This window comes from Dromiciops gliroides, chromosome 1, assembly GCF_019393635.1.
Source record: "Dromiciops gliroides isolate mDroGli1 chromosome 1, mDroGli1.pri, whole genome shotgun sequence".
In the NCBI taxonomy this organism is placed as follows: Eukaryota; Metazoa; Chordata; class Mammalia; order Microbiotheria; family Microbiotheriidae; genus Dromiciops; species Dromiciops gliroides.
In genome coordinates this window covers 201701761-201773849 of record NC_057861.1, presented here as the reverse complement: position 1 = coordinate 201773849, position 72089 = coordinate 201701761, and the positions used below count along the sequence as shown (strand labels likewise).

The 72089-nt window shown below is 35.6% G+C and overlaps 1 non-coding gene across 1 annotated transcript; it reads right to left on the bottom strand.

The window, feature by feature from the left end:
• Window positions 1-61649: 61649 nt before the first annotated feature.
• Window positions 61650-61756, bottom strand: LOC122737424. Its single transcript, XR_006354260.1, has one exon. It is a non-coding gene; the product is annotated as a U6 spliceosomal RNA (small nuclear RNA).
• Between the last annotated feature and the right edge of the window lie 10333 nt (window positions 61757-72089).

Here is a 72089-nt window from a genome sequence, read left to right as displayed (position 1 = left end):
AGATAGCATCCCTTAGTATGGGGATTTTTACTAAGATGTTTACTCTTGAAATTGTGTTGTTCACATTTTTCTTCTATTTGAAATAATTTGCCTCTGGCCTCCAGTCTCACTTTTTGACTCTTTCCCCTTCCATTTCTATAGCATGTACTTCTTCTCCTATATAGGCCTCTGTGACTGGGCGTCTGCTACCTTCAAGAGCTGGGGATATGGCAACCTGGCTTATATCACAACAAGGGTAAACTCAGCGGGGGAGAAAACTGATCACATTCTCCCTTTCTACTCCCCCTTCTCTTATGCCAGAAACACTCTCCTTCCTAGTTAGATATGAAACACCATCTCTCTTTCATCTCTCTACCCACAAAGGTCACATAGCAAAATCAATATTGTTTGCCTTTCATGGGGTATTAGAGGTTCAGAGTCAGTAGCTGCTGGGAGGGAATGAAGAATGATCTCATCAAGAAAACGATTTTTTCACATTATATATCCTAGTCAAATTACCCTACTTTCTGTATAAGACCCACCTTTGTGTCATTGAACACCTATATCATGACTAGATTGCTTTCTCTCCTCACCCCTATGTGGTAGATTTCCATGCCACCTGTAAGATCTAGCTTTAGTGTAATAGCTACTATAACGTACCTTCATACTCCAAAAATTTTTTGGCAATTAATTTGAATAGATTTATATTGCTTATCTGTATACATATTTATCTGAATTAGAATGCATTCTCCTTGAGAGTAGAATTGTTTTCATTTTGGCTTCTTATTCCATAGCCTTGCACATAATAGAGACTTAATAAACACTGAATCAAATGGTTGAACTCAGACATATAGATAGGCATATTTTTTTGTTTTTGCAATTCCGGAGGACCAATACAAATGGCTAATTCTCAATGACCTCTCCTTATCCATCTTTGCCTTTTATTCCATTTAAAGGGCAGTCCCTTGCTCAATTAAAATGCATTGATATCCCTACTACCATATCTCCTTCACCACTTCCTGACATTGAATTTCATTACCAGGAACCTAAAAGTTCTCTACCTAGCAAAGGAAGTGAGAAAATGTGCTGAGTTCTGGACATACTTATAAAGATCTCCCACAATCTATTGGTATATGTCTCTTCCCATTCTTGAATGTATAAGACTTTGGCAGGAGAAACTTTTATCTAAAAACAATCCAGGCAGTTTAGAATGTGCCTCCAGGATGTCTCTGACTCCTTGAGAGTAACACTTGTAGTGGCAGGCTCCATCTGGTTCCCCCTACATTGCTTTTCAGTTTTTGTATCAGTTTCTACTGAAATAGAGGGTGACAAGGGAACTTTAAAATCTGACTCTATTATCCTAAGAGCATGCTTATAAGCTTCACTTCTTTCATAAATGCCAGATTGGTGGAAAATAAATATTATGTTCAAACTACTATGTTTTACCCTTTTTAGAAAACCATTTAAGGCTTCCTATTCAGACATGCAAAGGCCTCTGCAGTTAGTCCATTTTAAGTGCAATCAAGCCCTTCAAAGCTGAGGGACAAGTGTCTAAATGTACCCACAGGTGTTTAATTGTGCCTGGGGTTTGCTTGATAAGTCTGTGATTTGGAGAGTCTGTAGGCTTATGTCACTTCGTCTTTGTAAGACAGATGTTCTGCTCCACAGGAGAGCATCCACTGCTTAAAAACAGTCAACTCCATTGTGACTGTTTATATCACTCACAGAGGCCAGTGAAAAGCCTTTGTCCAGAGACAGGCAGATGGAAAGGGGAAGGAGAATCTGAAAATTGCTTGCTCTGTTTATGGCAGTTTCTAACAGCGGATGGGGTCAGACTATCACAAAAGTGATCATTTTGCAATTAAGTGGAAATTAAGGACAAGGAGAAGAAATGTCCCTATCTTTGAGTGTTATATTATTGCTGCACAAAATCTAAGTCAGTGACTGCTGAGTTTTTATCTTTCTCATTTATATCTTCTATTAGAAATGGAAGGTCTGTTTAACCTAAAATCACTGACTCAGTGCTTGAAACCATGATATGAATAAAAGACAAGAAATTAAGGAGAATAAAATGAGAGAAAAATAGAGCTTTAGGTAAAAGGGTTTTCTCTTTCTAATTGAAAATAAGAGGGGAAAAGGAATGTTCTTTATTCCTCCCAGAGAGTTAAGCTTCAGACAGAGAGTAAGTGGATAATGGTAAAGGGCCATGTCTTTTCTTTTGTCAGGCTCTTTAAGGCTGCAGTTATAATACCAAAGATTGTCATACATTTCTATACAGCTCAGAATGTGCTTCTTCTGAATCCATATAACTTGAGCCATGTGTGGAGAAAAAAAAAGATTTTTCTCCCATTTTCTGCACAAAACCTCCTAGTCTATTGTTATTATTAGCATTAACTAGGTCTTAAAGGATTTTTGAAATCATATAATGGAAAGTGACCTTGGATATTGCATAGAACAATTCTCATTTTCTCAGTGACATCAAGACTCAGTCAATGAAGTGACTTGCTGAAAGTCACATCTCTTTCCTAGTTTCTATCAGAGAGAGGGCTACAATTGCAGCTGATTGACTGATTAGTCCCCTAACTTCTAGGTAAGTATTCTTTCTATTATAATAGTGATAAAGTTATTTCCTTATAATGACTGTTATTAACTTTTTCCAAGTATTGAATCACCAAGTTTCTGAGGTAGAAGAGATTTCAAATTCTTCCCTAAACCATAATACGAGTAACTTTTACAGCAACCCCTACAAGTGACCACTCCCATTACACATTTGAATAGTTCTAGTTATGAAGTTTCCTTATATGGAAGCCAAAGCTGCCTAATGCAGCCTCCTCACGGCTCTTAGTTCTGCCAAATCAGGTGAGACAGAACAATCCTTTCCCTACGGGGAAGAGGCTTTTGTATGCTTGACTACAGCTCTCATATACCTCTCCCAAGATTCCCCTTATCTTTGGTAAATATTCCCAGTTCCTTTAAGTTATCCCAAATAGGATGAACTTGAGGGCCCTCATCATCCTATTTATTCTTTTCTGGAAGCTTTCCATGTTGTCAATACTCTATAAATTATGAGTGCCGAGCATGGTGGCACATGTATATAGGTTCTATTACTAGGCAGTGAGTTTAGTTGGATTGCTTAATTTTGGGAGCTCAGAGTAACAGTGGAGGTAAAACTGATCAGGGACCTATCTATACAGGGGCCATTTTTTTTGTATCCCCATCACTTAATCTAGTATCTGGCACATCATAGGTGCTTGGTAAATATTTGGTGAGTGACTGACCTGCGTGGTGAGCTTCTTGGAACTTGAGACCACCAGGCTGCCAAAGGAGAAACCTAGGTAGGAAATGGAGCAGATTAAAACTTCAGTGACCATTAGTCATGGGATTGGATCTGAGACTAGCCATTGTACTTCCAACCTGGGTGAGGCAGAGAGATTCATCTTATAAGCTGTGAGATTTAAAATTGGATATTAGATCATAAATCTCCCCTCTTTAACCTTTCCCTTAATTTATCTCCCAGACTAGTAAATGGAAGAAGCTTCTGGTTTTCTAGTTAGAGCTTTATTGTATGGTAGTTACCAGGTGATGTTGATTAGAGGGATAGGAAAGTAGAAATACAAAACAAATCGTCTTAAGTCTAAGCTTAGTCTATATTCCATATAAAACTCACCAAAAGCCCAAGGCCACCTTTGGGGAGAGAGACCGAGTCAAGCGCGTGCTCCTAACCGTGATCCGGGCCGAGTCAAACTCCAGTCAGTGTCTGTCTGTGCAGCGCAGTCAGGAGACCAGCAGAGCAGGAAAAAAGATCCCACTTCCATTCTCTCCTTGCCTTTTAAGCTCGCACCTGGGAAGTTGAGTGCTTAGCAGGAGGACTGGCGTGCATAGCTCATGCCGTTGGTCTCCTCCCCAAAAGGGTGGTCCTTAAAAAAATTGGCGTCTCTCTATTATCGCTAACCGACTGTTAAAACTTTTTACCACAAAGCAAACAAGTATAAATGAATAGACAGACAGGCAGACTGACAGACATACAGACAATGATAGATAGATAGATAGATATAGATAGATAGATAGATAGATAGATAGATAGATAGATAGATAGATAGATAGATAGATAGATAGATAGATAGATAAATGAAAAAAAATGTGGCTGACCAAAAAAACTAGGTTATTATTAGTGCTTTGTAACAGTAAACTATATATTTAATAAAATAATAGCAGTTAAGATAATGAGTATAGGAGCGGCTAGGTGGAGCAGTAGATGGAGCACTGGCCCTGGATTCAGGAGTTCCTGAGTTCAAGTCCGGCCTCAGACACTTGACACTTACTAACTGTGTGACCCTGGGCAGGTCACTTAGCCCCATTGCCCCGTAAAAAAAAAAAAAAAAGGTAATGATTATACTTATTATTATTACTATTATTATTATAAACAGCTAATTAAGATCAATGCAGCTTTTTTTCTTTTTCTTTTTCTTTCTTTCTTTTTTTTTTTGCACCATGGCCTAAGATAAAGGAAAGACGTGTTTTCAGCCAAAGATAAAAAAAAAAAATTCTAAAAGGTCGAAGCAGAATTCATTTGTCTAGAGGCTAGGATACATGATAAAGAGGACTTCAAAATAAGGGGTTGAACAGAGGATTAATATGTTTTAGACAGCAACATATATGATATTTTAAGAAAAATAACAGTAGGCACACAGTACTTCATAGCAGACAATTGTATTATATTCACTCTGCTGACAATGGTAGCAGGAAGAGGGGCAGACAAAATGCTAATGTATTTACTACTGATGTATAGAATATGTGCAATTAATGAAATAGCTAAAAATCTTAAAGTGGAGTGGCAAACATTATCCTGTAAATACAACAGACTTTGTGGGAAAAAGTTCATGAATAGCACAAAGTATTGAAAGTTTGTATTTTATTCAAGAGGAAGAAATTGGGTAGAAGTTGAGGGAGTATGCGGGCTTATAGGGTTTGGTCAGGTCATTAATCAGCAAATATTTCATTATTACCTTTAATGTTCCCAGTATTGACATAAGTTGAGGTAACCTATTAACATACATGGAAAGAGGTATAGAATAGGTAAGTGTGGTGTGGTGTTTCTGAGTGAGGATAGCAGAGTGAGAAATAGTCCATATAATAGTGGGAATATAATATAGAAACTAATATCTTTCCTTCCTGTTGATGAGTGAGATAAAAGAACTAAACTTTCTTGGGTAGAGGGACATGGAGCCTATTTCTCTCCCCACTAGTTGTCATGTATGCATGAACACAAAGAAACTGTTAATTTTGAGGGATTTAAAAATATAATTTCAATAAGAATTTCAATATAAGAGTGCTCAGATTACTAGGATCTCCAACAGAGCCCTCAGAGTTATTCTGTGTAACCAGTCAGTATTGTGGCCAATCACAAGGGAAGTTTTGGGGGTTAATTCATGGGAGCACCATGGATGGAAAGAATTGGTGGTTATGGAAAGTCACTGATCCTCTGAGCACAGAAAAGAATTATACCTAACAGGAATTTCATGAAGACTATATGAAAGGAGAAAATAGTTTCCAAGGCCAATAGTTGTGAAATATCCACTTACCCCCAAATTTTCTAAATATATGCTTCATAACCATCATATGAAAAGATAAATATCCACTTCTCCCCAGGGAAATTTGTATGTAGAGGACAATTAGTCCCCAGTTTGATGGAAATTGTTTTGTAAATACTATTCTTGCTATACCTTATCCTTGCATCCCTTTCCTAAAATATATCAGCATCATACTCATTAATAATAATGAGGACTAGGACAGAGCTTCAGGGTAAAAGAGGGAAGCTATACTTCTCTCTCAAGTTATAACCCTTTATTATGCCCCTGATATTTACAACTTGTGTGATATTGGCCAAGTCATATAATGTCTCAAAACCTCAGTCTCCTCATGTGTAAAAATCAAGTTGACTTCTAGTTGACTAGATGACTTCTAAGATCCCTTTAAGCTCTATTCAAGGGTTCTTTTTATACAGAGGGGGCAATGGGATTGAGTGACTTGCCTAGGGTCACACAGTTAGTGGGTGTCGGGTGTTTGGGGCCGGATCTGAACTCAGGTTCTGGTCCTGGGTCAGGGCCAGTGCTTTGTCCGCTGTGCCACCTAGCTGCCCCTTATTCAAGGGTTCTTAACCTGGGGTTCTATGAACTTTTAAAAAATACAGGGTGGGCCAGAAGTGATGAAGAGGTATGATATTTTAGTAACTTTTTGAAAATTATTTTTCTTTATTTTTTGTCATTTATGATATTTGATTTTTCACATGTAATGTGAACTCATTTCCTATATACACTATATATGATGCTATGGTATTGTAAATTAAAAACAAAAAATAAAGGAGTTATTAATTTGTGACAAAAAAAAATAATAATAATGAGGACCATGCTGAAAGGGGACTTAGGAGTTACAATGTTAAGAATCCTAAGCCTGGGGGGAAGCCATGTGGTGCTGTGGATAAAGCACTGGCCCTGGATTCAGGAGGACCTGAGTTCAAATCTGGTCTCAGACATTTGACACTTGCTAGCTGTGTTGCTGGGCAAGTCAATTAACTCTCATTGTCCCAGAAAAAAAAAAAAAGAACCCTAACCCCTGAAGGAAGAAGAAACATCCAGTAAAGCTCTGGAGACACAGCCTGACAGTGTGAGTGTAAGTTGAACAAGGGGCTCAAAGGAAGGGTGGCATAAAATCTGATTTATTTCATTAGTTTAAAAAGATGAAAGGATTAAAAGGGCAGAGAGGATTCCCTTTTGAGATTCAAATTGCTTTTAGTTGGTATATTTTCCTACCATATTAACTAAGTGCTTTCCAATATCCATTTTTATAAGACACAATTATAATATGGGAATCTAAGAAAACCTACCTACTTAGTCATAAGTTCAAACATACTTTTTAAAAAAATAGGATACAATTTATTCAAAAGAAAAGGAGCAACATTTTTTGAAGAGAATGAAAATATGCTGCTTCTTTCCCTTTTCTAGCTGAAAAGGAATTTACTCACAAATCTGTTCAATTGTTTATATGTATTATGCCTTCCAAGTTGCCTGGAGGGTACACTGTAGTTATTGTTGATTTTCTGGGAAATTTTCAACACATCAAAATATTCAGAGCAAAACGAATCAATTGTTTTTATGATGCAGCTTAGGCACCAATACTAAAATAAGAAAGTGAGGCCCTCTTGGGAAGTAATTTAAATACTAAACTTTCAATTGTAATATTTTTTTTGAACAATGCATGTGTATATGTATATAAGCATGGCGGTATGTATAGCCTAGTTTAATGTACAGTGGTGAAGGGAAAACACCCAAAGGGTTTCCCTAAAGTGGACCAATATTATTGGAATCCATTAGGCTACTATCACAACTAGGTATTTTCCAACTTCCTAATATATACTATGTACCACTGGGAGCATGCTTCATGTCTTTGAGCTGCTGAGATCTTGTAAGGCTTTAGAATGAAGTAGAGGGAAAACACAAAACTATTAGCTCTAATTTAACTTCCATTCTGGGGATGAGCTGATCCTAGAGATTCAGAATACCTTGAATAATTCTGTTATATGGCCTGGGTAGGTTGAATGCTCAGAAATCCAAGAGATGCAGATTGAACTTGACTTTTGAAAATCTCTTCTTTCCCAAGTATTTGTGACCCCTGAAGTCTATGGATTACTATGTTTCTTTACATCATCTGTATTCCCCCATCAAAGGTCCTCTATGTCAAAAATTGTTCTAGGCTACAAATAGATCTCACAAGAATATTTGCCTCCAGGCCAATATTGTAGCCCTTGGTTCTTTCAGAGTTATCCTAGAAGCAAGCTAATTTCAGGTATTTCCTAAAGTATAGTACCTCTGTGGGCCTTCCTATACTAGAAGTACCCTACAGACTATAACTACTGTTGCTCAGGGCTATGTACATCAGGGGAAAATAGACTGGGGGCCAATGGGAATCTCAGATTGTCTAAAGAAATCTTTCTTAAGGACAGGCTTTCATCCAAGAAACCATTCTTCAAACACTCATCTTACTCCTTCCCCAAAATATCTAAGTATTAACAGAATGACTAATATATAAGTGATAAAATGGAATATGGAGTCTGTTTTCTTAGATTATTTTCAGTGCTTATTAAAGTAACTGATATATTGGTATTCTAGGATAAAGAAAAATGAGTCCTTGCACTTTTAGGTGATTAGTTTGAATTCAGCTCACCTGAGTATTGACTATAAGTATGAAATATATGCTGTTGAGGCTAGAGCATAAAAATAGATGTCATCTTGTTCTTAGCAGACAAGTCTCAACATTCTCTAAAAGACTTTCAAGTTTTTCCTGCCAGGTAAAACTTAAGTACTCTATGCTATAATAAAAACAAAATTCATCACCTTTAATAAATAAATTATGAGAAAATAATAGGGTTTTGGGAACACCCAAAGGACCCCACAGGGGATTGATTGGATTAAGATTAATTTGATTGACTGATTTTGTTGATTAATTCACTTAAAGTTAATGCAATTAAAACCACACCTGCCTGGCCTTCAAGAGGAGGGTTCTCAGAGGATGTGAACTCTGACCTCAACACAAGACCACCTTCAATTCCAGTGAACCAATGGATTTGTTTGATGCTAATCATTTAGCTTGGAACAGTATATAAGAATGGCCTCTCCTCTGGAACTATAAAAAGCCTCCACACACACACACACACACACACACACACACTTACTCTCAGTTAGGCTCACTCAGGGACTCTTGGTGGCAGAGAACTTGGAATAAGGCCAGGCTGAGCTCTATTTTTCCTCTAGGCTAGAAGGCCAGGCTGAGCTTTATTCTCTCCTCTAGGCTAGATAGGCCTTTTCTTAACTTTCAGAGACATGTGTTCTCTCTTCATTAATATCTGATATATATCTTTTTGTTTTTGTTTTTGTTCTTTGTTTTGATGAGGCAATTGGAGTTAAGTGACTTGTCCAGGGTCACACAGCTAGTAAGTGTTAAGTGTCTGAGTCTGAATTTGAACTCAGGTCCTCCTGAATCCTGGGCTGGTGCTTTATCTACTGCACCACCAAGCTGCCCCTAATATATTTTAATAAATGCTTAATGCCCCCAAACTGGTACTAAAGCTTCTAATTTATAAGTAGTAATATATTAGGAACCCCAGCTAATTTTCCCCAGACTTTGGACAGAAATTTGGCAACCACACATATAATTTTTAAATGCCACAAAATAAATGAAAACACATTATATACATATATATAGATGTATGTATGTATATACACACATATACACATGTATGTGTATATATGTGTGTGTATATACCATTACATACATACACACATATACATATGTACATATACATAATTTAATAAAAATATTTCTATGTGAATGAGGGTCTTTGGAAGGGTTTCCAAACTAGTTATTAGATGCTATTATAATTAATAAAATTAATTTTTAAAAATAGATTGTGGTGCAGTAGACACACACTGGCCCTGGAGTTGGGAGGAGTTCAAATACCCCCTCAGGCCCTTACAAGCTGTGTGACCCTGGGCAAGTAATTTAACCCCAATTGCCTCAGATATTTGGGGACATCTCCAGTCATCCTGATGTATATCTTGCCACTGGACTCAAATGAGTCTGGAGAAGAGAGTGAGGTTGGTGATCTTTCACAGCCCTCCCTCATTTAAATCCAATTCACTGCAAGTCATGACATCACCCTGATGCCATGGACAAACAGCAACAACAATTAATAAAATGTAAACCATGACTGAAGTCATAGTAGTTTTTTTCTACTATTCATTTCTTCAATGAATGTATAATGATAACAGAACTACTACCAAGTAGGATTGCTCCAAATTTTTGTTGGTTAAACAGGGTCTTCACACTCAAAGAGATGGGAAATCATGGTATGAACCTAATATGTCATTACAATTAGCAAAGAGTGATCAACTTGGAGTCAGAGGACATGAATTCGAGTGTTGGTTCTGAAACTTATTTCCTGTATGACCTTGGATAAGTGGCTTACAATTTCTGGGCCTCGGTTTTTTCATCTTTAAATGAGTCCCTGAGACTGTATTAACTCTAGATCTTTTTCTTAGAGATAAATTTATGATTTTATGACCCTATGATTATCTTACAGTACAGTTTGCTAAATTGAGAATTAGAAGTCACACCATCCCCAAACACTCCTCCCCAAATTTCATGGTCTAGAATTTGACATCTAATAATTATTTTTTTTCAAAGCTGTTCTTTTAAAAGAATTGTACCCAATATTCTTTTGTTGTGTGTTGTTATTTAATATTTTCCATTTTTTTCCTTTTTCTCAAAGAGAAATTTTCAAGGTAACTATTTTTACTGTAATAAGTGAAACATATGCAGACCTTACCATGATAGCCACTTTATGGCTATAAAACTACTTCAGAAATCTTAGGAAGAATTGCATCTCAGAAACTAGGAAAACTCAAAAGGAGCAGACATTTGAGGGGAATGCACAACACTAAAAACACTAACATTTCACCATCGACCCAGCATGCTCATCAAGAATCTAGGCCCATTATGTCTCTATTATAAAGGTATTCAAAAAGTATTAAAAATTACTCAACGGAAACTTGTTACACCAAACTTAGCCAGTTGGGAGGTAGGAATAGACACTTATCACCCTGTGATATTTAAAATCTAAATTGTGGTTACCTTAAATTAGAAGCTTTAGCACGAGTCTTTAGGCATTAAGCATTTATTTATTTTGTTGTTGTTGTTGTTTGGTTGTTTTTTTTTTGGTGAGGCAATTGGGGTTAAGTGACTTGCCTAGGGTCACACAGCTAGTAAGTGTTAAGTGTCTGAGGCTGGATTTGAACTCAGGTACTCCTGACTCCAGGGCCAGTGCTCTATCCACTGCATCACCTAGCTGCCCCCATTAAGCATTTATTAGTAAAAAGGAAAACACATGGAGTTCAGAAAGGTAAGAAAAGGCCTATCTTGCCTAGAGTTCCAGTGTGGTGTTGTTCTTCTTCAAGTCCTCCGCCACAAGCCTCCTTCAATCTCGAGCTCCCCAGCAAACTGAGTATAGAAGCTCTTTATTGGTCTGGAGCATAGGCGGTCCTTACACACTGCTTCAAGCTGATTGGTTAGCATCATCCAAATCCATTGGTTCACTGGACTTGAAGGTGATATCAGTTAAGCTCAAAGTTCTTAGCTTCTGAGAACAATACCTTCTTAAGGGCTAGCCAGGTGTGCTTACAATCTAGTTAACTTGAAGTAGTCTAATCAGCAGTCAATCACTCTCACTTAATTCAATCAGTTTAGATTAATCTCCAGGTGGGCTTTTGAGTATCTGCTAAATCCCATTATTTTATCACAACCATTGACCTTTCTTCTCTCAATGCAAATGATTCTCCTTTTGTGATTACTTATAGTTTTAAAAAAAAGTCATTTTGCAGTGACATAAAGACATCATTGATTAAGCATTAATTAAGTGCCTCTTCTGTGCTTGACACAATGCTGCAGATACAACAGCCAAAATATTTCATTCCCTACTCTTGAGGACTTTTATTTATTTATTTATTTATTAATTTATCTATCTATCTATCTATTCATTCATTCATTTATTTATCTATTCATTCATTCATTTACTTATTTATTTATTTGCTTGCTTATTTATTTATTTATTTATTTATTTATTCTTTCTTTCTTTCTTTCTTTCTTTATTGGATGGGGCAAGGAGGGTTAAGTGACTTGCCCAGGATCACATAGATGGTAAGTATCAAGTGTCTCAGGCTGGATTTGAACTCAGGTCCTCCCGAATCCTGAGGATTTATTTTTTATTTGCAAACATAGCATATAATTATGTAAGTTTATACAAGAGTATACAAGGTAATTTTGGGTGGGAGGAAGCTAAAAAAAGCAACAGGTGGTACATGGGATACTATTTAAAGCAAACTGAAGATTCCAAGAGGAAAAGAATATTAGGAAGTGTATTCTACGTTTGTAGGTGGTTGAGAATATTCAAAGTTACAGAGAGATGAAATATGATTGTGAAATGGCAAGAACATTTTGATTGGGCAGTGAATAAATGAAGGGGGTTAATGTTTATACTAAGCCTGGAAAAGTTGTTTGAAGCCAAATTGTGAAGATATTTAAATGCCAAACATAATTTATATGTAAAATACCTTATAAACTTCAAAATAGTATATGTGCACAAAATCTTTCATTATTACTACTTCCTCACATAATAATCCACATTCATTTAGAATAAGGAACTTTTAATGTGAAAATTTTTAATTAATCTCAAAAATATGTTTTTTATCTTTTATAAATGTTTTTGGGGGCTTTATCTTTTCATATGATGGTTATGAAGCATAGATTTAGAAAATTTCGGGGGTAAGTGGATATATCATGCCTACTGGCCTTGCAATATTATTATCTATTAATTGAAGGAAATGACCAAAAACTAATGTAATTCTGTAATGCTTTTCATTTTTATTATTTATAGTAGCATTTCCATTCCATGAAACTTTAATATCATTGTTGGAGATATTTTCTCTGATGAAATAATCTCTCTAGTATTTCCACAATGGTGTTTCTTGAAACCTATCTTCATCTTGTATGATACTGTCCATGCCCTCCAATCCTCCTTGGGCAGTCTACTTAATGTGTTAGGATCCTTTCTCTTGCGGAAATTTATTTTGATTTGGGGATGCTACCTTTGGGCTGAGATTAGAAAGCCCTGGGCCCTCATGTTTTTTTCTGTGTGAGGGGTTGGTGCCCCTCCCCCTCTGCTTCAGCTGAGACAAAAAAAAAAAAAAAAAAAGGCCCGTGAGTTTTACAGGATGCCAGGTCAGATGACTGAGGGAAAAAGCCCCAGCTCCCTCCGCCCTGAGAGGATCTATCCCAGAGATCTTGGGCTCATCCAGGCCCGGGCTCTGGTGGCAACAGGGGGCACGGGCCCCTAGGTGAGGTCGAGCCTCCCTAGCTACAGCCCTAGTGTGGGTGTCAGATTAGTTTGGCATGTGTGGGGGCACAGGGAGCCCAAGTTTTGAGTGGAGAGAAATAATTGTACGTGATGACTGTTTGCTCATCCAAATGGTAAGAGCTGTTATGTCTGCCGTATTTGAGAGTGAGGAAGTAAGATAGAGAAAACCAGACCATTAATGTAGGGAGGGGGAAGAGAAGTTTAGGATGGAACAGGGGTTTGAGTTCCTTCCCATAGTAGAAAGTATGGGAGTAAGGAAAGTAAGAAAAGGAATCAGTGCCCAATTTGGAAGAAGAAATGGGAAAATGACAGGGAGTTTGGGTAGAATGCTCCCTCATAGCATTTGATCCTGTTAAGCCTTCTAGGGCCTATTTGTTTGTTCATTCATTGTCCAATGTAAAAGGATCTCACAGTAAAAGAATGAAAATTTAAGCAACTTAAAGACAATTCAAAACTGTGATCCTTAGACTTCCAGGGTTATTGTGAGCATCAAATGAGATGATATTTATAAAGCACTTAGCACAGTGCCTGGCACATGGTAGGTGCAATATAAATATTTATTTCTTTCCCCTCACCTAGTTAGCACCCTTCTGCTCCCTTTTCTATATTTCTAACACTGTTTCTGCAGAAGCAGAAGAGGATCAAAGAAGATCCTGTCTCAAACTTAGCATGTAGTTGTATTTTTATTGGTTTTTTTCCATGGCCAAAAAATTCATTACCTAGTAGTGAACCTAAAAGTGAGAGCTGGGTCTTTGAGAAAAGATAGCACAATGAAAACTTTCAGACTTTTTTCTCCTTAGTATACCCTTCTGAGACCCAGGATAATTACCACATTGGCATCAGGAAACATGAGTTTTGTATTAGAGCATCTACTGTACGTAACACCTGAAAAATACATGTGACACACTATACATTCTCCTAGGTCAAAATTGTTTATTTTTTTCTGAATCATCTAACTACATGGACCTCTTAAAATAATTCTGTCAAGAAAATATGCATCTTAGAGAGAGAATCTTAAGAACTCCAGTAAGAAGACTTCCAAGAGCTGTAAGTTGCCACGTTCCCATATTTTCTTCCTAAGCTATAGTCTAATTTCTTCTGGTCTCTATATTTACCAGGAGAATATGTCCCATCAGCTATAACAGTTACACATGCAAAGTCCACCACTGCTCCGGAATTCTGATTTCCTTCCTCCAGATCACCTTATAGCTTTAGGCAATCAAAACACTACATGGGGAGAAGGCATCCTGGTAGTGGAATGTATGTTCCTCTATGCAGTCTTTGACACTGATGACCTTTTAAAATTCCTGGATACTTAGCACCTTTTTAAACACATGCTGGTGGTATGACCTTAGGACATTCACATAATCTCTCAGTATATCAGACAACTCTCTAAGACTATATGTCAGAGAACTCTTAATAGTAGGTGTTTTTTAGACCAAAAATAGGAGAAAACAAGTTTGCCTTCAGTTAGGATCACACATACTCAACAGCATCAGGTAATATTTATTTACTTCAGAAACATTTCTATTTTGATCATTGATTAAGTCTCTACATTAGCATCAAGTCATGGTTTTGAGGGGAATTATCTTATTCACACCTACATTTTAAAATTAAGCAAAGAATAAAATAATGCTAGTTTCTAGAACTGTCTGAGATTGCAAGCTGTTTCCCATTTATTTTGACTTAATCATTCTGAGAGAGAGAGAGAAAAAGAGAGAGAGAGAGAGAGAGAGAGAGAGAGAGAGAGAGAGAGAGAGAGAGAGAGAGAGAGAGAGAGAGAGAGAGCGAGCGAGCAAGCTCTGGAGGCAGGGGAATGAGGGAACATGTTTTAACAGAAAGAGAAGGGAAAGAGATCTGAAGTGTAAGACCAGAAAGAGCAAGTCAAATGAAGAAAGGAAGGGCTTAGCTCAATTCCCTATCACTAAAGTAAAGCAGGTAGTAAGGCAATTATTTAAATCATTCAGGGTGGGGGGAAAACAATTGGGAAATGGATGATTAAATACTAAGAGTTAATGTAGGAAATTTGGAGAATTATCACTATTAATCATCTTGAACTTCCACCTAGTTTATGAAAGGACCAATGAATATTTATCAGTTTAGAAAAAAACTGTTCTTACCCAAGCAGGATTATCACAGCCAGATACTTCTCAAAAGTGATTGAAAAAACTATAGAAAGGAATTGTGATTTCTTCTTGCTATGAGTCCCCAAGGTTAAAAAAGGCACCTGAAAGAATTTCATAATTTGTAGGTTTTGCTAACACTTGTTTATCAAATTATTTTGACAAATTTAGTGTCATCAGCCATTGAGTCCTGTATTCAGCCTCTGCTGAAAAAGACACTTGTAGGTGCTGATTAATGGGGAAAATATCACAAAAAAAAAACCCTAGCATGGTCTGATCGTTTCACTTTATCACTGAATACTTCCCTTCTCATTCCAAAACACAGACTGACTTTCAGTATAATAGGGGTTTAGTGGCAAGATAATGAGAGGCCAGTGGAATACTTCTGGGTCACTGTTAGATGGTGAATGACCAGTATAGGCAGCTTGCCAGCAGTTGTGTTCCAAAAACAAAACACCTGCCAGGGTATGTGAGCAGAAAACAAAGACTGTCTCTTCTCTGTCTCTGTTTTTCGCTATCATATCATCTTCTCTCTCTCTATCTCTCTCTGGCTCTCTCTGTTTACTCTGTTTCCTATCTTTATCTCTGTCTTTTTCTGTCTGCATTTGTCTCTATTTTTTTCTCAATATACATATGTAGAAAATATATATTTTCAGGGCAGCTAAGTGGCACAGTGGATAGAGTAACGGCCCTGGAGTCAGGAGTACCTGAGTTCAAATCCAGCCACAGACACTTAACACTTACTAGCTGTGTGACCCTGGGCAAGTCACTTAACCCCAATCGCCTCACTAAAAAAAAAAAAAGAAGAAAATATATATTTTCTTATTAATTATCATCAATATTATGATACAGTTTTAACTTGTCAATGGTATTCACTTCATTGTTCCACTCATCAAAGTCATATGAGTACTGGTATTTATCTAATCAACATCTTCATTTGTTTAATCCTTTTTCCCCAATAAAGCCTGCAGTCAGTAGTGATATAGAGAACCCATAAGAGGCTGAAGAGACATACTAACTTCCCTCTATCTCTATCCCTTTCTTTATGCTTATGAGAGAAGATATATTCTTTCTTACCTTATCCCCAGAGGCTTTTTAACCTCTTTTGGCTAAAGAACACTGAGGGGAAAGGCTCCAATTGTCTACTTACCAAATATCCTTCCTACCACAAAACTATAGATTCATTGCATTTGTTTATAATTCAATTAATCTTTTTTCCCCCAGATTTGGGTAAGTTATAACAGTACGTATCATTAGAATTTTCTTCAGTTTGTTATGAACTGTCCACTGGTGATCCCCAAAAATTAGGAAGGGAATTGCCATCTCTTGCTTTGTATACTGTAGGGGCTGAAATTTATTATATGACACCTGGAAATAATCAGGGACCTTTAGGTTCAAAGCTCCCTCCCTTCTGAACTGCCCTTTTAGATATTTCTCCCAGGCCAATAAGAAAGTAGCCTTACAGCTTTATTTTCCACAAAAGGATCAGAATTTTTTACTTGGGAATTAATTAAACAACAAGGGTGAAATTATTAAAAATCAAAGATAAGAATATAGGGAAAAAGAAATACAGATAAATTCTCTTAACTCTAAAACTAAGTCTATGCAATCCCCAGATCATTTCTAATTAAGCTAATTCAAAGGAATGCAGGTTTTATTGTGTTCATTCACCAAAACCTGGAAAGTCTGCTAGCTTTCTCACATCTACAGGAAGGAGAGGGGGGGAGGGGGAGAGAGTGTGTGTGTTCTCGAAGCGACTTTTTGCCTCCCCTTAATGAGCGTTCAATCTCCCTCCCCCAAAAGGTTAGGTCCTTCAAAAACTCTCTATGAAGAGTTCTCCTTCTGACCTCAGTAGCATATGTAACTTCAGGGTAGGCCAAGTGTGGCCCCTCCCAAACGAGTCAGCTAAAACTCCAATAATTTTTACCACAATTTTTACCACACTCCCCCCTCTGTTTCTTAAAAAAAACCATGCGGGGGCAGCTAGGTGGCACAGTGGATAGAGCACCGGCCCTGAAGTCAGGAGTACCTGAGTCCAAATCCGGCCTCAGACACTTAACACTTACTAGCTGTGTGACCCTGGGCAAGTCACTTAGCCCCAATTGCCTCACTTTAAAAAAAAAAAAAAGCGGGGTTTCCTCAATGAAACAGCCAAAAATAACAGAATGAAATACCCTATTCTAACAATACCCAAATTACTTCTTAGTTACCTTTAAACAAATGAAAGATATACAGGACAATATAATTGGGGATATGGTATTAAGAGTTTAACAATTGGCTTTGAACAACAGTGTTTAAGTTTAATCTTGAATATTAATACTTTCTCCATTAATATCTTACATTAAGATAAATAAGCAATAAATCAAACCTCAAATACCACCATATTGCCCAATTTGATTCCAGAACACCTTTGATTATTATAGATTGAGTTAAATACAGTTTTATTTTAATACTGGGTTTTAGAGTCTACATTGAGGGAAATGCAACAACAACCAAAAAAGACATTGAAGAAACAGAGGTAAACTATGTAACAGATACATGCAGTGCACAAGAGGAATTTCACCATGTGTATGTAACTGGCAACAACAGATACAATTTTTCTACCATGTTTTCTGGTCACTTAACATCACTAAACTATAATTCTTTCCCCATCATCTCTACCCCCCACTATTACTCCCCTTCCAAGTTGGGGAAATAGTGGTAGCAACAGCCACAGTAGGCAGTCGCTTGGCACTGCTCTCCTGTTATCTTCTCTGTGTTTTTTTTTCCTTTATTTTTAGTTCATTTTAAGAGGCCTGACCTGTAGGTTATTGCAGCATCGAGTTGAAGACCCTCTTTGCTCTACACATAGGCACATATACATAAGTATGTATGTATTTATGTATGCATGCATGCATGCATGTGTGTACACGTGTATGTATACATATTTTGATATTCTCTCAAACACTATTGTCCCTGTTCTTCAACTTATGATATGATACTCCACCCCACAAGATATACATATGGATATGGTTACAGCCTTGGTTTTGCCATCACCCACAAATGTACTACATCCATGTTTATGAATTCTCAAATTCCCTTTTGAGATCAGTCTATTGTCATTCTAACACTCTGCTTTGTAACTCCAATTCCTGTTCTTCAAACCTGTTATAACTTCAAATCCCTCCACTGCTCAGTTCTTTGCCAGGCCATCCTACTTGTTCTGGCTAAAATATTTTACCTTGGTGAAACAGTTTAATTCTACTCTTTTTCTCTCCACTTGCCCACTTACCCTATCAAAATTACTTCCCTAACAACCCTAAGTCTTGGACTACTCCCACCATTCATTGCCTTCACTTTTTTTTTTTTTTTTTGGTGAGGCAATTGAGGTTAAGTGACTTGCCCAGGGTCACACAGCTAGTAAGTGTCAAGGGCCTGAGGCCAGATTTGAACTCAGGTCCTCCTGAATCCAGGGCCAGTGCTCTATCCACTGTGCCAACTAGCTGCCCCATTTGCCTTCACTTCTACTCACATGCTGCTGAATGAAAATGGAGGAAGTACTGAATGACTCCACTGCAATATTTATGTTACTCGATCTCACCTGGGCCTTCACTTTGATAAAGCAATGAATGCTTTTATACTTCCTTAACTTATTCACTATCTCATTTACTACATTAGCTTTCCAGAAAGCTTTCATCTCTCTTCAAACCTACCTTGTCTCCCCCTCCCTACACCATCTTTGAGAATCTTACTTCATATTTCACTAAAAAAAAATTGAGGTCATTCATTTAGATCACTTTCTCCTCTCTTCTTCATCTCATATCATCCAAATGCCTCTGCAACAATCTTCTTCATTTCTGTCTTACATGAAGGGGTGTTCCTTCTTGCCAAGGTGAACTTCTGTACATGTACAACTAATCTTGTTCCATACTTGCTTCTCCAAGAGATTGCCTCCTCTCTCATGTCAATTCTCTCATTTATCATCAAGCTCTACCTGTCCACAGCCTGCTTCCCTGCTGCCTACAAATATGTCCATGTCTCTATTATCATTAAAATAACTTCTCTTCCCATTATTTTCCCATATATTTCTAGAGGTTTTTGGCTAAACTCCTTGAAAATAAGTCTACAATAGATGCCTTTATTTTTCCACCCCTCACTGTCTTCTTAACTTTGCAGATTACCTTCTGAATTCATCATTCAACCAAAACTACTCTCTCTAAAATTACCAGTATTCTCTTTTTTGCCAAATCCAATGGCCTTTTCTTAATTAATCCTCAGTCTTTTTGATTTTCCTGAAGCCTTTGACACTGTCAATCATCCTCATCTCCTTTATAATCTTTTTAATCTTATTTTTAATACTAACATCCTTTTTATCCTTATTTCTGATGCTTTTCCTAACTATCTGACCCCCTGCTTCTCAGTTTCATTTTCAGGAATTTTAGCAACATTTTATGCGTCTACTCCAAGTCTGTTCCCTAGACCTTCTTTTCTTCTCTCTCTTTGCATATTATATTAATTGGTAATCTCATCAATTCTCATAGATTCAACAAACAATTCTATGCAAATGACTCTAAGATGTACTTGTCCAGCCCTGACCTTTCTCCTGACCCCTAATTTTGCATCTTAAGCTGCCTATTGGACATTTCAAATTGGATATCATCTCACTAGGCATCTCTACCCTCTGAATTCTGGCTTCTGACCTCATCATTATATTGTAATTACTCTCTGCAAAGTTACTAATAATCTCTCAACTGCTAAATTTAATGACCCTTTTCTCAGTTCTCATCGACTTTAACATCTTTGAAAATATTAATGCCCCTTTTACATAAGCTATGCTCATCTCTAGGATTTTTCTGATTCTTCTTCTACCTGTCTGGACACCGCTTTTCAGTCTCATTTGTTGGACTTTCATCCAGATTCTGCTTGTTAAACAAAGGTGTCCCCTAAGTCTCTGTCTTGGGCCCGCTTGTGTTTTCCATTTATACATATTAGTTAGCTTAGTGATCCAATCCACTCTCATGGAATTAATAATCATAACTCTGCAGATGACTCTCAGATCTACTTGTCCAGCCCTAACCTTTCTCCTCACCTCCAGTCTCACATATCCAACTGCCAATTGAATATCTCAAATTAGAAGTTCCACAGACATGTTAGCTCAACATCCTCCAAGGTAAATTCATTGTCTTCCACCCTAACTCTCCCCCCCTTTTTGAATTGGATAATCGTTGAATTTCTTTCCCTAATATTTTATTATTTTCACTATATATTTTAGATGTTTTTTTTTCTTTCTCCTGGTAAATGGAATGGCAGGATAGCATTTTCCCTTGCTTCCATTGCCGGAAAGGGTTAAAATGGATGAATAAAATGCTTTCATGGGTGTTACAAGATTAAACCTTGAAGCTAATAAAGATCTATTAATTACAACCTTCACAATACAATCTGTAAAGACGTAAACAGAAATTTTAATTAAAAAGTTATTTGATGGGGCAGCTAGGTGGCACAGTGGATAGAGCACCGGCCCTGGAGTCAGGAGTACCTGAGTTCAAATCCTCAGACACTTAACACTTACTACCTGTGTGACCTTGGGCAGTTCACTTAACCCCAATTGCCTCACTTAAAAAAATTATTTGATATGTAGTTTATAAAACATTTTGTTCACAACAACCCTTTGTAAAAATATTTATCATTTCCGTTTCACGGATGAGGAAAAATGAAAGTTATGTAGGTAAATTACTGGCCCAAGGCTCTACAGATAGAAAATAATGGGCAGCTAGGTGGCGCAGTGGATAGAGCACCAGCCCTGGAATCAAGAGTACTTGAGTTCAAATCCATCCTCAGACACTCAACACTTGCTAGCTGTGTGACCCTGGGCAAGTCACTTAACCCCAATTGCCTCACTAAGAAAAAAAAAAAGAAAAGAAAAGAAAAGAACATAGCCAGGTGTAAAATCAAAGTCTTTTTACACCAAATATAGTGTTCATTCTATTGTATCATTCTAACTCTTTTATTTATAATTACTTAGCTGTCTTTCATAAAGTCTTAAGAAGACATTTCATACTTTTTTTCTGTCTCATAAATTACTCTGTGAGAATTATGAACCTTAGAAATTGCTTAGAGTCCCATTTCAATTTCCTATATGAATCTATCTATGGTTATCTGCTATTCAATGTATTGAGTTTTTATACAGAATTTTGGCCTAAGTATGTGAGCCTGATGTTTTTACATATCTTCATTGCTCAGAAAATGGTAAAAATCAATACGTTTACAATTAGATTCACAGTAGGCACTTTGAAGCCTGACCTTTATATGAATTATGTAAGTTGTCCTGTATTTTATTATGTTACATTTATTATGGTCATTTGCCTTTCACCTGTCTTTAGCAAATTAATTTTTCTGAGACTAATCCCAAACACAGTCACTAGCAAGATTCTTTCTGTATTAGAGCAGTTTGCTAGCACAAAATATTAACAGCAAGCCTAGGGAATTGTGCTTAATCTAATGCCACAAACAATAAAGTATTCTGGGGATCCCAGGCTATTATAGTTTGTGAGAGTGCAGCAGAAAATTCTAACCTCCTTCAAAGACTTAAGTTCTTGATGTCAGTATAACATATTAGCTGTTTGATTACATTTTGATTATATCCAGGAATTATATTAATCTGCCTTTCCTTTATTTATTCTTCTGATGGATTAATTCATTTCATTCTTTAGGTAAAGCTAACTGACTGAGGAAAATTCTCTCAATGTCCTGTCCCCAGTCTCTTTGGAAGGATGCATAAGAAACTCAGATAATGCATGAATATGAAACCTTAAATAATAAATCACATCTTTGAAAACTTGCAAAGCCAACATTTTCAGCATTTTGAAGAGAGAAATAAAAAACTAGATTAAAGAAGTCTTAAAAATATTCCTAGTAAGTTATTTGGATGTAAGCTGTAGTTGGACTAAGGAGCAGGAGTTACTGCATCATCAGCAGTATTTTCCATAATCCAGTTTCACCTTAAAGGTAGTTTCAAAGACAATTCACTTAAGTTTCATTGGTCACAGTTACATTCTTAGAAAAGGATTTACAACTATGTTTTTCAGTCTCTTAGGTCATAAAGCAGTCTCTTTTATTCTTCATGTTTTTTCATAGAAACAGCTGCACAGCCTAATATTTATATGTGCACAGACCCCAAATCCACTAATTTTTTTCAACAAATGTGTTTTATTATTTTCCAGTTACATGTAAGGATAGTTTTCAATATTTGTTTTCATACGATTTTCAGTTTCAAATCTTTCTCCCACCCTCCCTTCCCTCTCACTTCCCCAAAATGGAAAGCAATCTGATATGAGTTACATATGTACAGTCACATTAAACATTTCTGCATTAGTCATATTGTGAAAGAAGAATCAGAGCACAAGGGAAAAACCTCAAAAAAGAAGGAAAAAACAGCCAAAAAGTATGGTTCAATCTCCATTAAGAATGCAAATCCACAGTTATTTTTGTTTTGTTTTTTCTGGATGCCTAGGACATTCTCTATCTTGAGTTCATTGAAATTATTTTGAATCATTGAATTGCTGAGAAGAGCCAAGTCTATACCCATTGATCATCAAACAATGTTGCTGTTACTATATAGAATGTTCTCCTGGTTCTGCTCAGTATCACTTCATGTAAGTCCTTCCATTATTCTCTGAAATCCTCCTGCTCATCATTTCTTACAGCACAATAGTATTCCATTACATTCATATACCACAACTTGTTCAGCCATTCCCCAATTGATGGGCATTCCCTTGATTTCCAATACTTTACCATCACAAAGAGAGCTGCGGTAAATATTTTTAAATATGTGTTTCCTTTTCCACCTTCTATGATCTCTTTGGGATACAGACTTAGTAGTGGTATTACCTAGTAGTAGTCAAAGGGTATGAACTGTCCCATAACTCTTTCAGTATAGTTCCAAATCATACTCCAGAATGGTTGGATAAGTTCACAGCTCCAACAACAGTGCATTAGAGTCCCAATTTTTCCACATTTTCTCCAACATTTCTCCCCATTTTTATCATGTTACCCAATCTGATATGTGTGAGGTGGTTTCTCAGACATTTAAATTTGCATTTCTTTAAGAAATAGTAATTTAGAACATTTTTCATATAACAATAGATAGCTTTGATTTCTTCATCTGAAAATTGCCTGTTCATATCCTTTGACCATTTCTCAATTGGGGAATGACTTGCACTCTAAGAAATTTGATTTAGTTCCCTATATTTTAGAAATGAGGCCTTTATTAGAAAAAAAAAACTGGCTGCAAAAATTGTTTCCCAGGTTTCTGCCTCCCTTCTAATTTTGGCTGCATTGTTTCTGTTTGTAAAAATAATCTTTCATTTAATGTAATCAAAGTCATCCAACTTGCATTTCATAATATTCTCTATCTCTTGTCTGTAAATAAATTGTTTTCCTCTCCATAGATCTGAGAGGTAAACTATCCCTTCCTCTCAATTTATCTATGGTATTATCCTTTATGTCTAAATCATGTACACATTTTGACCTTATTTTGGTATACTGTGTAAGATGTTGGTCTTTGCCTACTTTCTGCCATACTATCTACCAGTTTTCCTAGCAGTTTTTGTCAAATACTGAGTTCCTATCCCATAAACTGGAGTCTTTGGGTTCATCAAACAGTAGATTACTACAGTACTTTACTACTGTCTCTCCTATGCTTACTCTATTCCATTGTTCCACCACTCTGTTTCTTAGCCAGTACCAAGTAATTGCTATGAATGCCACTTTATAGTATAGCTTCAGATTTGTTATGGCTAGTTCACCTTTCTGTGCATTTTTTTCATTAGTTCTCTTGATATTCTTGACTGTTTTTCCAAATGAATTTTGTTATTATTTTTTCTAGCTCTATAAAATAATTTTATGTAGTCTGATTCATATGGTACTAAATAAGTAAATTAATCTAGGTAGAATTGTCATTTTTATTATATTAGCTCAGCCTATGCATGAGCAATTGATATTTTTCCAATGATTTAGATAAGATTTTATTTGTTTTAAAAGTGTTTTGTAATTGTGTTCATAGATGTGTCTTGGCAAGTAGACTCCTAAATATTTTATATTATCTACAGTTACTTTAAATGGAATTTCTCTTTCTATCTCTTGCTGCTGAGCTTTGTTGGTCATGTATATACATGCTGATTATTTATATGGGTTTTTTCATATCCTGCGACTTGGCTAATACTGTTAATTGATTCAAGTAGTTTTTTTAGTTGATCTTTTAGGATTCTGTAAGTATAACATCATATCATCTGCAAAGAATGATTGTTTTGTTTGCTCTCCACCTATTCTAATTCATTTAATTCCTATTTCTTCTCTTATTGCTAAAGTTAACATTTTTATTACAATATTAAATAATAGAAGTGATAATGGACATCCCTGTTTCACCCCTGATCTTACTGAGAATGCCTCTAATTTATCCCCATTACATATACTGTTTGCTGGTGGTTTTAGGTAGATACTGCTTATTATATTAAGGAAAGTTCCACCTATTGCCATGCTTTGTAGTGTTTTTGTTTTGTTTTGTTTGTTTCTGTTTTTGGTTTGTTTTGGTTTGTTTTTTGGTGAGGCAATTGGGGTTAAGTGACTTGCCCAGGGTCACACAACTAGTTAGTGTCAATTGTCTGAGGCTGGATTTGAACTCAGGTCCTCCTGATTCCAGGGCCAGTGCTCTATCAACTGCACAACCTAGCTGCCCCCTCTGTAGTGTTTTTAATAGGAATGAGTGTTGTATTTTGTCAAATGCTTTGCATGGATCTATCAAGACAATCATATGATTTTGTTTAGTTTTGTTATTGATGGGGTTAATTATGTTGATAGTTTTCCTAATGTTGGAACACCCTTGAGTTAGTGGTATAAATCCCACCTAGTCATAGTGTATTATCCTGGTGATGATTTTCTGTAATCACCTTGCTAATATTTTATTTAAGACTTTTGCTTCGATATTCATTAGGGAAATTAGTCTTGTAATGATTGGAATGACATCACCTACTGGAGACACACTATAGGAAAGCTCCACCATGAAGTGAAGGTCTTTGAGGGCAAGACCAGGAGTCTTTTCTTTGGTGTCACGAAGTGACATTTGCTTGTAGGAGGAAGAAGGGGGGAGCCTGGAGCTCTGACTGGGACTTTTTCCTGGGGACTCTGGCAGAGAACAGAGCTAGAAATGCGCTCTCCCTTTAATAGATAGATTAGTGTAGGCCTTTCTCTCTCTCTTTATCAAATTCTTATTCTCCTTAATAAATGCTTAAAATCTAACTCTTGCTAAAGCTAATAATTTATTGGTGACCACTCATTAGATATTTTAGATAGTTTAGCTAGAATTTTAGCCCTTAACAGATGGCTGACCACGAAGAGGAAAGCTGAACCTCACTCTTCTGATCTTCCAGTTGTGTAAGAAATTTCCCCTACCCTGTCCCTTTAAATACAAAGTACTGCTGAATTGCCTGGTGTTTTCCCTTTAAATTTTTTCAAATGGACCTTTTAAACTCCCTAATTACCCTATTTTTGAGTTTAGTCTGTTTAACCAAACAAATGGAAGATAAGATCATGTTAATGCTTTGTTTTTGTGGATTTTCTATTTTTATTTTTGTTGGAGGAGCCAGCAAGGTGCTCACACAAGGGAATATCTGCCTCTCTCCTAGCCATGCTTTTTCAGAGAAACCTCTCACTCCTGCTTTTTTTTCAAATTCTAATGCTGAGAGATTCTCTAATTTTGTGTGCCTGGAGGCAACAACCCAACCTCTGGAACCTTTTAATCCCCTAGTGCCTGAAGGCAAAGTGGGGGAAGGGGAACCCAGGCCTGAGTTCAAAATCAAGTCTGATTCAAAGTGCCCTGGTCCCTCCCCTCCTCTCCAGACCCTACCTTCTACCCCTCCCTTGGCCAAGCCCCTTGATTCCCCTGCCTGGGAAGTCCAGAGATCTAATGCACATGCACAGCTTTCTCTACCTACATTTGCAGCTTCAGGCTCAGCCCTTCCCTGGCCTGGCTGTGCTTCTGACTGGACCTTAGAAAACCCTTTAAGTTCCAGATATGCTCGTTTTGCTCATAATTTTGCTAATCTGCTTTTGTCTTTAATTAGTAACTTTCTAAAGCATTTGTATTATGAAAGGACCAATAGACAATATAGAGGGGTTAAAGAAGAAAAACTTAAGCTGAATAGTTCAAGACTCTGCTTCTTTTGCCATGGAAGGGTATATATTTTACAGAAATGTAGAAGTAAGCAGCAAGGTATTGATATGAGTATTGGGGATTTTAGATACCAGAGTGAAAAGTGTTCTGAATTCAATCAGAGTAATAGTGTCAGTTCAGAGGTCACATAGGATTTCTATGCTATTACATCTACATTTTGAAATTAAGGGTATGGGTTTATTTTCAGAGATTTTCATGCTTTTGAGATTGTGTTTTAGACTTAGGTTTGTTTTTTTTTAAAGAATATTTGTAAAAGCTTTTTATAGTCATGTGATCAAGTTTATATTTTATAATACTCTTATTAATATTAAGTTCATATTCATTTAGATTTCCCTAGTTTTAATATCATTGTCTTTCATTGTTCCATGTGTATGTTCTTCTATTTATTCATCTATCTAATTTTGAGACATTGCAAGATGGTTTTGATTTCATAATACAATGTTAATTCTAGGAGTATTGTGCTCCCATATTCTGAGTTGTTTGTTTTTATTATTTTCTCTCAACTTATTATTTGATGAAACTCTTTAAAACATTTCCCCAGCAAATTGGTTGCAATGGCAAGTGTAAATTGATTCTAGAAGTATGATTTTTCATAAGCATATCCCCCCCCTCCCAAAAAAGAGGAGAACATTTGTAGAAGTTTTCTTTTTCTTCACAAAAAAGTTTTCTTTGAGATTGTGTTGTGCTTTAATTTGTATTTAAATATGTTCTGATTTTTCACAGAAGTAATTGTATACTTAGTAAAAAAAAGGGGGGGTATTATTTGAAATTGCTGCATAATTATATATTATATTCTGAGCCAAGATGTATTCACATTTTTGTGATCATTTATTATCCTCAATTTTTAAATCTATATGAGACTTGGATTATGGGAACTTATCATTTAAGACATTAATTTCCTTTATTCTGAGTTATCATATGCCAGTTTGCCAAGATGTCATCCAATCACAAGAGGAATACATACAAGAGCAGACACTGAACACGAGGGGAGACATGCATGAAGTCAGGGTATGGCCGAGGGAACGGCTTTTGACAAATGTTGAGGTTGGATTCTGTTGGTTTAATATTTTCTTTTCTTTTTCCCCACAATACTGTACAGATGGCTGGAAGTTTTGATCCCACCCATCTCATTCTTCACCTGGCTTATATGCCCCCTCCTATATGCCTGATGCCATGGACATCTCAATCCCATGCATCTGATTGAGTCTGACTCAGTTTCCTCCAATATGTTCAGTGGCATGGATATATATTCCATCCACCTATTTTAAGCCTGGCATACTGCATGGACAGTATATATTGCTCAAGTGTGGGAATGCTCATATCCCATCATTTCTCTATTCTTTTATGGTAACCCCCATAATTATCTCAGGTGTCATGATAAATACAGTATTTAATTTGGCCTTTACATCTGTTACCAATTATATCAGATTTCTAAATTACTCATAATGTCATGAGGAAATTAGGCAGATGATGCAAAAAGTGATGAAACAAAGATAAAAATTATTTTAAAAAATTAATATCACAGCAATTGTTTTCTCAATTTACCTTCCATAAGGGGGAACTATAGTAATATTAATTTTAAAGAATGTTTCAATTTTTGTTTTATTATATGTTTCAGGTGTTACAACTAAGATTCTGAATTCCCTTAGACATGTTTTTGAGAACTTTCATTGTTTGATTTGAGCTATTTTAAAGTTGTGTTAAGCTCTATTTTGTAGGAAATTTTCCTGGCTGATTACCAGCATCCACACATCAACCCCTGAAAAGACTTCCATTCCATGACTACACCTAGAGGACATCTGAGAAAAGACTTTCAGAGACTTTAAATGAACAGTTTTTCTGTTATTGGTTTTTTTTTTCTTTTCTGTTTCTGTTATAATATACACCATCTGTAACATGTACTTTCTGCAGAGGCCCTCCCTTTGCAAGACCTATGTCAAAGTGCGGTTCGTGAGGGACAGCCCCTCTGGACAAAACTTTCCTCTCTCCCTTTTCTATATTGTTATTTACATATTGTTAGTTAGCATAGGATATTATTTTTGGTTGTTTCATTGAGCAAATGCATTCATTTTTCAAATGAAACAAAAGGGGGTCTGTAATGATTGGAATGACACCACCTACCAGAGACTTACTATAGTAAAGCTCTGCCATGAAGTGAAGGTCTTTGAGGGCAAGACCAGGAGTCTTTTCTTTGGTGTCAGGAAGTGACGTTTACTTGTGGGAGGAAGAAGGGGGGAGCCTGGCGCTCTGACTGGGGCTTTTTCCTGGGGACTCTGGTGGAGAGCCTGAGCTAGAAATGTGTTCTCCCTTTAATAGATAGATGAATGTAGGCCTTTCTCTCTCTCTTTATCAAATTCGTATTCTCCTTAATAAATGCTTAAAAGTCTAACTTTTGCTAAAGCTTATAATTTATTGGCGACCACTCATTAGATATCTTAGACAGTTTAGCTAGAATTTTAGCCCTTAACAGTCTGTAATTTTCTTTTTCTCTTTTGGCTCTGCCTGGTTTAGGTATCAACAGCATATTTTTGTCATAAAAGGAATTTGATACAACTCTTTCTTCACCTCTTTTTCCAAATAATTTGTCTGGTATTGGATTTAATTGTTCTTTAATGTCTGATAGAATTCACTTGTAAACCCATCAGGTCCTGGAGATTGTTTCTTAGGGAGTTCATTGATGGATTGTTGAATTTCTTTTTCTAAAATGGGCCTATTTAAGGATTTTATTTCCTCTTCAGTTAACCTGGGCAATTTGTAATTTTGTATATATTCATCCATTTCATTCAGATTGTCAAATTTATTGGCATACACTTGGGCAAAATAGCTCCTAATTATTGCATTAATTTCCACTTTATTGGTGGTAAATTCACCCCTTTCATTTTTGATACTTGTAATTTGGTGTTCTTTATTTTTTCAATCAAATTAATCAAAGTTTTATCTATTATATTGATTTTTTTCATAAAACAGCTCTTAGTTTTATTGATTAAATCTATAGTTTTCTTGCTTCCAATTTTATTAATTTCTCCTTCAATTTTCAGGATTTCTAATATACTATTTAATTGGGGATTTTTAATTTGTTATTTTTCTGTTTTTTTCAGTTGCATTCCCAATTAATTTATTTCCTCTTTCTCTTTTTTATTTATGTAAGCATTTAGAGATATTAAATTTCCCCCTAAGAATTGCTTTGGATGTATCCCATAGGTTTGGATATGTTATCTCATAACTGTCATTCTCTTGGAAGAAGGTATTAATTGTTTCTATAATTTATTGTTTGATGCACTCATTCTTTAGGATGAGATTATATAGTTTCCAATTAATTTTCAGCCTAACTTTCCATGGCTCTTTATTACATTTAAATTTTATTGCATTATGATCTGAGACAGATGCATTTACTATTTCTGCCTTTCTACATTTTACTATGAGGTTTTTGTGCCCTAATACATGGTCAGTTCTTGAGTAGGTGTCATATACTGCTGAGAAAAAGGTATATTTCTTTCTATCCCCATTAAATTTTCTCCAGATATCTATCATATCTAACTCTTATAACATTCTATTTACCTCTTTAACTTCTTTTTTATTTATTTTGTGGTTAGACTTATGTAATTCTGAGAGGGAAAAGTACAGATCCCCCACTAGTATAGTGTTACTATCTATTTCCTCTTTTAACTCTCTAAGAATTTGGATGATATATCACTTGGCTCCTATATGTTTAGTATTGATATTACTTCATTATCTTTTGTAACATTTAGCAAGATATAGTTTCCTTCCTTATCTCTTTTAGTTAGATTTATTTTTGCTTTTGATTTTTCTGAGATAAGGATTGCTACTCTTGCTTTTTTTTACTTCAGTTGAAGCATAATATACTTTGATCCACCTTTTATCTTTACTCTGTGTGTATCTCAATACTTCAAATGTGTTTCTTGTAAACAATATATTGTAGGATTCTGATTTTTAATCTACTCTGCTATTCATTTACATTGTATGGGAGAATTCATCCCATTCACATTCAGAGTTAAGATTACTAACTATTTATTTCCCCCATCTACTTTTCCCCATTCTTTGTACTCTTTTTTTCTTCTTTCAACTTATTCCTCCTCACCAGTGTTTTGTTTCTGACCACTATCTCCCTCAATCTGCCCTCCCTTATCAGCCTCTCTTACTTTTGTTTCCTCTTTCTTCCCCTGCCTCTGCCCTCCCTTTCATCAGTACCACTCTATTCCCCTTACCATTTTACTTCTTTACACAATAATCAAAGTTTCTTTCTATAAATGGGTGTATCTATTATTCCTTCCTTGAACCAAATCTGATGAAAGTAATTTTGAAACAATGCTCACCCTTCCCTTCTTTCCTTATATTGTAATAAGTATATTTTGCCTCTTCATATGATGTAATTAATCCCATTCTACCTTCCCTCTCCTTTTCCTCCCCCTATTATCCTTTTACTCTGCCCCTTAAGTTTCTTTATATCACCACATCAAAGTCAATTTAATAACAATACCTTAATAGAGATGCAGTCACAAGAGTTAAAAGTATTATCTGCCCTCAGAGGGATATACAATTTAACCTCATTGAAAAACTTTTTTCCCCTGTTTACCTCTTTACATTTCTCTTAAGTCTTGTATTTGCATATCATTTTTTCTGTTCAGTTCTGACCTTTTCTTCATGAAACCTTGGAAGATCCATATTTCATTGAATATCCATCTTTTCTCCTGAAATATTTTGCTGGGTAGTTGATTCTTTTTTTTATTTTTTTTGGTGGGGCAATTGGAGTTAAGTGTCTTCCAAGGGTCACACAGCTAGTAAGTGTTAACTGTCTAAGGCCAGATTTGAACTCAGGTCTTCCTGAATCCAGGGCCAGTGCTCTCTCCACTGTGCCACCTAGCTGCCCAAGGTGGTTGATTCTTGATTGTAAACCAAGCTCCTGTGTCTTCCAGAATATCATATTCCAAGTCTTGTGATCTTTTAATGTAGAACCTGCCAGGTCCTGGGTGATCCTGACTGTGGCTCCATGATATTTAAATTTTTTTCTTTTTGACTGCTTGCAGTATTTTTTCCTTTACCTGATAATTCTGAAATTTGGCTACAATATTCCTTGTAGTTTTCCTCTTGGGGTCTCTTTCAGGTGTTCACTGGATTCTTTCAATGATGATTTTATCCTCTGATTCTACAATATCAGTTTTTGCATACCCTTTTCCATGTGGACAATTTTTCCTCCCATTTGGCCAATTAAAGAATTACTTTCTTTAGTCAATATATGTATTTCCAGTGTAACTCTCATTTCTTTTCCCATTTTTTCTTCTATTTCTCTCATTTGATTTTTGCCCCTAGTGAGACAGACCTTTCCTGAAGTCTTCTAAATTATCTCCAGTAAGAAGATTGTCTCTCTCTGTATTTTTTAAGGTTCTCTAGCTCCAAAATCCATTTATGTCAGAATTCAAGATGAACCTTTTTTCTGAAAAGTAGGGGGTATGATTTACTTTGTTATGAATCTATTTACATGCTGCCTCCCCATTAGAATGTAACCTCCTTGAATACAGAAACTGTTTTTGCCCTTCTTATTTTCATCAAATAGCAAAGTTCCTCATTCATTATAAGGACTTAATAAATGTTCGTTGATGGATTTTAATACACCCTTCATTATCAAACACAAACTATAGTTGGTACCAGAAATTTTTCTCTTCCTCTTATCAACCCACCATTATAGTTCTTTATTATTTGAAAAGGAAACAGATCTTTTTAAGCATTTGAATATATTTTTGTGTTTTTTAAAAAAATATGCATCATAACTATGCTATCCTAATAACTACTACCACCATGGTATCTGCCCTTATTAACACCCCAACCAATTTAATGAAACAGTCTCATACAGTGATGAGACCTGGCAGAATATATGTTTATTATATAATAAATATATTCATACCAGACTTTTGTGGCTAAAATCAGTCCCAACATTTGAAAAATATTTTCTTTCAGTATTGTCTTCATCAACATTATTATAGTCATATATATTTTTTAGATCTGTGACCAAAGAAAATTGAAGAATTCTAGATTCACATAGAATCCAAGTTCAATCTTTTAGTCTGACCTCAGAAAGTTCTGTTTCTGTCTTCAGTTCTTTGCACCTTTCTTGGAATAAAATTCTTGCTTAATGAGATTTCAGTATGTCACATTCCTAGGTTTTCTCAGAGCTACAATTCCATTATACTCTCTTAGTGCATGGGCATTATAGCCTTTGTATCTTTCATCACAGAAAATGCATGAGACATGGGTTCTCTGTAGGCCATAAATAAATGTAGAAATGTAAAGGACTCAGTCTATTAAACTTACCAAAGAAGATAAAAATATTTAATGATCTCTTGAACATATTTTACTCACCTCAGGGTTCCACTAGCTGAACAACTCATAATGATAGTAGTATTAAAAAATACAATTCTCCTGTCTTATCATTACATGGCTTTACATTAGTTCTTAACATGTAGGACAACTCTCTGGTAAGTATCTCTTTTCTTCTCCAAATTGCACCCCATTGAAGAAATATCATGCTTATGAGAATATGGGGCCTAATTCTAAACTCAGGAACTTTTAAATTCAAGATTACTAATGAAGTAATCGCCAATGTTGAAAATATCAATTTTCAGGATTGCTAGTCTCTGACCTACATAAAGAAAGAAAACAAAACAAATAGGTGAATGGTGGTAAGAAACTTCTTATTCCAGGAACTCTTGTTTTTTAGGCTTGCCTGAATGAAAACAGACTGCTTATCATATGCTTAACTCTAATCTAGAAGTGTAATAAATGAATAACCAATAAATGTTTATTACAAAGCTACCATGTGCCAGTTGGCTAGGGATACAAAAAAGCAAAAGAAAAGCCCTGCCCTCACAAAACTTGCAATCTAATTTTCAAAAAAAGCATGGAGAAACAAGGAAAACTTGTAAGCCATTTCACAGCAAGTTTTTGTATATCACAGAGAGGATGACCTCTGAAAATGTGAATCAATTCTGTTTTTATTTTCCATATAACTACATATATACATATTTTCTCTCCAAGGCAAATTATAAATTCCTCAAGATCAGAGAATGTTTTACTTTGATTTTTGTTTCCCTTACACATATCGCAGTTTCTAGTATGTAATAAGCACTTAATAAATGAGTGTTGTTTGAGTGATTCTCCACACTAAGTAAACCAATAATTAGGAACCTTAATCACAGAAATCCAATCTAATGGGTATCTTTTTGTAAAATCCATAATCTTCCTATATCATAATTTGTTCAGCTGATGCCATCTAAAGTTATCACTATTAAAAATACTACTGTGCAGGTCAGCTAGGTGGCAAGTGGATAAAGCACAGACCCTGGATTCAGGAAAACTTGAGTTCAATTCCAACCTCAGACACCTGACACTTACTAGCTGTGTGACTCTGGACAAATCACTTAATCTTCATTGCACTGCAAAAACTAAATACTACTATGAAGATTTGTATATCTATATATGATCTCTATCTTAAGATCTCTTTTTTCCTGTCCTTGATCATCTGATTATAGGCCTAGTAGTGGGATCATTGGGCCAATGGGTATGAATAATTTATTTACTTTTCTTATCATGTACTAAATTGTTTTCAGAATGTTTGAACAAATTTATAGCTCAACCAGTAATATAATCCTGTCTTCCCATAAACACGGTGACATTACCTGTTTCTATCTTTGATCTTCTTTGCCAATGTGAGGGGTATGAGTTATATATTTTTCATGGACTTCTTCCTAAATATTTCTTGGAATTCCTGGCTTCCTCAAGACTCAGACCCAAAAGCACCTTCTGGAAAAGATCTTTCCTGGTCCTTTCATTTTCTAGCCTCTTATTATACAACACATCTACATAGTGTCTGCTTTTTTGTCATATGCATGTATAGTTCTTTTTATTATATACATATTATTTTCCCTGATGGATTGGAAAATCCTTGTGGGTAGGAGCTATGTCATTTTTTACCATATGCCCATCATCAACTATAGTTTATAGCACATAATGGACATAATAAATATTTTATATTTGATTGATTAATTGATTGATCAGCTGAGGTATGATTTAAGTACAACTATGCTCATTAAAGGTGCCTCCATCATGGTGAATTCCAGCATCAAGTTGTTTTTTAAAGATTCCCTATAGAATGAGAGAGGAAAGTTATCACATATTTACTTGAACATGTTATCTCAAATCCCATATTTGTGCCTTTAAGCAAACTATATGATTTATTCCTAGAATGTGATACCTTCTCACCTGTGCTTCTAGGAATTCCTTGCTTCCTTTAAAGTCCTGTTCAATGCCCTTCCCCCACCAGTTACCCACTGATAATCCAACTCAAACAGGAAAGGAATCACCACTATAATATTCCCATATGTCATGAGACATAGAAGGTAACATACATTCTGTTTGTGGATGATATTTCATGGATTGGATCAAGCCCTGAAACATTGTAGGGCCAGTTACATTAAGATGCATGATCATTCAATATGGCTTGGCCTGAAGAACTTCTCTTATGCAGATACATAACTAGATGGACTACTCATAGAATTGGGTTATTTGGGAGATATTCCTCTGTGTATAGACAAATACCTAGGCTAAGAACTGAATAAAAGGAGAATAAATTAAATAAAAGGAGATACATGAGTCAGATTGTGGTTTGTTTTTTTTTCTTTTATTGACCCTAAGCATCTACATGAAATGGAAGTCCACATTTTAAAATAGTAATATTCTTCTGGTACTATCATCCAGCTGTGAGTTTCTGAAGAATTAAAGTTATCACCCACCCAAAGGGCAAAGGAGAGGTAGGTGATGGTTGTGATCATATTGTGACACCGTACCAACAACAACTGTGTAAAATAGGCATAGATATTATCAGAGAAATATGTTCCTTGGAAAATGCTCCTGAGTTAAGTATGAGGAAGTGGTAGACTTCCTGTATGTTGCTTTGATATCCATTCTGTGTCAAGGCAAATAGAAGATCTCAAGAAAATTAAGCATATTCCTTTTTGTGGGATTTATGGTAGGATATGTAAAGATTCTCATATCATGAGAGGACATGGAGGGCTTTTGATCTTTATTAGAGGGAATGCCCACCCATGTGAATTAATACCACAGATTCATTAAAATATTCTTTTATATTTAGATCATTTAGCCATACATATCTTATTGCAATTTATAGAAAATATGCTCATCTTAACTGATCTTCTGACAGTTTTCTTTTTTTCTAAGTTTTCTTGAAATTTTGGTAAACTTTGGATTTCTTTCCAGCATAAGTGGTATTCCTAGGGCACAAGTTACTGGGTAAATTGGCAGATCATTGTACCCTCCTATATTTATTTGTTTATAGGACTTCTTTATCTATTCTGGCCCATGTTTCTGCTTTTCTCTTCTTTTAACTGGGTTCAAGTAGTTTTTAATAATTATTACTTAATAAAAAAATTGAGATGGAATCCTGTTACAATTTTTCCTGCTTTTGTTTTTCCTCACTTTTTCAGAATTCTTGACCTTTTTTTGTTCCCATAAATAATAAGTTCTTAGCTTTTCTTATATATCATGGACCCCTTTGACAGTTTGGTTATGCCTATGGACTCTTCAGAAGAATATTTTTAAATTTACAAAATAAGATAAATACAAAGAAAACATCAAAATAAAATCCACACATGTATATTATGTATGCATGTCTGTATCTTTATCTATGAATCTATCTATATTTTAAAACTCAAGTTCACAGACCATACCCTCCCCCCCCCCAGGATAAACTCTATTTTACTTTTTTCATTTGTTTCTTCAGCAGGAAAATTAAGATTGTTTTTGATGAATTGAAAAGTTAAAAATAATAATAAATTATTACATATCCTTATAGATGCATTAAAATGGAAGAATGAAAACTTGACCATTTGAACAACAAAAGGAAACCAAACAATTTTCCAAAAAGAAATTTAAAATAGGTATTAGAATAAAATGAGATGAGTACTTTGTGAAAAATTTGAATGGTATTTTTGCTGCTGCTGCTACTACTACAGCTGCTGCTGCTACTACTATTCCTATTACTACTTCTACTATTACCAATAATACTAACACCTTTGTAGAGAAATTAAATATTCAGCAGTGATTTTCCTGAAATAAATCATGGTTTGCCCATCATCACATAGATAATATGTGTCAGATCCAGGATTTCAAGGAAGGTCTTATAACCCACTGCTTATTTCATTATATAAGGCTGTTTTCAAAAAGAGAATAATTTTAAACTTCCTAGATATGCCATATATTATAATTAATTGCTAGTTATCAATTTTAATATAGTGCTTGCCTTGTTTATGATATTTCATTCTTTCAACAATGCTGGAAGGTAGATAGTGCACATGTCATTTTTCACATTTTCCAGAAAAGGAAACTGAAGTTGAGAAAAGTTTTGCCAGTTACACATAGCCAGTAAGTGACAGAATTAGAGTGCCAGTAAGGGCTTTGATTCTAGCTCCACTGAGCTTTCCATTAGACTACAGCTGTCTTCTGTTTGCCCTTTTCATTGGAAAATATAAGTCCTAGACAAGAATCTAGAAAAGCAATACTTAATACATACTTTATACAGCTACCAGAATAATCTGCCTTATGCATAGATATGGTCTTGTCATTTTTCTGATGAAAAAAAATAACTTTAGGTGTTCTCTACAGTCTCATGAATAAAGTTTTGTAATGATTGGAATGACACCACCTACTGGAGACTTGCTGTGGGAAAGCTCCACCATGAAGAAAATGCCTCAGAGGCATTGTGGCTTTTCCTTGGCGTCAGGAAATGACGTTTGCTCATGGGTGCTGTCTATCAAGGCTACCAGCCAATCAACTTGAGGAGCCTCCTATGGTCTGGGAGGAGACAGGAAGGAGGAAAGGGAGCCTGCGCAGAGAACACTGGGCCTTTTGGCTTTCTGACTTGATGGTGGTGGCGGCAGAGGACTTCACAGGAAATTTGAGGAAAGATAGGAATGCCAGGCTGTTAGAATTCTGTTCTCAATCTTTTTCTTTCTATTTTCCAATAAACCCTTAAAAACCTCAACTTGTTTTATCAGTGATTTTTAGTCAGTTTCCCCCAAACTGGGGGAACATATTAGAATCCACATTTAGAATCTTAAATTACACAGTTTGAAATAATTTTCCTAGCCTCCAAAACATTTTACAATCTGACTCAATCCCCCCTTTCAAGCATCAACTCATATCATTTATTATCAACTACTCTTAAATCACAGCTTCCTTTCACTAGTTATATGTACTAGTTATACTGGAATTTTCTTCTTGGACTTACCTTCTCCTGAGGTAGCTTAGTGAACCAATGGAAGTAGTGGGGCCAAAAAGATCTGAGTTCAAATCTGGAAAAGTTATAGTTTACTCACTGTATGACCCTGGGAATGTTAGTTAATTTCTGTTTACTTACATTTCCTCAAATGTAAAATGAGATTAATAAGAAAACCTACTTCCCCAAATTGCAGGTGTTCAAAAAACACTTATTTCCTTCCTTCTCAACATGCCCTGCCTTTTTGCTTTTGCTTACACTGTATCTTGTGCCAAAAGTAAGAAGTCCCTCTTTTCATATGATTTATTTTCTAACTATTCTTTCAAGCTTTCCCTGATATTACTTAAGGTCTTTAATAGTAGGTTGTTGTTGTTTTTTTATCCCTTGCACCTAAACCAATGTTAGCACATAGTCATTCTTTAATAAATGCTTCTTGGTTGATTTATTGATTGGAAATTAAAATGCCACCTCCTCCAAAAAGTCTTTTGCTATTTCCTTCAGTTGTTACACCACCATATCCAACTTTATTTTACAAATTTCTGGTGTGATTATTACTTCACAGCATTTATTAATACTATCTTTTATTTCTTATCCTCCCCCACTTTGTACTCTAAGTTTCACAAAGGCAGGAACTATCTTAAAAACCATATTTAAAACAAACAAAAATCCAAACAAAACAACATTTTAAAACATTATATTTCTACCAGTACCTAGTACAGTGTTCACTATACAACAGACACTTCATAAATGTTTGTTTAATAAATTATTAAATTTTTTTCTAAAATGGAATGAGTTCTGCAACACACTAATAAAGATATAGTACCCAAAGTAATATTTGTGTATTTTTGAAATCAATAAGAAAAATTCTCAAAAACTCACCACCATGAGGCACAAACTCATTGAGAACAATCTGTTGTTGATGATTTTTAAAATCTGCAATACATTGATAATGATTATCTCAATTAAAATCATTCATTTATATGTATATCAGCTTTTTTTCCATATAAGACACATTACTTGATGAGGTATGATTTTAAACCTCCCTCCAGGGAAATTTACATGATAAGTAAGCTCTTTCACTTAACTGAACGGTGTTGAAAAAACATATATCATATAACATATTGTCTTTTCTCTTTTCTGTTCTAGAAATAGCTGTAATTGAAACTGACCAGTTTCATTTGACAGAGGAAGACTTAGACACAATATTGAAGGCAAAGATTCAATAAGACTCTTCAAAGGACAAGGATAGAGAGCTGTTGACAGATGAAAGTGATATTGTAGAAGCTGTTGATGCTGTTTTCATAAAACAAACAGGAGCAAATATTCCCAAGACAAAATCCATTTTCCAAAGGTGAGTATGAAATGTTAGGACTTTCCCCCTCCACCAGAGCGGATAATTAAACAATTAGAATAATTAAAAGTCAACAGAACACAAGCAACCCAGGTGGATTATCTCCTGAGCTTATTAAAGAAATGGTAAAGAAATAGCACTCAGTGGTAAACATTCTTTGATAGAAGGGCAATGACACTTTGAGTCCATGAAATTATTTCATTCCAGTACAAAGTTCTTCATATAGTGAAATTTAATGGTTCTATGGCACCAATTTATTCCTTCCAAATAGTTTGGATAACATCTCATCCTTGACTGCCTCTCCCATGCATGTTTATCCATTTCCTCATATTTACCTTCCAAAGCTGGTCTACCAATATAGCGGGGGGTCTTCTTTTCAGTGCTCTGGCATTTTGATGACACCAATGGAGAATATGACATTGGAAGTTCATTCCTGTGTCACACACAAAAATGTTAAATGTCAAACTTTCCTTCTTTAGATTCTGTCATCAGAAATAGGTTATAAAATTTAACTAAGGATATAGCATAGCTATTTGGGGAGATACTGGATACCTGGGAATGAATTACAGTCATGCCTTTGAATAGTTGTATGATCTTGTATAAGCCACATTCTATTTCTGTACTTCAGTTTTCATTTGTAAAATGGTGAAGTACTTCTTCAATTGAAGTCATTGTTGTGAAATATATTAATATCAATTTCAATATGATTGTCAAAATCATTATCAAGAAAGGGAGGGAGCACTGATAAAGACCTTATCTAGTATTCAGAAAGAGCTGGGTTCAATTTCAAACTTTGACATGTGACACTGGAAAGATCTTTTTTTCTTTTTTGTGAAGGGCAATGAGGGTTAAATGACTTACCCAGGGTCACACAGCTAGTAAGTGTCAAATGTCTGAGGCTGTATTTTAACTTGGGTCCTCCTGAATGCAGGGCCAGTGCTTTATCCACTGTGTCACCTAACTGCCCCCTGACACTGGAAAGATCTTTTGCCATTTTGGTGCCCTGGACTGCATTGTTAGAAAGAAGAGGAAGCCCTCTCAAAGACACGCAACACTTGAAATAACAGGTCACTTTAAATAGATAGATAGATAGATAGATAGATAGAAGATATGAATGGATGGAAGGAAGGAAATAAGGAAGGAAGGAAGGAAGGAAGGAAGGAAGGAAGGAAGGAAGGAAGGAAGGAAGGAAGGAAGGAAGGAAGGAAGGAAGGAAGGAAGGAAGGAAGGAAAGAAGGAAAGAAAGAAGGAAAGAAAGAAAGAAAGAAAGAAAGAAAGGAAAAGAAAAGAAAGAAAGAGGAAAGAAAGAGAAAGAAAGAAAAAGGAAAACATGTCTTGTTATTGACATTAGGTTTTGTGGAAACACCAGAATATACTCTTGATTTTACACATGTGAAATGTGTACATATGTGTGTGACCTCTGCAGTATTTGGTTACCAATGTAATATGTATTCTTATTCTTCTCTAGTTTTTCAAGACTCGGATATTTGGTTATCTTTTTTTCCTGTCTGACTACTTATTCTCTGTCTCCTTTGCTTAATTTCCATCCATGTCATTTTCACTAAAGGGGGATATCACACAAGACTCCCTTAAGTTTCTTCTATTATTTTTTCTTTTATTCTTACTAGGTGATACCATCAGTTCTTATGAATTCAGTCATAATCTCTATGCATGATTCTTGGATTTTCATATTCAACCCTAGTATCTCTTCTGAGCTCCAGACCCCATTGCTAGTTGCCCATTGGATATTTGAAAATATATGCCCTGTATGCATCTCAAACACAATGTCTCAAAAGCAAACCTATTGTCTTTGATTCAGCATCTATATTTTTTCAAAGTTTCCCTCTTATTTTCAAGAGTGCCATAAGCCTTCCAGTCACTCAAGTTGAAAACTTTAGAGTCATCCCTAACTCATCATTCCTATTCACTCTGCATATCCAATCAATTTTTGAACATAGCAGTTTGTATTCAGAAAACACTCTCATATATCCCCCTCCTTTTTTGCATGCACAGTACCACTAACCCAGCACAAGCCCAAATCACCCAAGCTATTTCAATTGGACTCTTTACCTCAAATCTCTTCCCATTTCAATCTATCCTCCACTCTGCTTCCACAATGATTTTTCTAAAGTATGCATCTAACTACACCATCCAGTGGACACTTGTTGCTCACTACTAATTACCTGATCAAATATATATATATATATATATATATATATATATATATATATATATATATATATATATACACACACACACATATATATTCCTATTAATATTATAAGCTATTCATAAAGTGGTTCCTTCTTCTTTCCAGTCTTCTTCAATATTATTCACACCCACAGTCTACAATCCAGCCAGATTACTCCACTGTCTATTCCTCACAAATAAATCCCTATGTACTGTCTCTGTGACTTTGTACTGTCTGACCATCATGCCTAGAATTTTGTCCCTCATAACTTCAACCTGTTTATGGTTCATGGCCTTTTAAAATATTTTTTAAAGACTCAACTCCCAGCTGCTAGTGCCTCCATTTTTAAGGTTGCCTTTTATTTAGTACCTACTTTAGTACATCATATGTAAAAATGTCCATTCATATTCTGTACTATAAAATAGTAACACATTATAATATAATATTCTTGAGGGCAGATACTATTGTCGTTTAGTCTTCAAATTTTTTGGTGTTTAACACACTCTCTCCCTCAAATTAAGCACTTAAATGTTTGTGGATTACATATTAATTTTCTATTTGAGTTCTAAAGCAACCAAGGAGGGTGCTAGTACGTTTTTTCACATATCAATGGCCATGCATAATTTGTCCCATTAATTAATCAATTAGCTGTGCACCCACAAATCAGTTCATCAAATCAACTGGAGAAACTACTTTTAGCATAAGTTTTTGTTGACCTGTCTCAATATCAAATCCTTTAGTTTCATAAGGTTCATAAAATTAATTTCACTGGTTATCTAACTTATTAACAGTGTAACAAAGAATGTAAAGCATTTAAATATTTGAACAAAGTATCATGATAAGGAAGATCAGAGCCAGAGCTAACCCTAGTACTGCAATTGCAAACTTCTCCATATCTCTGAAAACAGTCTCATCATTCATTTCCTTCAAGATGTCAAGTAACAGTTCTTAGGAATTCTCTTTAGGAGAGAATTTTCTACAGCATGTTACACTAAATTATCTTAGAAATTCCTTTAGTACTTCTCAAAAATGACAATTAACTCCCTCAGACTCTTTGGCAAAATAATTTCTTCCACCCACTCTACCCCTCTTTCCTGTATCTCATAAAATCTATAGCCATGAGAGTTGAATAGTCTCATTATGGTAGCTAAAGTCTTACTATCCCCAAACTACTATTCCCTCTTTAAAATACTTGAATAGAATTGATAGTCTCCTTGGGGGAGGCTATTGAAGAAGGGGGTATACCTGTGTATGTGTATACATATATACATATACATATGTATAATGAATGTATATGTATGAATGAAATAAATGTCCTCTATGTTTCAGTTAACTTGGGCTTACATGTTGTTTTTCCCACATATTACATTTTCTTTTTATTGTTTCCATTCCTTTTTACTTTGCTGCCTTCCATGCCCTCCCATTCTAATATATGTAATGCATTCCCTCTGCACCTGCACCATTTTAAAATTTATAACTCCTTTCAAGCTTCAACTGAAGTACTTCTTCCTACACAGGACCCTTAATCCTTAATTTCCTCATAGTTTCTGCATCCTTACAAAATTATTTCATGTATATTTTGTTATATTTTTCATTGAATTATCAATGAAATGAGAGAAGAGGTAGTTAGTGGTGTTGGTAATAATACAACAACTCTTTACCACTGGCTTATAGTACTCATCATAGGCATAAACATTACCAAGAAGTAATACCTGTCTTTAAAATAATAAGAATAACAACAATAACTACAACAATAACCATTAATACCTTAGGCATCAAAAGTTACTCAATCACTGGAAGAGGACATTACAATCAAGGAAAAGGAAGTGGTATTCTGTAATGATAGTACAGTATTATGTTTTGCTATGCCAAGCTACCTGACTTTTTATGCAAGTGGAGAAGCATTTGCTTAGCACTTTCCAACTTTCTTGAGAACTTTCTTATCAACACTCATTTTCTCCTCACAGGGTACTGCCAGCTCCCAATTAGTGCCAATAATGATTCTCCTGAAACAATTGTGTGTATTCAAATTCGCAATATTTTAAGTTATAATTATGTAAAATATGGTAATTTATTCCAGCACAATGAAAATATGCAATGTGAATTCAAATAATGTGATCACTTTGGGGGGATCTATTACTTGCACTAATTGTGACCTATCTGCACTATTATTCCCACTTGACAACTGATTAAATAGTTTAAATGACTTGCTCTGGGTAAGGCACTGGTTAGTGGTAGGATTAAAACCAGATCTCTTGACTGTAAATATTGTTCCTCAGATCAAAAAAACAAAACAAAACTGGCTTTTATGCAGGTAATCTTCACTGTCAAGTTACTAATGTGAACACCTATTTAAAACACCCTAGAGAACTCTGTGTTTTCTAACTATTCCCTAGGAAAATATCCATAATAGCTTCAAAAACCTTGCAAATCTATAGGCTTTACTTCATGAAATATTAGAAAAATGTATTACCAAAGTAGAAATAAAATTTAAATTTCAATAAACATATTTATATTCTTAAATGATTTAAACATAGAAATAAATCTGAGGTAAGTCTGAACACATTTTCAGGTTGCATCTGGACATCACTACCAGCTTCAGGACATCCATCAGTATATTGTTTTTGCACCAAAACAATTTAATGTGTTTGTAACAGTCCTTCTGGCAAGACTTGGGCTTGTATTGCGGGGGTTAAGGAAGAGCTAAATTGCTAAAGTCTCTAGAACTTTAATTTCCTTACAGCTTGGGGAAAGAAGAAGTTATTTCAAGAGTAGGACTAGAGGGTGGAATTTTTGGTTAGAGTGAGAGACTATTTCTGTGAGGGATACAGACTATTCTGTTTTGTTGATTGGATTTTGAAAGGTTAGTCTTAACTAAAAACAAAAATTCAGTATATACCAAGATAGTCACAGTAGAATTTTTTGTGGTAACATGAACTGAAAACAAAAAGGATGCTCACCTTTCAGGGCCAGATCTAACAAACTGTGGAAAATGTTTGTCGTTATATAGTAACAAGTGGACAATATGAAGAATTCATTCAGAGAAAGATGCAAAGATTCATATAAACTGACAAAGAGTGGACTAAGAAGAACAATAGTATACTATGTGTATGCACGTATATATCTGTATGTTTATAGTCTGCAGTTATGTAAATGAGAAGGTGATTAATAGAAAGTTGAACTCTGGAGTTGTGGGGATTTTTTGCATAACTTTCTTTTCTTTATAAATATACAATAATCTATAATTTTCAAACCTCTCCTTTTTGCTATTCTTTATGGCTTTCCCTGTGTTCTCTTCTGTGCATTTAAAAAAGTATTCAATGACTCTCTTCTCTTTATTATCTTTTTCTTTTTTGTCTACTGTATTCCTAGTCCCCATATTCTTATTCTACCCCAAAAATTGGGGGTTAAGGGAAGAAAAAAATGCATCCCTTATAACCAATACACATGTTTAAGCAAAACAAATTCCTATACTGGTTTCTCCCAAATACCCACAGAGAATGTATGCCTTATTCTGCATCTTGAGTCCATAATCTCTGTCAAGAGGTGGATAGCTTGCTTCATCATTCACTTTAAAGTACCTCACTTATTATAGTTGTTGTTGTTTGTCCTTCATTTTGCAAAGAGAACCAGTGACATCACTGGGTGATGTCTTCACTCATACTTGAATTGGAGGTAAATTAGGCAGAGTTGTTCAAAGGCATCAGCCTCACTCTCTCTTCCAGAGTCATTGAAGTCCAATGGCAAGATGAAAACCAGGACAACTGGCAATGACCTGGAATACAATGGATGATCTTAGCATTTTTGATAGTCTGACAAAGATCTGACTACTCCAAAGAATCTGCTTCAGCCACCTTTGTGGCTATTAGAACAAACTGTTTTCATACCCATTCTTCTGGGGTGGGAGAGTATGTCTTCCAATGCATGGGGCAGACACCCTTCTAATTCACCAACAGGTTCGACACCTGTCAGTTCCCCTCAACCTGGTTTAGCCCTTCTTGCTGAGATGGTTTACTGGAATGTGGCCACTGTGCCTGCTACAGCTAATTCTAATAATAGGACCGATAGAGAAGAGCCAGAGTGGAGTTGTGATTTTTGCCATTTACTTAGTATTTAACCTTGGGCAAGTGACTTAACCTTTTTGAAATTTTGTTTTCTTCATCTTTGAAATGAGAGGCTTGATGACTTTTTGGTTTCCTCACAGTTTTGGATTTATGATCCCATGTGGTATTTCTAAATGAAAGCTCTTTTGTTTATCTTCAGGCTCCTTTAGATAAATATCTCAACTGGAAATGGTGACTAGAGTTCTATGAAAATACAAAGAAAATGTAAAGGTAAAGAAAACTCTATTAATACATGTCCCAGATTAAGAGACATAAATTAGACTACGTAATTGAATAATAGACAATATTTAATTGCATTTCTATGACAAATTTCATCAAATAATGAAACTGACTATCCAAATCCAAACTATTTTTATCATTTGAACACATGTTAAATGTCAACAGCCTTACTATACCATGATTAGTCCTAGCAGTAGTGTATGGTTGATAGAATTGGAGCTGTCATCAGGAGGGACCTTGATTAGAACTTCTACAAATGTAAATCATTATATTTTTCCAATTATTTAATATCTTTCTTATTTGCTTACCAGATGAATCCCTTGGATTTGATTCCACCATCATTATGCCATAATAGTGATGACTATCTCTCCCTGCTTTTCAGCTTCTTTTCTTGGTATTGTCTTTTCCCATTAGATTTTAAGCTCCTTAGGGGCAAAGAATGCCTTTCTTGTTCTGATTTGCATCCCCAGGGCTTAGTGTAGTGCCTGACCCATAGTAGGTACTTATTAAATTTTTATTGTATTGTAAATAATTCCATTTCCAACATTGTGGGAGTGAATATCAGAAAATGAAAAGGGGTTTAATTCATTCTTTTCAATAATGGAAGTAAGTTATTCAAAGTGATTTGCATCAATCATGTATATTATGGGGAGGGGATAACATCCAGATATGCTATAGAAAATTAGATTAAGGAAGAAAAGTGGAAGGAAGTTTTTCAGTAGTTCAAATTTGAAAAAATATCCCAAGTTTGAAATTCTCCCTAAGTGCTTCAAATATTGCTGGTTCTGGTGCACCAACAAGTTGCTTGTTCAACTTTGTTGAGGTCTGAGTAAAAGTAGGTTTAAAATGGTGAACCAAACTTAGAACCCTGCCATAATGAGTTAAGGATTTCAATAACCCTCTAGGCCAGTATACTGTCTTGACATTTCATGTTGACAATCAATAAACATTTACTTGATACTTATTATATGGAAACCACTGTGCTAATATTCAGTAATAAAATAATAGAATACCTTCCCTCAAGAAGCTTACATTGTAATAGAGAAAGAAAACATATAAAAGAAATCAGAATCTATCATAATCTTACTTACTATGCTTCTGTTTTTCTTCGAGCATGATTATTTCCCAAATATTGATTTTTTTCTAATAACTCATATAGAATGTATATTTGTGTATATATAGCATGTGTACATAAACACACACAATGCTGTATATCCCCTGTTAAATAAAAGGTTTTACCATTATACTCAATTTTGCTATCTGAAAAAAGTGCCCCACTAATGCTTTTTTACTTTATCTCAATAGTAAAGCCTTGGAAAATAGTTCAACTTAAGTGGTAATAATGAAAATATTATTGTTCTAACACCTGAAAATATTAGCATTTATATTATAGTTAATAATCCATCCTTTTCTGGAATGAAAGACTTCTTTAATGTTAAGAAAACTTAATATTAGACTTAAGCATCTCTATGGGAGATAGATAATTTACTTTTTGTAATTAAAGGAAATATTGAGATAGATAACAAATCCCTATGTTGAAATTTGAACTTTAGTTAAAACACTTGTGCTAACATTCAGCATTTATGAAAAACTGCCAATCATAAATTATTTTGGCTTGACTTCAATGATTTTTTGGTGCAATGAGGCATCAAAAACCTCCAAACTTCATTATTGAAATTCAAAATTCACAGTGACCTCTAGCTCACCTTTTATGTAGCAGCTCAAGCTGCTAATTCTGGGATGTACACTGTTGTTAATAAAAAAGTATTCTTTTGGAGTGGGCTTTCTGGTCCTGTAGTTTTATTGTAGTAGGTAATTTTTGGTGAAAATATTGATACCACAAACTATTCTACAACTTGGATACTTTGAGAGTTGGAGCATTAAGAAATTAAACAGCATTTGCAGGGTCACATTGACAAGATTTTAACAGTCTTTCTGTTTTTGATGTGAGTTCTGTATCAACCTTGCCATGCTGTATCTCCTGAGATCAGACAACTGGTTATCAATTTCTTAAATCCAAATAAGTTTGATTTTCTTTAAACAGTAAAAGGTGACTATGGTTTGTGTTTTTGTGCAAAGTTCAAATGATATAAAATAAAGGGAAGAGTTATTTTCTGTGTGCAATAGAACTTTGAACTTTAGAAACACCTTTCCTCTGAAAATATAAACATCCTTTCCAGATTTCACTGATCATTTCTGTCTTTGACAGTCAGCAGACATAAATCACTTTCTTTAGAAAGAAAATGCATTGCAACACAGTGGTAAACATCTCTAACCTCAATCACCAAGGAGTGAACTGAAAGAGGGAAAGAGTAACTTGTAAAAAGCAATAAAATCTCAAACTTATCTAGACTACTTGAGGTATGGCAATCCTGAATTAGAGAAAGGCCTGTATTATAAAATAATATTGAGAAATGTAAGGGCAACTAGGTGGCACAGTGGATAGAGCACCACCCTTGGATTCAGGAGGACCTGAATTCGAATCTGGCCTCAGACAATTGACACTTGCCAGCTGTGTGACCTTGGCCAAGTCACTTAACCCCAACTGCCTCACTAAAAAAAATCTAGTTGTGTTTCCTCCAAATGTACACAGTTACATCAAAGTAATCCCTTACAATGCTGATGGGTAGAATTGCTTCTCTACAGGGGTAACTGAGTACCCAGACAGAAATACTCAGTCATTGGTTTCCTTGTGAATGGGAGCTTCTAAAATAAGTTCCCACTCTTTAACTTAAAATCAAATTTGCTCTAATAATTTCCTTAACCAAAAAGTATGTACTATGTCAGTCACTGTGCTAGATGTTAGTGACATGAAGACAAATATGAAAAAAAAATTCCCTCCCCTCAAGGTACTTTCATTCTGTAGAGGTAGACACATATTTATTACATACAAGCATTCACATGAAATAAAGAGAAGGTAATTTAGGGAGCAGAAAGCATTGGTAGATAGAGTATCTCCTATGGAAAGTGACATTTGAATGGAGTTCAGAAGGAAATTGGAAATTTAAAAAGGCAGAAATGAGAAAAAGAAGTTCATTCTAGGCATAGCTTGCAGTCTATGTAAAGTCAGGGAGACAGGGGCATATTTAAGGAGGTATTTTTTCATAGTTCATGCATAGAGTGACTTCATACCTGCCCTATAACAAATGACTTCAAATTAATGAAGGTAATTGTAGCCAAACACTGGTCCAAAAGGTATTGCAAAACTGATTTACATCTAGGCCAATTTTATGCAGATATCTGATTTACCAAGCAACTGATATAGAGATGAATGAATATTTAAGTAAAGTAGATGGGAAGATTTATGGTAAAGAGAAAGCTAATGAATGTTGCTTGCTATTAGGACCTATATATTTCATTCACATATCACAGTTTTAGTGGCAGAAAGGATTCTTGTTTCCATTTGCATAATTGAAAAATAATCTCCATCCTATTGAAGATATTTTTGCTAATTAAATTTATGGCTTACATAGGAAATAAGGGAATATGACTTACTTTTAGAAATTCTTATTTGACAAATTTTATAGGAATAACTGAGTAAATAGCTACTTATCAAATTTTCATAACACATTAAGTAAGAATGGTAGCTAATATATTATCTGACTAATAACAATCCAAACCTATCTGGATAGTTTATACATGTGTCAAATATATGGGTTTAAATTATAATGGGGATAGATAAGAAGTCCTACATTGCTTCAAGGAATTAGCCTCATAATTCCACAGGGGGGGGGGAGCTATGGACAAGTCTAATATAGATCCTGATATTTACAAAGCTAATGCTTGCCAGGACTGCTTTAGACAAAGTGGTAATTTTCCTGTAATTTGTCCTGGTCAGACCATAAGTGGGAAGTGGTGTTCTCAGTTTTGGACACCATATTTTAGAAAAATGATGGCAAATTGGAATTAGGAAAATTTGTAAGATGGCAAAAGCATATCACATGAGGGTAAATTAAAGGAAGAAGAAACTTTTAACCTGTAAAGGAAAAGATTCAGGGGAAACAAAATGGTTGACTTCAATTATTTGAAGGGCTATGCTGTAAAATAAATAAATAGACTTTCTTCTTGACTTTTGAGGGAAAGACTAGTAGTAGAGTGTATAGGTTGAAAAGAAACAGATTCTAGCTTAATTCAAAGGTGATGGTTGATGGTGGAGACTCCCTAATATTTATAATGGGTTGCCTCAAGAAGTAGTGGGTTTCCCCTTATTGAAGTTCTACAAAAGACTAGAAAATAATTGATTCTGTGTATTGTAAAAGGGACCTTCAACCAAGTATGTATTGTTCTTTTTAGACTAGATGGCACTTGAAATCATAACCAATATTTTAAAAATGGATATGCTGGGGTATTCTGGGATATGTAACCCTGCCCATTGGTATGGAACTCTTTCCTCACTGTTGAGGATGAATGTCCTTTCCTGGTTAAGGGATGGCAGGGAATTGGCTCTTGGCTTCTTCAGCTTTCTTTAGGACACTTCAAGCATTGAGCTGCTTTGGGCACTTCTAGCTTCCAGGTTCAAGAGGGAAGATAGAAAAGGTCAAAAGGAAAGAAAGATGAAGTCAACAACACTTCGTGTTACTAAAGGAAAAGACACAACAGAAGCTATAAGTTTCCATCAAGTTTGTATCCCTGGCTTGCTAAAGTACAGACTTCATGAATTGTCCCCTTGGAAAAGATCTAGAAGTCTGTATTGGTTGAGATGACTTAATTCACTCCCAAAGGGAGAGTTCCTTCACTTTGTGTTACCTAGTAGATGTAAACTTTCTCTGATTTCAGTTTTGCTGCCAATTTGGATAAATGTATTTCTCTCCCATTAACTATGTGTGTTCACTGTTGAATTGGCATTTGGTGGGGAAGGGGTCAAGTCTTGTATACAAATCTTGAGATCCTCCTTACCCAGGATAATGAGAAACAGTGGGGGCAGTTGGTGGCGCAGTGGATAGAGCACTGGCCTTGGAATCAGGAGTACCTGAGTTCAAATCTGGCCTCAGACATTTAACACTTACTAGCTGTGTGACCCTGAGAAAGTCACTTAACCCCAATTGCCTCACTTAAAAAAAAAAAAAGAGAAACAGTGATCAGAAGGTAGATTGAATCTGATCATATCCCCCAAAGTAACAGTATTCAAAGGAGCAGATAGACAAAATTCTAGCCTAAGAACTCCTCTCCAAGGAGACAGAAAGGCTACTGACCTAAAATTCCTGCTTTCTCTCCTGGAAGAAATTAGTGTGCTTTGAAGAATATGTTGGATGGGGGCTGGGGTGGGAAAAGGTTAAAAATGCCTGTTTTGACTCTGTTCAAGCCACACAATAATATTCCCATATTATAAGGGAATGCTCCTCAGCTACATGTGGACCCTTGTTACCTCTCTCCTTTCATGGGATTTCATCAGTGTCAGCAACAGACTGGTAGAGCATATCTTAGCCCTATAGTAATTTTGTCTCAGTTCTTTTCATAGATAAGGGGTCTAGGTCTGTGGAGCCAAGATGGTGGAGGACAGACAGTGACTCCTGTGAGTTCTCCCCCAAATCCCTCCAAATTCCTTGAAATAATGCCATAATATTGTTAATAAAGTTGGCAGGAAAGGTCTGTTTTATTAGGGTGAGAGTGTAATACAGATCCAGGCCATGCCTCACAGACCCATCCACAGCCTCAGAGAGTCAGGCCTCAGGAGCATTGGAATCAGCTGAGGCAGCAGCTAATTCTAGAACTCAGCTCACAGACTCCTGAGATATTTGAGTAGTTGACTGAGGGGAGATTTAAGGGGTCTCTGCTGGCACTGAGGTGGATCTCTGTTGTGTTGCCTGTGCTCAGGACCAGGAAACAGTCAAGGCAGGCCCAGGTCAGGGAGGGGTGCAGGCACATTGGAGCTTGTAACCACAGTGAAACAGAATTATGTTTCTGGGTGAAAGAGCCATCAGGCCTGTGGTTACTTACAAACCATAGCACAGGACAGGAGAATATAGAACATGCCTCTCCTCAAATTGTTCCACCTGGGACCCTCTGAAGCTTGGGATACTATTCTGTGAAAGCAGTACCCACTTTAAGAAGGAGTTAAAAGTCAAGAAATGGGCTGCCAAAATGAGCAGACAGAAAAAAAATGTGGATACTAGAAAGTTTCTTTGGTGACAAGGAAGATCAAAATACACCTTCAGAAGAAGAAAAGAAAGTCAAAGCTCCTACCTCAAAACCTTCCAGGAAAAATATGAATTATTATCAGGCCATGGAAGTCTTTAAAAAGGACTTTCAAGATAAGGTAAGAGAAGTAGAGGAAAAAATGGAAAGAGAAATGAGAGTGATGCAGAAAAGTCTTGAAAAAAACCTCAAGAGCTTGAAAAGCCAAATAGAGAAAGAGATACAAAAGCTCTATGAAGAAAATAATTCCTAAAGATTTAGGATTGAGCAAGTGGAAGCTAATGACTTCATGAGAAATCAAGACACTATAAAGCAAAACCAAAAGAATGAAAAGTAGAGGGAATGTGAAATTTCTCCTTGGAAAAAAAATAGTTGACCTGGGAAATAGATGCAGGAGAGATAATTTGAAAATTATTGTACTACGTGAAAGCCATGATCATAAAAACAGCTTAACATCATCTTCCAAGAAATTGTCAGGGAAAATTGCCATAATATTCTAGAAGCAGAAGGTAAAATAAAAATTGAAAGAATCCACCTATCTCATTCTGAAAGAGAACCTAAAATGAAAACCTCCAGGAATATTATAGGTGTGGGTAAAAGTAACACATAGCAAATATAGGCTTGATGTCAACGGGAAGAAACGCTATAAAATAATAATGCGCTTCTAGAGAAGTAAAGGGACTCCCTTTCATTAGGGGTATTCTGGCAGATATTAAATGATCATTGCCAAGATATTTTACATTATGGGTTTTCTCTTGGAGGAGGGTGGATCTTAGTGGGACTAGAAAGATGATAAGGTCACTTTCAACTCTAAGTTTTATGATTTTGTGAAAAATTAATCCACAGAAAAATGGATCATCATCATTCTAAATTTTCATAGGCTAGCTTTCAGACAAAACATATATAGTCCATTACCAATAATCAAAATCTTTGCCACTAGGTTGGGTTTGCTAGAGATAATAATGAATGATGAATAATCTTCAAAAACCCAGGATCACGTCCCCACTACCATGAGACATCAGACTTTAATGGACAATGCTTTATTGAAATGTAATAAATTTTTCTGCATGTTTTATAAGAAGAAATATGATGAAATATTGATAAAATTCACAAAAGAACATTATGTTTATCTATAGAAAACATTTATATGAGGAATGGATGGTTTTATTAACTCCAATCATGAAAAAGATATAAATTATAAATTTAGTAACCTAGAAAGTTCATGTCTTCTTTCATACCTAATCATTCACTCTGAACTAAGTCCATCAGTCTAATGTATAGTTTGACCTATTCACAGCATACTATAGAGGCAGTGTGTCATAAAGTTAGAGGATTAGCTTCAAAGTAAGCTTGGGTTTAAGTCCTATCTAAAACAAATGATGGGGGCAGCTAGGTGGCACAGTGGATAGAGCACCAGCCCTGGATTCAGGAGGACCTGAGTTCAAATTCGGCCTCAGACACTTCACACTAGCTGTGTGACCCTGGGCAAGTCACTTAATCCCAATTGCCTCACTTAAAAAAATAATAAAATAAAACAAATGATGGATATATGACTTTGGGAAAATCGTATAATCTCTAGGTGCTCCAGGAAATTCTGTAAGATTATAAATTGAATGATTTTAACTGATTTGCATTGTTAGAAGGAACATCCACAACCAGTTACACCCAAACTCCCTAGACCAATGAAATCATATATCTGGAGCAAAATATCTGTATGAACTGTGTGTGTGTGTAGGTATCTTGAGTATGTATGTATGCATGGGTGTATTTATATATAATGCATTTATGTATGTGAATGGCCCCCAATTAAAATATTCTTCTGGAGTAACTATTTCCATGATTAATTTCAAAATTGGTACTTTCTCCATGGCATTCTCAATATTAAAATGTATTTTATCAACATAAAGTTTGGTCATAGAATAGGAAAGACGATCTACAAAGAACTTTGTTATTTAAATTAAAATTTGGTCCATGTGTACATGTTTTCCTCATAGCTAAAATTTTAATGTAAAATGCACATTTTAAAATTGTGGGCAAACTTTGTATATATCATAAAGCTAATTATCACAATTCAACAACAAAGAATACAAGCTAGGAAATTGAGACAATAAAAACTCTAGATTATTAGTGGAAGTTATTTTCAATTTCTTTTTTTTCATTTTAAACTTAAATAATAAACCAAAAAGGGGGAAAAAGAGCATTTCCATGTATACAGCAGAACTTGAGAGAGGATTGACTATAAAACAATAAATTTTCCTTTCAAAAAACCTTTTATTGACATACTAAACATTGTTTTCAAAGTGACAGTTTTTCTGTGCTTCCTTCTAGGTTTTCTTTTCTTCTTTGCACTTTTTATTTTATTTTTCTCCTTTCCCCACAGCCTGGGCTAGAGAAGCCTACAATTAAATATAAATGTATGTACATATGCACATACATATATGTATATATATATAGACAAACTATACACGTACACACACACACACACACACACATATATATATATATATATATATATTTAAAACCATACAATATATATTTCTATTTGTCAGTTCTTTCTCTGGAAGTAAAAAGCATATTCTTTCATATGTACAAGGCTTTCCATGTTTTTTGTTTTGTTTTGTTTTTGATGAGGGAATTGGGGTTAAGTGACTTGCCCAGGGTCACACAGCTAGTAAGTGTCAAATGTCTGAGGCTGGATGTGAACTCAGGTACTCCTGACTCCAGGGCCAGTGCTCTATCCACTGCACCACTTAGCTGCACCTCTATGTTTTTCTAGTCATTTCTTATATAATAGAAATATTCCATCACTATCATATACCACACCTAATTTAGTCATTCCCCAATTGAAAACTATAATTTTAGCTAAACTCATAGGTATATGATGATTTCTCAAAGTTGCTTCACTTTACACTTATCTAATCAATCATTATTTAGAGCATTTTATATAAATACACATATGTGTGTGTTTATTTATACAAGAAATTTTTAATTTAAAATTATCAAAGTTATCTACTTTATACCTCAACAATGCTCTCTATCTCATGTTTCTTCATAGGACCTTATTGAGTCACTGATAATTCATCTTTAATGTTACCATACATTTATCCTGGTTCTTGTATGACAAATTTTCCATTAAGTTCTGCTGTTTTTGTCACAAATACATGAAAGTCTTTCAATTTGTTAAATGTCCATTTTTTTTTTACCATTCAGGATTATTCTTAATTTTTCTGGTGGAAACTAGGCATATAACAACATCTCATACCATATATTAAAATAAGATCAGATTTACACATTAAGGGTGATACCATAAACAAATTAAGGGAGTATGGAATCAGTTATCTTTCAGATATATAGGCAGGGGAAGAATTTAGAACCAAAGAAGATATAGAGAATAAAATTAAATTCAAAAGAAATCTTCTTGATTATATAAAACTAAAAACCTTTTGCACAAACAAAACTAATGTAACCAAGATTACAAAGGAAGTAGAAAACTGGGAAAGAATTTTTGAAACAAATATCTCTGATAAAGGCCTAATTTCTCAAATATACAGAGAATTGAGTCAAAATTATAAAAAGACAAACCAATTGATAAATGGTCAAAGAATATGAACAGGCAGTTTTCAGACAAAGAAATCAAAGCTATCTTTAATTATATGAAAAATGCTCTAGGTCATTATTGATCAGAGAAATACAAATTAAAACAACTCTGAGGAATCACCTCACAACCATCAGAATGGAAAATATAACAAAAACAGAAAATATTGAATGTTGGAGAGGATGTGGGAAAGCTGGGACACTAATCCACTGTTGGTGGAGTTGTGAAAAGATCCATCCATTCTGGAGACCAATTTTGATATATGTCTAAAGGACAATAGAACTGTACATACACTTTGATCTAGCAAAACCACTACTAGATTTATATCCCAAAGGCATCCCCAAAAAGAGAAAAAAAGAAACAAAACATTTGTACATAAATATTTATAGCAGCTCTTTTTGTGGTAGCTAAGAATTGGAAATCAAAGGAATGGCCATCAGTTAGGAAATGCCTAAACACATTGTGGTATAGGATGGTGATAAAATATTATTGTACTATAAGAAATGACAAGCAGCATGACTTCAGAAAGGCCTGGTAGACGTATATGAAGTGATGTATAGTAAAGTGAGCAGAGCTAAAAGAACATAGTGCACAGAGACAGCAATAATGTTTGATGAAGAATTGTGAATGACTTGACTAGTCCCAACAATACAATGATCCAAAATAATACCAAAGGACTATTGATGAAACATACTATCCACCTCCAAAGTAAGAACAGGTATTAATGGAACAGATGAATACATGCTATTTTTCAATTTCTTTCATTTTTTTTCTTTTAATCAAGTTTTCTTGTACAACATGACAAATATGGTAATGTTTTATATAATCATACATGTATAATCCATATCTGATTGTTTTCCACCCTAGAGAAGGGGGAAAGGCAGGAGGAAAAGAGGGATAAAAATTGGAAATCAAAACACTAAATAAAATTGTTATTTATTTTTTAATTTAAAAAATCATTGCTGGGTACATTACTCTTAGTTGTAACCCCAACTCTTTTGCTCTATGAAAAGAACTGTTTCAATACTTATAGTTCTTCAAATTACCCCCAAAACATCCATAAAACAAACCCTGGAGTAGCAAAATCCACAAAAAGACCAGCTGAGATTATTTTCCAGCCAAAAACAGCTTAGAGGGGAATATGCTGGGATGCTAGTAGAGTCCAACCCTGTGATCACAACAACATAGTCCCCAGGCAGACTGCACCAGAGAAACTTACCCCCAGCCTCAAAATAGGCAACAACACCATCATCTTCTGGAACTAAGCTTACAGTGGGATAAGAGTGCAGAAAATCTGGCCAGGGGCAGGGGGAAGTGGAAAATACAGGGGTGTCTGTGGGAACTAAGAAGGAATTCCACTATTCCACCCCAGCTGGGAACCAGGAAGTAATGTTGAGCAGCAGGAGGGCCAGGTGGGGGAGGGGTGCAGGCTCATCAGAGCTGAGAACAATAGCACACAAAGTTTTGCTGGCTGGTTAATTAGCAAGTTGGCTTGAGGTTGACTTCAGAACAGAGAACAGGCCAAGCAATAGAAAAACCTGCCCTCCCTCAAACCAAAATGCCTGGGACCATCTGAAGCTTGGGACAGTGTAGGTTGGAAGTAGGGGCCCATTGTAAGAGAAAGTTAAAAGTCAAGTAAAAAAAGGCAAGATGAGCAAGCAAAGAAAGTTGAGATATATAGAAAGTTTCTTTAGCAACAACGAAGAATGAGAGGCACCCTCAGAAAAGGATAACAGCCTCAGGGCCCCTACATCCAGAGCTTCCAAGAAAAATATGAATTGGTCTCAAGCCATGGAAGTTCTCAAAAGGGACTTTGAAAAGAAACTAGGAGAGATAGAAGGAAGTTTTAGAGAGGTGAAGAAACAAATGGAAAGAGAAATGAGAGTGATGCAGCAGAGTCATGACAAAAAAGTCAACAGTGTGAAAAGCCAAATGGAAAAGGAGATACAAAAGCTCTCTGAAGAAAATTGTTGCCTAAGAATTAGGATTGAACAAATGGTAGTTAGTGACTTTATGAGAAACTAAGACACAGTAAAGGAAATCCAAATGAATAAAAAAATAGAGGGCAACATGAAATATCTCCTTGGAAAAACCTCTGACCTGGAAAATAGATCTAGGAGAGATAATTTGAAAATCACTGTATTACCTGAAAACCATGAGCAAAATAAGAGTTTAGACAACATCTTCCATGAAAGTGTTAGGGAAAATTGCCCTTATATTCTAGAAACAGAAGGTTGAAATAGAAATTAAAAGAATCCACTAATCACCTACTGAAAAATAACCCAAAAGGAAAACCTCCAGGAATATTATAGTCAAATTCCAGAGCTTCCAGGTCAAGGAGAAAATATTGCAAGCAGCCAAAAAAAAAAAAAAAAGCAATTCAAATACTGTGCAACTCCAGTAAGGATAAAACAAGATCTAGCAGCATCTACAATAAACAACTAGAGGGCATGGAATATGATATTCCATAGGTCAAAGCAATTGGGACTGCAGACACAATTCACTTACCCAGCAAAACGGTGTACATTATTTCAGAGGAAAAAATGGGACTTCGATGAAAAAGAGGACTTTCAGACATTTGTGATGAAAAGACCTGAACTGAATAGAAAATTTTACTGTCAAATACAATATTCTAGAGAAGTATAAAAAGGTAAACAGGAAAAAGAAGTCATGGGGGATATTAAAAGATTAAACTGTTTACATTTTTACATGGGAAGATAATACTTCTAACTCATAAGATTTTTCTCATTATTAGGGCAGCTGAAAGGAATACACTTAGAGGACACAGGTCTGAACTGAATGTGAAGGGATGATATATGTAAAGCATTTACTTTTGGTTTATCCTTGGCTTTTTCTGGGGAAGGCAGGGTGATATGGCTTAAGTCTGGGGCTGGATTTGGGCTCAGGCCTCCTGGGTCCAGGGCTGGTGCTTTTTGTCTACTATGCCACCTAGCTAACCCATGATGACATCTTTAAAATAGGGTTGAAGGGTAGGAGGAATGCACTGGGGGAGGGAGAAGGGGAGAGGTGGACTGGGGAGAGGTAGCTAACATGAAGGAAACAAGAACAAGTTTATAGAGGGGAGGGGGATAGGGGGAAGGAGTGGGGGAGTGAGTGAACCTTACTATTAACAGAATTGGCTCAAAGAAGGAATACCATACATACTCAAGTGGGTATAATAATATATCTTTCCCTGAGGGAAAGTGTGTGGGGGGGGAGGAGATAAGGGGGAGGGGGAGAGGGAAAGGAAGGAAGGGCCGATTGGGGGACAAAGCAATAAAAACCAAAACACTTTTGAGGAATGTGAAGATGTTCTGCATAACTGCACATGTATGACTTATATTGAATTGCTTGATTTCATAGGGAAGGTTGAGAAGGGAGGGAAGAAGAAAATTTAGAACTCAGAATTAGCTAAAAGATCTTAATCCCATCAAAGTTGGCTCAAGATGGGAATAACATATACACCCAATTGGAAGGAGTAATATATCTAACCCTGCAGGAAAGTAGGAGGGGAAGAAGATAAGGAGGAAAGGATGAAAGAAAGGAGGGCAGAGCAGGTCAGGGGGCAGTCAGAAGCAACACACTTCTGAGGAGGAATGGGATAAAAGAAGATATAAAATAGAGTAAATATCATGGGAAGGGAATAATATGAAAGGAAATAGTTATGATGATTGATTATAATGGCAAAATGTATGAAACCTACTTTTCTGGGCTCTTGTGAAGAAAATTCTTTGTCAAGTTTAAGGTACTATATAAAGGTTTTGATGAACAAGATACTATCAGAAAAACCTGGAAAGACCTACATGAACTGAAGCAAAGTGAAATATATACAAAATAAAAGCATTAGTGTAAGATGATCTGCTGGGAAGGATGTGATTATTTTCAGCAATGCAATGATCTAGTATAACTCTGAAGAACTTATGTAAATTTCAATCCATCTACAGAGAAAGAACTAATAGTATCTGAAAACAGATTGAAGAATAATTTTTTGAAAGTTACTTAATCTGAAGTTTTGTTTTTGTCCATTTTTTCTCACAAACCAGCTAATGTGGAGAAGTTTTTTCATGACTACTCATGTATAACATATCAAACTGTTTGAATTTGGGGGGTGGGGGATGGGAAGGGAGGGAGGAAAATAAATTATAACACAGACTTTTAAAAAATTCATGTCAATTTGTTTTTACATGTAATTTGGAAAATAAAATTCTAAACAAACAAAAAAAAGACTTATAATTCTTCAATGTAGAGGCTTCTAGGTCTTGTGTAATCCTGACTGTAGCTCTGTGGTATTTAAATGCTGTTTTCTTGTTCCTTGGAATATTTTCCCTCTTACCTGGGAGCTTTGAAACTAGGCTAGTACATTCCTTTTACTCTTCCTCCTGCAATCACTTTAAGGTGGTGATTTGTGGATTTTTAAAAAGTTATGCTTTACCTTCTTGTTCTAGAACTTTTGAGTATTTTTCCTTTATAATTTCTTGTAATTTTGAATCAATATTATTTTTTATCATAATGTTCAGATAGTCCAACAATTCTTATATTGTCTCTCCTTGATATGTTCTCCAGATCAGTTGTTTTTCTGATAAGATGTTTCATATTCTTTGTATTTTTTCAATCTTTTGATTTTGCTTTACTATTTCTTGGTGTCTTATAATGTCATTAGCTTCCCCTTTGCCGAACTCTCTTTTTGTTTTTGGTGAGACAACTGGGGTTAAGTGACTTACCCAGGGTCCCACAGCTAGTGACTGTTAAGTGTCTGAGGCTGGATTTGAACTCAGGTCCTCCTGAATCCATGGCCAGTGCTCTATCCACTGTGCCACCTACCTGCCCCTCTAATTCTCATTTTCAAGGAATTAGATTCTTCTTTGAGTTTTTGATTTGTGATTTCTAGTTGGTTAACTTGCTTCTCATATTTTTTTAATTTCCTTGGATTGTTATTATTTATTTTCCTAACTTTTTTGTAACCTCTCTTATTTTGAATTTTAAAGTCCTTTTTTAAGTTCTCCCAATGACTCTTTTTGGGCTTGTGACCATTTGATATTTCTAATAAAAAAGAGTGCCTTTTTAAGCTCCACTGTCTTTCTCTGATTATGAACCCAGATCTTCTCTCTCCCCATAGTAGCTATATATGTTTGGGTTCTTTATCCTTACTTACTGTTATTTTCTGAGCTCTGTTCTGGGGCCAACCTTTTGTACTCCTCTACACTCTTAAGCTATAGCTAGTGCCCCCTTCCATGTTTTCTCACAAATGCTCTTGCTTCCTGTGGTCCCTCTGACTCTAAACTTCAACTGTCCTCTCTGCCCTAGAACTGAAACCAGGAACTCTCCTCTTCTGTACATTCCCATAGCCAGGAGGGCACCCCACCCTTTGCTACCACACTTACCAGACATGTGCTAGCTCCGTCTTTCCCAAAGCCATGTCCTGGAAATATATTTGATCAGCAGGGCTATGCTTGGCATCCCTTAAATATGGAAGATCCTTCCCTCTTCTCCTACTCAGTCACCTGACTCCCACATTGTTTGTGAAGTGAAAGTTCCTGAGGTTAAGCCTACCTCCCAACACAGCTGCTCCCAGTAATTGTTGATTATTGATTCTTCAGAATGGGGCTGGAGGTACTTGTGCATGGCTCAGGCCCAATTTCCATTCCCTGGAGGTCTAGTCTTTCTTGTGGTCCTCTATACTTGTCCTAGGATGACAACTACTTTACTTTGACTTTTTTTTTTAATTTCTGCTCCTCTATGTTCACTTAGAGGCAATGTTCTGGCTTTTTGTGTGTTGTGTGTTTGGAGAACATTTGGAGAAGCTAATATTATCTGACTTAGTACACCATCTTCCTAGAATCCTCTCCTATTTTCAATTTCAATGGCCTTTCATAGTAAGCAATCTCACAACACATGTTTATAATAAGAATTGTCATTCAATTTATAGGGGAAAATAACCTATCAAACTGTTTTACTTTGTTGACTAAACCATGTTCCTAAAAAGTATGGATTCCTGATGTAAACTGAAGTAATGTTCCCAAAATATTTAATACAGCAAAACACTAACTGCAAGTAATCGTTGATTTATAATATTTTCAGACAATCCCTACTAGTTGTTATCAAAAATGGTTGTCATAATAAAATTCCCTTTCACACACTAAGAATTTCATGCATTTACCCTGGGTCACAGAAACAATCTCTAGAATAATGATTACTAGGTTTTTATTATCATAGTTTCCACTAGTACTGGATTGTGCCAAAGTTCATTGACTCAGAACACATAATCCATCATATTGTTTCTTTATTTCCTATAGATCTTTTTTTTTTTTTTTTTCCTTATGAGATATTTTATTTTTTCCGTTACATGTAAAGATAGTTCTCAACTTTTGTTTATACATGCTTTACAATTTCAGATTTTTCTCCCTCCCTCCCCTCCCTCCCCCCTCCCCTAGACAGCAGGTAATCTGATATAGGTTATAAAAATATGGAACGCTTCACGAATTTGCGTGTCATCCTTGCGCAGGGGCCATGCTAATCTTCTCTGTATCGTTCCAATTTTAGTATATGTGCTGCCGAAGCGAGCACTTTCCTATAGATCTTAAAGTGTCTAGTTGCTTGTGGCTGTGATCTAATTACTATACCCAGAGACATAACTAAGGATAGATCATCAGTACTCCTTCTCAAGGCCCCCAAATTTATGGATCTCCTTGCTCCACTTTTCTGCTCCTTTTGTGCCAGTGAAATTCACCAGTAAATTTGATGTGCTAAGTTTTCCCACAGTGGGGGTAAATGTGTAGTCTCTGTCTGACCATTACCCATGGGTCAATGACCAGAGTTTCTTCTACAGTCAGTTTTGGATTCTCCCCTGCAGTAGGGTTGATTTGACAGTTTCCTCATAGCAATTTCCTGTTTCTTAAGCCGGGAATCAAAATTTCCAGTTAGGGCAGCTAGGTGGCACAATGGATAGAGCACCGGCCCTGGATTCAGGAGTACCTGAATTCAAATATGGCCTCAGACACTTAACACTTACTAGCTGTGTGACCCTGGGCAAGTCAAAATAAAAAAAATTTCCAGTTATTATTTACCCTTCACCTTGGCCAGAAATGTTTCCCTTTTCTCCTTCCCTCCCTCCTCTTTTCAACTTTTCTTTACCCTCTTTCCCCATTTCTCTTTTCTCCCCTTTTGTTTTTCTATACATCTCCCTCCTGTTTCCTCTTTTTTTTAGTCTTCCCCTCATCTCTATCACTCTTTTTCATGAGAAATGTGGGCTCTGATGCATATACTTGTAACTGCCAATTTTAAATAGACCTTCAATAATGTCTTTTGATTTGCCACATAGAGAGGTATCTGGAAAGCAGCCAACAATTGTTATTAGAAGCTCAGCTAATACTTTGACCATATAAGACAGCTGAATTGTTAAGCCTACAGTGCAGGCTTTTATCATTCTTTGCATTTTGGAAAAGTTTGACAGACCTATGATCTGAGTGTTATTTTTCTTAACTTTGTTGACATAATTGAATTCACTCAAACTGATGAAATCAAAACAAAATCCAGTCTTGAGTAAGTTGTATGTCTAAATGAATAAAAAGTATAATCCCTTATAGATAGATTTCTCCAGTTCTCTTTGAGATTGTATTCTACCATGTTCAGATATTTGCAGAACAAATTCAGTGTCTCTGATCCCTAAGAATTACAAAATGAAAGGATTTATACATCATTGCTTTAATGCTGTGTTAAATTATCCCTTTCTCTTTTTCAACCTTTGTAATATTTTTTCAAATCCCCTTAGGAAAAAAGTGGCATACACTCACACACACACACACACACACACACACACACACATATATATATATATATAATTTATATTTATGTATTTTACTGGGACTCCCTGTTTATTTATCTCACTTTCACTTTCTTGGGGTTAAAAAGAAAGCAAAAATGCATAAAGAATATTAAGTTACAATTCACACCCACAAAGTACATTATTTATTGGTGAAATGCACCTTGCATTTTAAAGACTAATTTTCAAGACATTTTAGTAGCCCTAATGCTAGAGAAAAGTAGTTAAGTAGACCAAGTTAATGTTACAGGTAGTAATTTGTTTTGGAGTAATAATTAAGTCTTTCTTTTCCTTACACTGTAAGAAGCTAGTATGATCAAGCTAGCATATTAAACTATGTTCGGGAATAGCATACTCTTTATAGTAAGTAGTAGGCATACATAACATAATTTCATATTTCTATCTTCAGTTTTTAAAAATTCTGATTCCTTTAAGAGATTGAACCAATCAACAATACCTCATTATGCAGTTTTCCCCATAGGTCTTAGCATGGAATTCCATTAGATCTTTTACTTTGGCAATTTTTCATTTATATTTTAACCCTTTTTCTTTCATTTACCATTTAGTCTGATGAGCATCTGCTGAATTCTTCCGCTATTCTTGCAATTAAGCTATTGACTAACCACACCATAAAGTTGTATTTTCATAAATAAAAAAAATATTAGAAAGTAGAACTCAAATATTGAAGTGTAAGTAAAAATTCATTTTCATTTAACTGCCCATTCTCCACTGTATATAGATTCCTTCTGTTTCTGCCTAAGCAGGAGAATCAGGAAGATATGAAATCAAAGCCAGCCTCAGATAATTAATAGCTTCATGAGCCTGGACAGGTCACTTAGCCTCCATCTTCCTCAGTTTCCTCTACTATAAAATGGGGATAATAATAGCATGTACCTACCAGGGTTTTTGTGAGGATAAAATGAGATAATACTTGTATATATCTTAACACTTAACTGGCATATAGTAGAGCTTAATAAATGATCATTTCCTTTCATCCATCTAAACTGGGATGATCAATCCTTTCATTCCTACAATGTCTCTGCAGAAACATGACAACTACAAGAGATGAAGGAAATATTAAACTTCTGAAGCAAGTTATTTCCTCAAGGTGCTTACATAAGTCAGTTAAATTCAGTTCAATTAAACTTATTAAATATATACTTATTGAGGATACAAAGATGCAAGCCAAAAAAAAAAAAGCTAGTAAATATAAATAGTGGCAAATCTCAGATCATTAATTTAGTTTTATCCTTTCTCCTCTCTTCTTTCTACATACTATACCAATTAATTTAAGGACAAAAGTCCTAGCCTTTATTTTTTAACTTTAACTTAATTGTTACTTGCATTTCTCTTACCTCTGTGTGATACATGAAAAAACATCTTTTTTGCAGAAGCAGAGTCAAAAGAGGAAAACCCTAGTGGTACTTACATTTTATAGTTATCAGGTCTCCTGCTACCTTTTTCATCTTCCCATCCTTTCTTAGTGTCTCTGACTATATTCTGAAATACACTGATATGCTCAAAGATCACATGAACTTTGGTGGTTTTAGTATTTTGACTTTAATCCTCATATCAAGAAACATTACCATAATGTCCCATGGGTATACACTGAACACTAATGATAAAAACACTTCTCTTTTTCTTTTCTGCCTTTTTTCTCTTTCTTCTATTGGGCAGAGGAGTGAAAGGACTTTCCTTTCTCTTCCTGGTATACAATGGAGCAAAAATTATCTTCATCTTCTTTCTTCTTCCTGATGGTCATTTGGTCAATAGTACAGAGAAAAATGCTTGGTTAGTCTGATTCTTCATTTTACTTGGAGGTAGGAACAGCAGGAAAAATGAATTCTTCTCTGGATAGTGGCAGGTAAAAGTATTGCTTTGCCTGGCTAGCCAGCAGAAATATCTCTTTTTCTATCTCCACTTAAAATTGCATATTTGTAGAGTGATGGAGTTCCTTCACAGGAATCAAAGCATTCAGAACTATAGATGATATTAGAGATCATCTAGTCCAAATCCCTCATTTTGGAGATGAAGAAATTGAATCTGAGAGAGGTTGAATGTCTTGCTCAAAGTCATATATATATATATATGTATATATATATATATATATATGTATATATATATATATATATATATATATATATATATATATATATATATATGCCATTTTAATGGTCATAATATAAACTACTCTTAAGAGTATGAGAATTGGGAGTCAAGAGAAACCTGGAATTTTTTCCTGCCCCTGGTACTTACTAGCTGTGTCATTTTGTACAAATGTAACATTTCTGAATCTTTGTGTCCTTATCTGTAAGATGGATATAATAATGACTGTACCACCTACTTAATGGTGACACCGTGGATATCCACTGATGTAAACTATGCAAAATGCTCCAGAAGAGAGTAAAAAATTATAATATGATATATTTCATTACTGAAACATGAGAAATCAGTGGCCAACAAATTTATTCTTACTTTTCATAAATTCAAAAATTGAAGAGTTGAAAATTAGAAAAGTTTGAAAAGTCTTAACATTGTAGTTGAACCTCAATGAAAGTTTTGTGGGTGAATATGTACACCATACCAGCCCATGCTGGTATGTTCCTGGCCTCAGTCATACCAGGGATAGATTAGAACCAATCTAGATTCTGGAAATTCTACAACATCTCCAGAAAGGCTGCCTTTTTTAGGTGCAGTTTGAGACTCCTTTGTAACTACTGGAGTGCAAAGGACAAAAGAACCCTAAATGAACACATACATTATAATAGAATAAACATGTTTGGAATTGCAGTATGAGACTTAATATCTAAACACTTCATTTATTTATTTTTAGAATGTGTTGGGACAGCTAGGTGGCGCAGTGGATAAAGCACCGGCCTTGGATTCAGGAGTACCTGAGTTCAAATCCTGCTTCAGACACTTGAAACTTATTAGCTGTGTGACTCTTGGCAGGTGACTTAACCCATCTTTCCCTATAAAAAAAAAAAAAAAACAAAAATAAAAACAAAAACAAAAAACAAAAACAAAACAAAAAGCAAAAAAAGAATGTGTTGCTATTTTTCCATCTATAATTTGTCCACTTTAGTCTGTTGGCCCCCACTGGCAAAACCTAACTTAACTTTTAACTTACAGGAATGATTCCTAGCCTACAGGAAACACATAAAGATCACAGAATAAGGGCAAGAAATTACCATATTTTTTTGGATCTTAATATTGATTTATAGTTGTTCTTACCTCTTCTTTATTGCCTTACTCCATGTTTTTTTTAACTGTTTTGGTCTTTAAACTATAGCTGTGCCACAATCCTTCTCACAGAAATTTTGTGGATTTTTGACTCCTGATTACCAACCTACTTTGTGGTTAATTCCAAAATACTATTAATTTATTCTCTAATCATCTGTCCAGATTTTCTAACACTCTACACTACCTGAATATAACTAGCACAGTATTGTGGGTCACCTAATCCATATCTTGGTCAGGCTCTCTCATTTATGGCTATTCATGTTGATCAAATAATCCTGCTTTTGTGCCTATACCTGTGGACTGTGGACTGATTCTGGTCTACCTCTAAATCCAGGGAAAAAAAAGTCAGTTTAGGATTAATATATGAATTACTATTGATATATAACATATATATCCAGTTCCTGAATTCATGACAATAGTACAATTGGGAATAACTCATTTTAACTAAAAAGATTGTGATTTGTATGGTTTTGAGATCAGTAAGAGCAAAGTAAAAATGAGACTATTTCTTCTTCTCTGATCTGACTACTGACCTCTCTGACTTCCTGTAAGTCCTTTGTATAAAGTCCTACCTTCTTCAGGAAGCCTTCCCTAATACCTCCCAATCCCAGTGCTTTTTCTCTGTTGATTATTTGTAATTCATCTTGCATATGTCTTGCTTTCGATATATTTGTTTTCATGTCATTTCTGCCACTAAATGGTCATTTCCTTGAGTACAAGGACTGTTTTTTGCAGCTTTTTCTATCCCCAGTGCTTCACACAGTGACTGGTATGTAGTAGGAGCTTAATAATTGTTCATTGATGGATGGGTGAATTTTATGTTAATGAGAAGATTACTGAGAAGGTCTTCAATTTGGTTTTGCTCAGGGGAAGCGAAGAAGGGATATGACTGAAGAGATTGCTTTAGAATTAACATAACTTGGGAGCATATTACACATTCTCTGCATGTGTTTGCATGTTTGTGGTGTGTGTGTGTGTGTGTGTGTGTGTGTGAATCTTCCCTTATTTCAACTCCCCTTACAAGTGTAACTCATTTCTGTTTAATGGTAAGAAAACATAAAAGGCTTCATGATTAGTCCAGCTGTTGCCCAACCAACACTCATGGTGTTTTTTGTTGAGAGGTTCAGTACTTAAGGAGCAGATTAGTTTCTTGTTTTGTTGTGCTGGTGGATGTTGTTTATTTTTTATTTTTATTTTTGCAATAACAAGGCAACAGAGACAATGAATCTCATAGACCTCTCTAATATTTACAATATGTTCTAGTTAATTTTAATATACATATTTCAAAAACTACAGGAGCAGAAAAGTTTAGCAATTAGTATATGTGACCCAAGTTACAAGTAGCTATTTTTGCCCTTGAGGTTTGAGCATGATTTAAGACAGATGCTTGAGCATATGGGCCTTAAGGCAATGACTACCCTTGGGATATAATTTTATGGATATTTGGTGTGCAGATTAGGAAGGTAGATAGATAATATTCAGTTCACATCCATTCTAGTGGGTAGAGGCAGCATAAGTGCTCCAAAATCCATGATGTGCTGAAGATGCCAAGTCCTGTGGCTCAGAGCCATAAGTTGTTTCCTACTTGTGTGGCTGATTGTGTTCCTACTTAATAAAAATTGAAAATGTTCAGCTTTTGTGTGTGATAAAAGCTTATGATCAATGTGTTTTCCTTCCCCTCTGATGGGAAGATCTTTTACTTCTGAGTTACCAGATGGACCCAAATCTAATTTCATGTTAAACTCTGTTAGGGGAACAGTCCATATGAGACAACTCAGAAATACTGCTGTTTGATGGGTTTACTATTAAAGAAATAAATAAAATGGGCAGAAAAGCCAGTTTGAAATAATAAAAAATATTATTTTACCTCAAAAAGGAGGTTTGGGAATTCTTCCTACTTTTGTAAAATAAATTACTGGTCATATTTATATGAATTATTTAAGTCATATTCTAGGCAATATGCATGAGAAGGGATAAAGGGAAACAACCGCTAGACAATTCCTTCTCTGAAACAGAAGACCCTTGATAGTAATTGAAAATCAGATGGGAAGGGAATATTAGAATTGAAAAAGTTTTACACTAATGTGTTTTTAAGACATATTGCTTAATAAATAAATTGTGTCCCTTTCAACACAATAAAAATAAGATAGGACAGCATATTATAATTGAATAAGGTATTTGTATGTTTATAAACCTGAGAATCAGTCTGATATGATTTGATATGATTGACAGCTGGTCTTGAAATCAGAAAGAGTACAATCCTTTCTCTCTCTCTCTCTCTCACACACACACACACACACACACACACTGGCAGTGTGAGCATGGGCAAATCATCTAACCTTTCAGTTCTCTAGGAATATCTCCAAGACAACTATAATTTGTAGAGAAGGTGCTGCCTTGTATTCATAAGGGGATCTTCCTCATCTGGGATGTCTTTAAACCAGAGAAATCACATTTCTAATCATTATCTGTGTGTATATCAATAAGTGTTTTACTAAGGTGTGATTGTCAGCTAGAGTAATTTGTTCCAAGCTAAAAATAACCTAAAACAAGATTCCACTCTGCCTCAATGACTGTTTTGGTATGGGAGTCCACCTTAGGCCTTTTACTGGCCCATAAAACAGAACTAATGGCTGAATTTAGTGTTGTGAGAAAATATTTAGCAAGAATGATGGGTTCTTTGTAAGAGGTAGTTTAGTTTTAGAAGTACTATCATTTTAAAAACATTGAACTTTCTCTTCAATACAGAGGTTCAACTGTCAATGGAGCAGTATTGAATGACTTAGGTGAATATGTACAATCATCAGAATCATGAATTTTCTACATCTTTTCAAGAAGGCATGCCTGGGATGGCCCCATATGTTAAATATTTTTCTACCCTTTCATTCTTTATAATAGAGCATTTCTGAAACAGATTGTGTTTAATATGTGTATATACATTAATATTATAATAATAATGCATACATTAATAACCATATTTTATCAAAATTACATTTCCACATACCCTTATTAAAATGCTCTTATTGAGAAGTTTTAGCAAGTCTTGTTAAAAATTGTAGGATCTGGGGCAGCTAGGTGGTGCAGTGGATAGAGCACCGACCCTGGATTTAGGAGAAACTGAGTTCAAATCCAGCCTCAGACACATTTACTAGCTGTGTGACCCTGGGCAAGTCATTTAACCCCAACTGCCCCCCCCCAAAAAAAAATATATATATGATTTAAAAATTGTAGGATCAATCCTTTGGGGCTGAGCCAAGATGGAGGAGGAAAGGCAGTGAGCTCTTGAACTCATGATACGATCATTCTAAATAACATTGAAATAATGCCATAGGACAATGTCTGGAGCAGCAAAATCCACAGAAGAATGTGCTGAAATCATCTTCTAACCAAGAATGGCTTGGAAGGTCAGAAAGAAGGAGCTGCTATGCTGACATAGAAATGGAGCCCAACCCCACAGTCACCCTGACACAGATCCTGTCCCAAGAAGGCCTCACCAGAGAAGGAGACCCCCAGAGCCTCTCAATAAGCTGAAGTGTCTATGTCAGCTGGAACTAAACTCACTGTCTGGTGAGAATGCTGAGCCCTTGGTGGGGGGAGGGGGGGGGTGGGGAGAGACTGCAGGGGTCTATCTTAGTGCCGAGGCAGAACTTGAGTTTTCACTGCTGCTGGAAACCAGGAGGTAGGCTTGAGTAGTACTGGCCCAGGCTGGGGAGGGGCACTGGCTCATTAGAGCTGACAACCACAACACACAAAGCAGGTTGATTAGCAAGTTGGTCTGGGGTCATCTAAGGACCAGGGAAGAGGCCAGACAAAGTGAAGAACCTGATCTTCCTTAAACCATACCAAATGGGACTTCTGAAGCTTGGGATACTAAAGCCTGGAAACAGTGCCCCACTTTAAGGAGCTAAAAGTCAAGTAAAAGAAAGGCAAGATGAGCAGACAGAGAAAGGTGAGGACCATAGAAAGTTCCTTCAGTGACAAGGAAGAACAAGGTGCAACCACAGGGGAAGTTGTCAAGGACAGGGCTCCTATATCTAAAGATTCCAAGAAAAATATTAATTTGTCTCAGGCCACAGAAACATTGAAAAAGGACTTTGAAGATAAAGTTAGAGAGGTAGAGGAAAGACATTAGAAAAAATTCAACAGCTTGAAAAGTCAAATTGGCCAAATGGAAAAGGAGGTATAAAAGCTTTCTGATGAAAATAATTACCTAAGATTTAGGATTGAACAAATAGATGCTAGTGATTTTATGAAAAACCAAGACACAATAAAGCAAATCCAAATGAATAAAAAACATAGAGGACAATGTGAAATATCTTCTGGAAAAAACTGCTGACCTGGAAAATAGGTCCAGGAGAGATGATTTGAAAATTATTGGTCTACCTGAAAACCATGATAAAGGAAAGAGCTTAGACATCATCTTCCAAGATATTCTCAGGGAAAATTGCCGTGATATTCTAGAAGCAGAAGATAAAATAGAAATTGAAAGAAACTACCAATCACCTTCAGAAAGGGATCCCAAAAGGAAAACTCCTAGGAATATTACGTCCAAATTCCAGAGCTATCAAGTCAAGGAGAAAATATTGCAAGCTGCCAAAAAAGAAAGAATTCAAGTACTGTGGAGCCCCAGTCAAGATAGCACAAGATCAATCAGCTTCTATATTAAAGGACCAGAGAACATGGAATATTATATTCCAGAGGGCAAAGGAATTGGGATTATAACCAAGAATCACCTACCCAGCAAACCTCAGCATAAACTTTCAGAGGAACAAAATGGGACTTTAATTAAAAAGAGGACTTTCAGGTAGTCATGATGAAAAGACCTGAACTGAATGGCACATTTGACTTTCAAATACAAGACCCTAGAGAACCATAAAAAATTGGAGTTTGGGGACATACCTGGGGTCATTCAGTGGGTGACTGTCTTGTGTCTGAGGCCGGGTTTTGGCTGGGATCCCCCTGGGCCCATGGTGGATGCTTTGTCCGTTGTGTCACCTAGCTGCCCCATGATGACATCTTTAGGGATAAATTGAAGGGTGAGGGGAATGCACTGGGGGAGGGGAGGGGCAGAGGTGAAATACTACATGAAAGAAACAGGAAAGGGCTTATGGAGTGAGAGGAAGAGATGGGAGAGGAGCAGGGCAGTAAATGAATTTAACACTCATCAGAATTGGCTCAAAGACCTCAATCTCGTAAGAATTGGCTCAAGGAGGGAATAACATTTACATTCAATTGGGTGGAGTAATGTCTCTAACCCTGCAGGAAAATAGGAGGGGAAGGGGATAAAGAGAGAGGGGCAAAAAAGGAAGGGCAGATTGGGGGAGGGGACAGACAGAAGCAAATCCCTTATGAAGAGTGATAGGATGAAAGAAGAGGGATAATAGAATAAATATCATGGGGAAGGGAATAGGATGGAAGGGAAACAGTTAACAATAGTAATCATGAAAAAGAGAAAAAGGGGAAAAATTGTACAAAAAATATTTATGGATTGTCCTTCTTTAGAATATGAATTTACTGAGATCAGGAACTCCCTCATTTTTATATATATTTATATATGTGTGTGTGTGTGTGTGTGTGTGTGTGTGTGTGTGTGTGTATGTGTATTTCCAGCACTAGACCCCGTGCTTTCCATATAGAAAACATTCAACAAATTTGATCGAAAATGAGAAATTAAGGATCACACCCAGGTTTTGAGCCTGAGGGATTGGGAGGAGTGTGTAGAATTTAATAATAATAGAGAATTTGGGGGGATTAGGGAATAAGATAATAAACTCAATTTTGTACATAATGAGTTTAAGATGTTTATTGGACATACAGTTTGTGCTCTTTGAATGC